Genomic DNA, 70190 nt, shown 5'->3' with positions numbered 1-70190 from the left:
AAAGTATGAAAGTAAGAAAGTAAGAAAGTATGAAAGTAAGAAAGTAAGAAAGTATGAAAGTATGAAAGTATGAATGAAAGAATATAATGTTATGTGAATGGTATGATTATGTGATTATCTAGAACTCACTCAGCGTAGCTGACTTTTAGTATGCACGCAGGTGAGTAGGATGAGGCAGCTTGCTTGAGGAGACACATGGCACTGAACAAGAGTAGGGCATCTGAAGACTTATGATGTTTTAACTTTAATGCTTTAATGGGAAAGACAATGAATGTTTTGAGACAAATTATGAATTATGTAATGTTTTATGAAAGTTTTACATTCCGCGTAAATGTTTTAATTAACTCTGATATTTAGAGCTGTGTTTATGAGTAAATCCAACACCAAAGTAGGGTTACCGGTAACGGGGCCTTACATATATGATGCACCCCGGTAGTGACAAAATGTATCATAATCTCAAATCAAACTACTGGTGGAATGGGATGAAAAGAGATGTCGCTTCGCATGTTGCGAAATGTTTGACATGTTTGAAAGTCAAGGCTGAACACCAAAAGCCTTCGGGATTGCTTCAGCAACCCGAACTTCCCGTATGGAAGTGAGAGTTAATCACTATGGATTTCATTACCAAACTCCCGAAGACGACTCGACAACATAATGCTATATGGGTGATTGTGGACCGTTTAACAAAGTCTGCACATTTCATACCTATCAATGAGTCGTATTCAATGGACAGACTAGCACGTATCTATGTGAACAACATCGTTGCTTTGCATGGAGTACCGCTATCTATAATTTCTGGTCGAGACAGTCGTTTTACGTCTCACTTTTGAAAAAGCTTCCAACAAGCACTCGGTACAAAGCTAAACCTTAGCACCGCCTATCATCCACAAACTGATGGGCAAAGCGAAAGGACGATTCAAACGTTGTAAGACATGCTCCGAGCTTGTGTGATCGATTTAGGTGGTAGTTGGGATGACCACTTGCCCCTAATGGAATTCTCGTACAATAATAGCTATCACACAAGTATTCAAACCGCACCATTCGAGGCGCTATATGGTCGAAAGTGTAAAACGCCTGTGTGTTGGTCTGAAACTAGAGACAATCAATTATCTGGACCTGAGATAGTACAAGAAATCACCGACAAAATTCTTCAAATCCGAGAACGACTTAAGACGGCACGTGATCGCCAAAAGAGTTATGCTGATATCCGTCGTAAGCCGTTAGAATTTAAGGTCGGGGACAAAGTGTTATTAAAGGTCTCGCCTTGGAAAGGCGTTGTTCGCTTCGGTAAGAAAGGAAAATTGAGTCCTCGATTCGTTGGACCCTTCGAGGTACTTGAACGAATCGGCACTGTTGCATACCGTTTGCGACTGCCCGAGGAAATGCAAGGGATACACGACGTATTCCATATTTCAAATATGCGAAAATGCATGATCAACGAATCTCTTTCGATGCCGTTAAAAGATGTTGAAATAAATGAAAATTTAAAATTTGTTGAAAAACCGATTCAAATTGAAGATTCGAAAACAAAGAAATTAAAAAGAAGAACATTGAAAATTGTGAAAGTAAAATGGGACTCGCGTAGAGGGCCCGAATATAATTGTGATAGAAAATATTTTAGCGTCAGCGTGTTCACCAGCATTCGTTGCTGACGTATTTTATTTACATTTTGCAGGTGAACAATGATAGCGCTTGGAGTGACGAAGTGCTACTAATATCTGATGGCTCGGATTTATTTTGTATAAACTTAACATATTAAAATGGTGGTTTGTAATTATAAACAAGTAATGTTTTGTTAAACAACTTAAACGTGTATTTTATAATCCCGTCTTTGAATATATATATATATATATATATATATATATATATATATATATATATATATATATATATGTTACATTTTGATCCTTAAAGTTTTATAAAGTCTTCCGCTTACAACGTAACTCTGATTTATTTACAAATGTGGTACCAACCGCTGGTCGCACTCCTAGTCCTAAGATGGGGGTGTGCCAAGGAAGCAGTTGATATCATGAAGCGTTACGAGTATCACAACAACGGTAATGATCTGATAGCTTTGACAACGGTTAAGGAAAAAATCTTGTTTTTTTGTACCTACTTCTCCTCTCATCTACCATCTAACTGGAATTAGTATGCCTTTTCTTTTTTCTAAACAAAATTTTCCTTTTTTTAACAAGTGTTCATGCACAATGTCTCATTTTTTATTTTATTATTATTATTATTATTATTTTTGCAGCGACCGGGACAAGGCTAGCTCTCTTATTGCCGGCTATGACACCACGCGTAAGCCTAGATATTCTATGGCCGGTTACACCCTTTACATATTTCGTGTGAGGCCTGAGAATGATCAGGGGACCTTTCTAACACGAAGAGCAATGGTTCGTGTTATGGGAATTATGCACTCAAGGAAGATGCCTACGTTTTGATAAATGAGCTTGAATCAGATATCATTCTATTGTAAACTATGTTCTTGCTTTGGTATTGATTACTGTCGTTTAGAGGCTGATACAGAGGATGATGTGTGTTTGATGAAAGTGTGAAGAAACGACTAGCTTCTAAGTGTTTCACCATGGTACTAATAATATTTCCGGGTCAACGCCATTGTCCATTGATGGTACTAATGAAAAACTAGATCTTTTAATGGTACATTTTCTTTTTGACTCATTAATGGTTTTTTTATTATTGTTATAGTGTTCTTTTCTTTTCTTTTTTTTTGGGGGGAAGGGGGGGGGGGGGGTTAATAATAGAGATAAAACAATTCGGGTTTGGGTTATCAAGAACTAATTAACATAAACATAATTGCAAAACAATAAGCGTCCATGTTATCGATCATATTATTACAAATGGATCAATTCGGGTTTAAATTTTTTTTTGCACCTCTACCTCATAAGTGCTGCTCTCTTTAGAGAATGTCGCCGGTTTAAACCTTGTTGCTAACAAAATGTTGTGCATGACCAAGTGTTAGAATCGATTCTAATTTAAAACAACACATATTTTATATATAGGTGGAACATATTTTAGTTTTCATCTATTTCAAACAAACACAATACAATCATGTCACGTGCAAAATAATAACATATTAATTTCCAACCTTGTCGGTATATTTAAAATGAATGACAAGAAATATGTTTTTGGAAAGAACGAGGAAAAACAAACATGTTGTTTCAAATAGAATTGGTCCATCGTGGACAATAATTATGGTTTCAAACTTTTCTTGACAGTTTTAAGAGAGAAATGCACTTTCCGTCCTTGTGTTTCGACTAAATTCGCGGTTTTAGTCCAACTAGTTTTAAATTTGCGGTTTTCATTCATAGTTTTGTTTTCACTTGCAATTAAACCCGATCCAACTAACCCCGTTAACTCTTTTCTTTTTAACTCATCAGTGTGCTCCTCACATAAGGGGCAATTTTGTCCTTAATTGGTTGTATAATCGTTTGGCCCTTTATCTACCGAATGTGTCATGATCGAAGCCACTAGAGATGAATCGTAATCCTCATTTGTTCGTGTAGGGTTTGTGAAAGGCAAAGGAAAGAACGACAAAGATGAAAATGGGATTTGGGAATTAGGGCTAGTGTTTATTTGAGGAGAAAAAAGACAAAATTGCCCCTAACAGCGATGGGTTTAACGACCAGAATTAACGAGGTTAGTTGAGTTGGGTTTAATTGCAAGTGAAAACAAAACTATTGGACGAAAATCGCAAATTTAAAACTATTGGACTAAAACTGCAGATTTGGTCAAAAATAAGAACGAAAACCGCAATTCTCACTAGTTTAATGAAAATAATTAAATCTACATCTACATATTTTAATAAAGTAAAATAACTGTAAACACGTGTCAGTTTTTGGTTAATCCTCACAACTTTTTCCCACCAAAACTATATGTCATATATAAATAATTATTCACTTTCCTTTTACACTTCATTTATATTATATCTATAAAATGATTAATTATTCATTTTTTTAAACTATATTTACGTTATATCTATACACTTTTATAAAAATAAATATTCACATATTATGCTGCTACACATTGTTAGAATATATTTCACAACATACTTGGTGAAATCCAAAAATCAACAAAAAACCGTGTTTGTTAAATATTGAAAAGACTTGTTAGAATATATTTCACAACATACTTGGTGAAATCCAAAAATCAACAAAAAACCGTGTTTGTTAAATATTCAAAAGAATATAATTTTAAATGTTATTATTAACATATTATATTGTTGAAGATTGTAAATAAAAAAACAAAAAAAAGAACTCTAATATGCTTTCAATTTACGAAGTTATTTATTTAATCATTAAGTTATAAATATATGCTTAAAAGTTGATCCATTTTTTAAAAATGAATCCATTTATCTATTGGTTTTTTTTACATTGTCATATAAATTATAAATTTATGATTTAAATCTATTTATTTATTTTTTTGGTTAATTTAGTAAACTATACATATATGTGTTAAATTGTAAGGATAGTAATCACTTTCAAATATAATATAGTTTATCATAATTAGTTTCTTGGGTTTTTTATCAATGACTAGGTTAGGAACCCGTGTATTACACGAGTTGAACAATGAAAACGGTATAATTGATAACTCTTTAAATACATTATATGATTAAAACTATGTATTATATATAATATTGAAAAATGAAAAGCTCATAAATCTCTAAATTACAAATAAGTTGCAAGTTTTATATACACAAATAAATTGCTACAGTTTTACCGAAACATTAACAAACCATACGTTATATAGCAACAAAGCATATACAAATCATATACAGTTTATTTTTTATATTGCTAGTTTCTCTAACCATTGATGAGGCCATCTGATGTCCAATTATTGCTTCTACTATTACATGTAATTCACAACAAAAAATAACCAAACTAACCATGATTTAATACCCAACACTTGTCTCATTCATTTAGTTCGATTTGTACATTCATAATCAGTCAATAGATCGAAAGAGATAGAAAAAAAAAGGAAAGAAAGATTGGCTAAATTCATTTCAGCTCGCTTTTAAAATAATAAGGCTTTTGTATTCATATGCGACACCCATATTGCCAATCAAAATACTGGACAAAGAGTGTTTCGATTCGAGCCGGTCCATACGAAATTAGTCAATTTGACCTTCTACCCAACCCGCTTATGTTTTTGATCTTGTAAATAAGGTTTTTTGGTCAAAATAACCTAGAATAATCTAATCAATTGGTTTCTACCCAACTCGCTAATGTTTCTGATTATGTTTTTATCATGATAACATCCAAATTTGTCATTGACAAAGGGGATCTATTGCACACAACTTGAAACAAAATATAAACCAAGAGTCAATATACTACAGGTTTGTGAGAAGAGTAATAAGTCATTTGGACAATCATAATCAATAAAAGGGGTGGTGCAATGAACATGACTTTATAATATGAATCAAACTCCCTTAGTTGTAATCCACAATAAGGCTAGGTAAGGAATGGATGGGATAATGATAAGGCTAAATAAGGAATGTTTTAAATCTTAATTAAATTTTAGCTTTAAATTAATAAATATAATTAGAAACTATAGGTTAATACATGAGAGTGTCACTTGACGTTTCTATTAGGCCAACTAAGGGGTTTATGGTCCAACCAACATTTTTGTTTATTATAATAGTAGATTACTTCGGATTTTTTGTGGAACATAAATTTGATTGTCACGGGTTAAAAGTTGGTAAATATATCGTTTGGTACAAGTTAACTACATTTTGCTCAAATTTGTTACGTGTAAGAAATGGGTAATCTGGATATTTTTAAAAAAATTGAGAATGCAAATTGATTTATCGTTACGGGTTAAAAGTTTTGACTTGAAAATGTAACATAAATGAAAGTTAAAATTTTAAATATGATTGGTTTTCGAATTTATTTTTAAGCACATTTTTGGAAATAGTGAAAAGATTCGAGATTTTGCACATTGAGTATTTTTCCCATGACTATTAAAATTTAAGAAAAAAATGACACACTTCCGGCATGACACCTCAGGCCTAACAATGCTTCTAACGTGTATCAAATTAGAAATATTTGTGTCAGCATTAACTTTTCCTTGAATAATGATCAGAATGTTGTATGTGAAGCATGCCGTACAAAATAATGCTCAAATGAAGCAAAACATTCACAAAATTGAACGGGTTAACATGTAATTTTTATTTTTTGTCAATTGGCAAAGTCGAGAAGCCTATCAAACTTATCAAAAACAAAATTTATAGTGTAGCTCAAAACTATTATTATATGAGAAGTATTATCCGAAATTGATTCGTAACTAAATTTCTTTCAATTATACATATATGATACTGAGAATAAATTTTCAATAGATGGGGTGTTCGTGGGTATGTTTTTGCACGTGCGTTATTTTTTATTAAGTTCCCATTATTTGTTTTAGAAAAATCCATTTTGTGTTATAAATAAAATCAATTTGTGTATAATGATACAAGCATAGATGTAATACATTTTTCTATATGCCGTTCGAAAAAAAAATACATTTTTCTATATACATTATTTATCACTTAATTTTAACTTAATTATTTAAAACATTTCGTGTGTTACACGTGCTCTAAAGCTAGTAAGATAACAATTGAAAACCTTCTATCCCAAATGCAAAAAAATCAATCTCTCAAGTAATAAGTCAAAAAGAAAGAGCATCACACAAGCCTATAGAGACATAACTTAAAACATCAAATGAGTATAATCAAAGATAAATAATCTAGACACTATATCATCATCATGTTGTATATGCATGCAAAGTCTGCATAACAAATAGAATTACATTATTATTACCATTCAGCATCTTTATAAACAATGCTAACTTCCACCTCAGATGCTGACAATTCGAATAACACATTTCACGTCTTAATAGCGCGACCTTTGTAATGACCTCTTCGAATCACGAAATCATCCGGAGGTTGAAATTCTTCCAACCATGCAACTTCTGACTCGTCTACTTCAATTGTACCTTCAAAAAGAAATATATGTTGACTTTGACTTTTGAAGTCAAACATACCACTTTGACTTGTGTATGGAACCATGAAACTGAATTTACCTGGTAGAGTATTTACTACTTCGGTTGACCGGCGGAAATAGGTGCAGTGCCGCCCGTCCTCCGATGAGTAAGGCGGTGACAAGATGTCAAAGATGGCACACGGAGTTAGGGCGTGAAAACAATGGATGTTACCGCCACTAGTGGGGTACAGGATTGTGGTCCCGCATGGGCCCATCATCACACCATCTTTAACAAGTTTTGCAGGTCTCGCTGATAAAAAAACAGTCACCGTGTCACAAAAAGACCGACTTTGACACGTGTTTGGCCCGTTAAGGATAAAAACATAACCAGAACCAATCCATTACACTATTTTTTTAATGCATTAGTGATTCGCCAACAAAATACTTGCGTAATCATGCCAGTTAATATCACTTTTGTACAGATTTAGTCAAAATTGCTTGAGAACAAGGAGAATAACGGTTTAACAAAAATACATTAATCACCTCAACCACTATGAATAATAATAATAATAATAATAATAATAATAATAAAATAAAATTCACTGGTTTTGACAAGCGAAATCGTTATTCATACCCCACATCGTCAAATTTGGATCTTTGGTCATATTTCTTGACAAATTTCACGTTTCTAATCATATTTAAAACACTTTTTAAGTATTTATAAATTTTGAAAAACTGGAAAAAGAAAGTATTTGCGGGCCGAGCCACCATATTTAAATTATATTTATAACCTATAGTCAAGAAAGATAATACCTTGTGACATATCCGATGATGCAGGTTCATCAAGCCAATCATAAGCTTTTACATGCATTGATCCATAAAGAAGCTTGCTAAAAACCGTCATTCCAGGATGATTATGAAGCGGGATGATGGATGAAGATGGCATGCAAAATATCCCCATCTATAAATATTGAAAATTCAAAATTCAGTCTTTTATAAGAAAAGGTTGGAAATTTTTATAATTTTTTAACTTACGGTGAAGCTGTCGGACTCGTGAATATGGATATATTTGATTGGTGGCAAAGATCGATTGGGACCGTTAAGTTCGGTTACGGGACCTGTCCAGCTGCGTACTAATTGTGCTTCCTGATCCAGCCCTACATCTGAAGCCTTGATCTTGTCTGATCCAATTTCAAAATAAAAAATTAAAAACTTTCGAGGTTAATATATATTTAAAACTTATAAACATCCAATAAGTGTATACGGAAGCGCTAATAGCCTAATACAACTAACTTTGTATTTTAACGATTAATTTGATTTCCATATCACTAAAAGAACACTAATATCTCAGAAGTCGGAACCATTCTAAAATAGACTAAAATGAGAAACTTTTGAGCGTTTTACCCATTTCCTCAAATTGATCCATTTTCACAAATCACAACTAATGCATGTGATTCATTGGCAACAAATCCAAAATGACTTGTAAAAGTTAACAAGATTTCATGGACAAGACAAATCATTTCATGTGTTTATTTAGGGGTATGCGTGGTGCGGTTCGGTGCGGTTTTGGACTAAAACCGAACCAAAAACCAAACTTTCAGTTTTATGATTTTTTAAAACCGTTCGATTTCGGTTTTTGGTTTTTGGGTTCGGTTTTGGATGAGGTTTTTTCGGTTTTGCTAATCGAGCCAAAATATTTTTGGCTAAAGAACCTAAGATATTGAAACTGGGCATGATATTTTTTTCTTCTTTAAACTAATGATTAATATAATATTGAATATTTGGGCTTCAAATGTTAAAAGCTAATAAAAGATACATTTAAAATCAAAAAATCAAAATCAAAACTAAAAGTACTAGTATTATTAGTTATTAACCATATGTAGCAACCAAATATATTTGTTATTAACAATGTGTTAAAACTAAACAAATGGTCATCGGTACATTTAATGGCTACGGATAAAATATTATGAATATTTCAATTTTTTTGGTTATTTCGGTTCGGTTCGGTTTTTTTCGGTTCTTAACAAAATACAAAACCAAACCAAACCAAACCAAAACCAATATTTAGGTTTTTGCTAAAGTTCAAAACCGAACCGTTGGTTTCTAATTCGGTTTGGTTTTATCGGTTTTGGTTCGGTGTTTTCGATTTTGTGCACACCCCTATGTTAATTTAGGATAATAAAAATGTAACAGCATATAATTAGCTAACAGATAACAGGCAAAACAAGAAACGAATAAACAACCTTAAAACCTTACCTAAGAGAGAACAGACTTTTTCAAGCGCGTCTTCCGACACCGGTCCGGTTGGAGATAAAGATGCTTTGCAGGCATTATAAAGCTTTTGTATTTGAGGCATGATTTAACACGACAAGAACCCAAAAGCCGAAATAATATATAATAATAATAATAATAGTAGTAATCCCCCTTCTGCAGAGATATTGTTTCTTGCAAAACGCTGAAAACGGTGTCGAATATGTAAATAACTTTCAATACACAAAAGCCCCTTTGGAAATGATATTTTGGAGTGAATCAGGATCACAATTGGTTAATTGACTATTACAATGTTTTCCAACTTCACCACAATATATCCACATCTCCATCAATTCGTAACGCACTCCATGTTCTCACCTCTGCATATACAAATCAAATTCATAAATTTGCAGCTTTAAAATCAAACCTTTATCAACTTAAGTAATTTTACAGAAAGATAAGCTAACATTATTCACATTCATTTATATCATTTCCATTGTTATGCGTTATATAACCTCACATCAAGTAATAATATAAACGACCCACAAAAGAAAAATGTCCAAAAACAGTGTTGTAAAAATCGCGTTTAGGCGACAATTAATCGGTAATCGGAGGATTACCGATTCGATTTCACCTAATCGACCCCTAAATTGGTACTGGTCAAAATTGTAAAAAAACGGTAAAAATCTTTTAAGTAATTAAAAAAATATAATTATTTTTGAAAAAATTATATATAAAATTTTGTGTGTGTGTTCATAATTTTGAAAAATAACATATAAACTTTCAATCCGATTAATCCCTATCAATCACCAGTCGGTACTCGGTACCCCAACGCCCGACTAGAACTTATTGAGTTCTGCAACACTGAAAAAACCTACACGAACAGGACCGGCATTCATCAAAGAACTATTATGTGAAAACAATGGCATCTTGAAAACTTATGCAAAACATTTAACATATAAAGTTCAGTGCTTGCATAATAGTGCAGGAAGCCAATTAATGCACATACTGATATAGTCAAACAATTTAGTAAATTACCAACAAATCTTATTTAAATAAAACTAATTCCAAATTTATGCATTACCAGCAATATAATCACTTTCGCGCCGTAAAAACCACAACCAACAAATTAAAACAAAAAAAGAACACCAATCATAAACCCTTAATACAACCAATTCAAAATCAACACAGTTAAACTACACGAACAGGACTGGCGTTCATCGAAGAACGATTATGTGAAATCTTACATATAAAGTTCAGTGCTTGATTATAGTAATTGAAGCCCATTAATGCACATAATGATATAATCAAACAATTTAGTAAATTACTAACAAAACTTATTAAAAAAAAAAACTAAATCAAAAATTTATGCATTACTAGCAATATTATCACTTTTGCACTGTGAACACAACAATCAACAAATTAAAACAAAAAATAACTCCAATCACAAACCCTAAATACAGCCAATTCAAAATCAACACAGTTAAACACTTAAACTACACGAACAGGACTGGCGTTTATGCAAAATCTTGAACACTTATGCAAAAAATTTAACGTATAAAGTTCAGTGCTTGATTATAGTAAAAGAAGCCCATTAATGTACATATACTGATATAATCAAACAATTTAGTAAATTACCAGCAAAACTTATTAAGAAAAAAACTAATTCCAAATTTATGCATTACTAGCAATATTATCACTTTTGCACTGTGAAAACCACAATCAACAAATTCAGTACACGAACAGGACTGGCGTTCATCGAAGAACGAGATTATATGAAATCTTACATATAAAGTTCACTGCTTGATTATAGTAAAAGAAGCCCATTAATGCACATACTGATATAATCAAACAATTTAGTAAATTACCAACAAAACTTATTAAAAAAAAAAACTAATTCCAAATTTATGCATTACTAGCAATATTATCACTTTAGCACTGCTTGTGCAAAACATTTAACATATAAAGTTCAGTGCTTGATTATAGTAAAAGAAGCCTATTAATGTGCATATACTGATATGCACAAACAATTTAGCAAATTACCAGCAAAACTTATTAAAACCATTTATAAAAAAAATCCAAATTTATGCATTACTATCAAGATGATCACTTTTGCACTGTGAAACCAATAATCAACATATTAAAACCCAATCAAAAACCCTGAATAAAATCAATTCATAATCTACAGTAAAGATAGCTTTAAGCAAAACCCTATTAGCATTTACGCACAATAACCAAAACCCACCAAATCAAACACGATAAAAGTGCAATTGAATCAACCCAAAGATCAAACCCAATCAGGAATCGAAAACCCAGAAAGCGTGAAGCAAACGCACCATTAATTCGATGAAATTGGGATTGAAATCAAGAAAATTGGAGGTTGAAAATGGGTCGGATTGGAATAGAATTTGATGGGTTAAATTAAAGAGATCAAAGAGGTCCGTGACGATTGATTGATTGATTTACCTGACAATGGTGTCCTTGATTTGCAGTTGAATTCACGAGAATGCCACGTTCCGTCACACAGAACCAACAAGTGGCACTACTATATGTATATTATATCTATATATAAATACACAATGGTATTTTTGGTATTTAGTTTTAATTGAAAAGAAAAGCCCCAATTGTTTTATACCAGGTTTGGTTTTGAATAGGTTGTGTCCTTTTTAAGGTATGAACTTAAAATATAGGTGAACCACGGTAAACGTATATGTCGTATCATACGGGTCGTATAAGCGAAACTATCGTATTATACGAGTTGTGTAAGTTCTGACACGACATATCAATGAGTTTCGTAAAGTTATCAGGGGCGGCTCAGAGGTAGGTTGGGTCTCAGCCGTTGCTGACGACCCACTATCGAGGGAGCCAAAAATTTTAATGAATAAAAAACAGTTTTTTTAATTATTTTAAAACGAAAATTAGTTCAATTACTTAAGTTTATGATCAATTTTGTTGACCATGTGTAGTGAGAGAGTTGTGTGTGACGTTTTGGCCCAAAACTTTCCCTTACGCTACTCCCTCGTAGGTATTCGTAATGTTATGTACATAACATGGTGCAAATGTGTTTTAGGTTGTTTGTGAGAGAGAGAAGAAGAAGAAGATAGAAAGGGGGGGTGGATAATAATGGTTGTGTGAGAGTTGTGAGTCATTTACCACTACACCACTTTACAAAACTCCTCAATGCTGATTGGACCGTTATGTGTCGCAAATGCGTAAGTGTGAAAAGTTTGACTATGCGTGGTCTTAGGGTTTGAAAATAGAAGTTACTAAATTAGCCAACAACCCGGTTAATTAATTAATAATTAGCTTAGTAACTTGGTTTTTGTTTACTGCTATACTATAATTGTTGCCAGTTTTTGAATAAAAACTATATATACAGGTCATTTTTAATACTCGGGAGGCATCTGAAATTTAGAATATGACTTGAAAGTTAAGCTGGCCTTTATAAAAGGTTTTTACATGTTGTATATAGTATGTTGAAAATGTTGCATGACTCTATAACCTATCTTTTGTGTGTGAATAGTACGTGAGTGGTGTGTGTATGCCCTAGCTACATAAAATATCTCTCGAATTTATTCTTTGAATTATTAAAATACTAATAATTAGTGTTCAAGTGTTAAATGTGTCGTGTTCAACTTGCCATGATTTGAAAATCATGTTAGACACTTGAACATGAACACAACAATTCAAGTCATACTATATCTTTATATTTACATGTTAACATTTTAATAATAAAAATAAATGTAACCGAATATGCAAGCATATGATGATATGAAACAAATACATTAAAACTATAAAAATCTTATCGATTTCTCTTTTTATTGTTAAATCATGACATAAAATATCTAATCAGTTTAATGCATGGAATAAAATTGTCATGTTGGTTAACCCAAGAAACACGCTATGTTGACCTATACGCTTTTTAATTTTTGTGGGTTCAACACAAAATTGACCAAACCCCGTTTATAATAAACCCAAGCCCATGAATTCGTGTTTACATGTAAGGTATCTGTCCTGACTCGTATGTTTGTACCAAGTCGTCAATACACGCGCCCATGTTTAAGGTTCGATTTATAACTATTAACCGATCCCCGGTTTGGTTTTACATTCACTTTTTTGTAATTCATAAAATTGCCTTTGGTTGACCGGTCGGTTTGGTTTTGGAAAAGTATAAAACATACCAACCATACCAGTAATATTTATGAAAAGTTTTACATAATTTATTATTAAGTAATTGTTTTTAGTAGTTGTTTATTCATTGGTAGTTTGGTACATTTGTTCAAATAATTTAGGTGGGCCGTATATATTTGTTTGATGAAGTCTGCTTTTTGTACCTTTGATCCATTGAATTTGTTCACGTGAGCTGGCTTGCATCAACCAATTATAAAATGCCAAAAATATTATGCAGGTTTTTTTTGTTTTTACAACTGACTTCTTGGAGGTAATTAACTTTCTTTATTTTATGTATTTATATTTATTTATTACAACAATAAAACGTACCCATTATCAGAAAATTCATAGAACCAAGCCAATGTTCTCTAACTAATATATTCAGATAGATCATTAGATGTAGATCATTTGTAGTTCATTTGTTAATAAAAATTGAAAGGTTAAGACCGGTTAGGTCGAGTGGCTTAAAAACCCACTCTTCGTTGTGTAACTATTGTTTTATTTTTATTGTCTTTGTTCTTATGGACCGATGGTGTTAGTTTGATATTATTTTCCATGATTTTAAAAAATTAATAAGTTATTCGTGTGTATTGACAATTAAAAGTGTGTAATCGAAGTAATAGATAAAGACAAAAAGAAATATTATTGAAAAAATAAGAGAATTTCTTGTAAGGTACTCATAGGGTGAAGATCAACTAAACATAAATTCTATCTTTTTACATCAAATATTTTTTAAAAGTATTTTTTTCGCCCATGTGGTAACCATACGGAGACAAGTTATAATCCCATCTTAAAAAATAGCATGCCCGAACCCTTAACATATGCAAAACACTCCACTTTGTGTTTACATGTGTGTGTGTGGGTTTGGGTGGTGGGGAGGGGGTGCATAAAAGTCAAATTTGAGGGATTGATTTATTTTCCATGGAAATACGAAGGATAGGATGGGAATGGGATGTAGAGGTGCTTTATTTGTTTTTGTTTTTGTTTTTTTAATCATTTACCTCAAATTTAAGAATAATGTTATTAATGGGGGATGAGATATGAATAAGGAGAAACTAGGGATGGTACCGACACCGATTTCAAAAATCATGATTCTGAAAATGTGAACTATTTGATACCGGTACCGAATTGTTTAGTTCGGTACTAATACGGTACCGTTAAAATTCAATCTTGGTACCGAATTTGGTACTGATACCTAAAACGCTCATCCCTAGATGTGAATGCTCTAACTAGACAAATTATACACCGATGATTTTACTAACCATAAGTCGTAAACCCCACAAATAAGAAAAGTTATCAGCAGGGTCCAGGCTGAAGAGGCTGAGATGTAAACATACCTTTCACAATTTCAAACACATTGACCAAATTCGAAACAAGTTTCTAAAAACACCCGATTTACCCACCTATAAACCCAAAACTAGAGGTGCACAAAAAACTCGAATTCGGAACCGGACCCGAAAAAAATACATGGAACGGTTTTTTTAATACCCAGTGTTTAATACCCCAACCCGATTTATACCCGGTAATACCCAAAAACCAAAACCGGTTCCATACTCGGAACCGGGTTTCTCCAATACCCGAAAAATACCTAAAAAATACCCGAAAATCCCCCAAAAAAGTTCTACCCCGTAAGAAATCCTATCTATACCCGAAAATACCTGGAAAAACTCCCGAAAATAAGGTTTTTTAATACTCAGAAATAGAGTATTCAAATACTTGGTTTTAGAATACTCGGTTATATATCCGACCCGAACCCCATGCATATGGTATGGTTTTTAGAGACAATACATGGACCTGAACTCGACCCGGATATTGTCAATACCCGTACATACGCGAACATGGTTCCATACCCGAAACCGGGTATTTGGAAAACCCGATTTATGTACCTCTACCAAAAACTCTTTATTTTCCTTGGGCTCACTATGGGCTAACGAATCACTAATCACCTAACAAAGCCCAATAACCAACCCAACTATTCTCACGACACACACATCCACCGTCCAGTTACAGTTTCAGATCCAACTGAATTCTAGAGAGAGAAACACAAGTTCTAGAGAGAGAAAGCAAAAATGGTGGAAGAAGCAACAAAACCAGAGGATCTGACGGTCAACGACACCACCGCCGTTGTTCGATCGGACGGCGAAGAACAATCCGACGGCGAACAGCCGGAAGACGGAGAGATCGTCGGCGGTGGTGATGCTCCGGCGTCGGATTCCGGTACGGACGTAGTGAAGCAGCATATGTTGGAGCATTCGTGGACGTTTTGGTTTGATAACCCTAGCGCTAAGGGTAAACAAGCGGTTTGGGGTAGTTCTATGCGGCCTGTTTACACTTTTGCCACTGTCGAAGAGTTTTGGAGGTAGTTAATGATTATAATTTGTTTAATTAGTGTTTAATTGCATGATGTTAATGATTTGAAGTTGAATTTGGAGTTAGTTTGATTAGTTTATGAGTTAGGGTTTTGATTATGTTATTTGATTATTTTATGTTTATTTTACGTAATTTGATGTGTTTCTTCCGATTATAATATGAATATATGTCATATTTAATCTGTTGTCTACATTAGGGCGGTAAATGATTACGAACCGAATGAAAACGGATAAGGCATTGTTCATGTTCGTTTGTTAAGGAAATAATGTGTTCACGAATGGTTCAGGAATAGTTATCGAACGAGATTATATGTTCGTGTTCGTTCATTAAGGAAAGAATGTGTTCACGAACACAAACGAACGCAAATAAAATTGGCAGAGTCTAGAGATTGAGACCGATGTATTCATCAATGTGAATAATGAAAGCATGTAAACGAATTGAATGAACACGAACAAGGGCATGTTCGTGTTTGTTTATTTAACTTTAAACGAACACGAACACTTAATTGAACAAATATTTATGTTTATGTTCGTTGATTTAAAAAAAGAACATTTGTGTTTGTTTATGTTTGTTTGTTTAAAATCTAAACGGACATAATTTGAACAAAGATAAACAAACATAAATCAACATATATGAACAAATGTAAATGAACACCAACAAACATAAACGGATGTAAATGAAAACACTTTAATGAACACAAAGTAACAAATATAATATTTTTAAGTAGATGACTCATCCAAATAATATTTAATCATTTTCTATTAATATATAAACGGGCATAAATAAACAGACATAACAAACGTTTATGAACATAAATGAACGAACGGAACATGTGTTCTTGTTCGCTTGTTTAATTAACGAACACTAAATTTTCGTTCGTTTAATAAATGAATTTCCCGCCGAACAGTTCACCGAACGTTCGGTTCCTTTACTGGCCTAGTCTACATCAAGACTTAGTTATTGACTTAAGGTTTTATGAATTTATTTTTTGTTGGCTTGGTTTTCTGAATGATATTTGTATGTTTTATATGGATACAACTATACAAGTGTATGAATGATCATTTACAGACATCTATATAAGTTTGAACGTCGTGTACAAGTGTATTGTTTATGTGGTTGAGACTACCGTCTAACATCTTGCCATTTGTATGTTGATGCAATCCCTCATAAAAAAGTAGCAAGGTGATTTTATGGTTGCTATAATGTTATGTATGTGTGTGTAGTACTGTAGTCTATTCTCTGTGAATGTTGGTTAAGTTGTACAAGTTCTATGAATGTGAAGATTTGTGTTATATTTTTTTATTCTAGTGGGCCAATGGATAAAATTAAAAGTTTATATGACAAGAAACATGTTGGGCTTATCACTGTGTTAATAATTTAATATAGCCTGTACTTTCTAATCATATTTAAAACACTAGGTTTTTATTAACGTGATTGAAATGAATATAATGCCATTTCTGATCTGCTGTATACATGCAGAAAGTTTGAAATGAATAGTGATTTATATAGCAAGACTTAATTGTTGACTTAGGGTTTTTTTAATGATATCTGCATGTATTATCATTTACAGGCATCTAGATAAGTCTGAATGTTTCATCTTCCCAATTGTATAATGATGTAATTTCTCATCAAATAAGTAAAATAGTGTGATATTGTGATTGTTTTGTATGTTTGTATTGTTCTTTCTCTGTGAATGTTGGTTAGTTTGTACAATTTCGATGAATGTGATGATTTGTGTAAATAGTTTTTTTTTGTTCTAATGGGTCAGTGGATAAAGAAAAGTTAACAAGACAAGAAACGGGTCAGGTTTATCATTGTGTTAATAATTTGATATAGTTTGTTTTTTCTAATCATATTTAAAACACTGGGATTTTATTAACGTGATTACATCCCGGCAGACACACACTTAGTTACATGTTTTGAGTTTTTTTGACTCGTATAACAAGATTTAAGAATATGTGCTATTTAGTTTGATTAGATAACAGACGCATGACTAAGTAAAAGATCAAGTTGTTGTCAAAATAGAGTTATACAAAGCCCATACTAGACTCTTTTTTTTAGGTAACTAGTTTCATATTGCAAAAGGTCCAAAATTCCCTTGACATTAAAGTTATATCTATTTTCCTATTATTTAATTGAACTGTGCATCTTAATATCATATTACATGCGAATCTAGAATATGTATTTTCATTAAGATTTGTCATGATCAGTTCCTTATGTTAAATTTTACGTGGGATGAAAAAGCTGCTGCGTACTTGAAGTTTGATAGCTTTAGGACGTTCTCTTATAATTTTATTTGTTCAACCGTGAAATTTGGTATAATGCTTTAATAATTGATCATACATTATATGCAGCCTTTACAACAATATACATCGACCAAGCAAGCTGGCTAATGGTGCTGACTTTTATTGCTTCAAAGATAAAATTGAGCCTAAGTGGGAGGATCCCGTGTGTGCTAACGGTGGAAAGTGGACTATGACTTTTCCCAAGTCAAAGTCTGATAATAGCTGGCTGTATACGGTACTCTCCTAAATCTCTACTTTATCATTGTTCTTTTTTTATTTCAAGGAGTCTTGTGTTTATACTCTTACTAACCTTCATTATCTACACACTAGTTGCTAGCAATGATTGGTGAACAGTTTGATCACGGTGATGATATATGTGGAGCAGTTGTAAATGTCAGACCGAGGCAGGAAAAAATATCTTTGTGGACCAAGAATGCTGCCAATGAAAGTGCTCAGGTACTATATTTACTAAAGTCAACCGATGTTTTGAGATGGCTATCTCTAAGCGTATATTATACATGTTTGCAGATAAGCATTGGGAAACAGTGGAAAGAGTTTCTCGATTACAGTGACACAATAGGCTTCATATTTCATGTAACTTCTTCACTCATTTTTCTATTAAAATATTTTTGATTTTGATGATTGTTTTTTTACTTACATTCTGCATTTTGTTGCGCAGGAAGATGCACAGAAGCTTGACAGAAATGCGAAAAACAAGTACACAGTGTGAGATGTGCATATGTTTTTGTAGTGCTTAAGATTGCAACTTTAGGTGGACTTGAAAGTTTAAACATGTTCTTTTCTTTTTAATATTGATGGATTTAATTGACTATCTTTCTTTACAGTCCATGTTACATTTTCCGACAGTTGCGTATTCTAGTGTTAGATTTCTGTTTTCCTATTATTATAGCACTTTAATTCTTTACTAGTGAATTCTCTTGAAAGAAACATAGGTAACAACTTATTAATTGAAAGTTCATGTTAACTTTTGAGACGCTTAATATGAACATGACGGAGTTGCACTTAGTTAAAGCGACTTGTTACGTATAACTTATGAACGTTAAAAAAAACTTTACCCATTTTCATGTTCTATTTTTTGGGGGGTACAGATTGAAAGCAGATTGCGTGTGGGGTTCTCGCGAAAATGAAATGGCGAAAGTTTTTGGATTTCATAGGTGTCCTACACATGTAAGAACCATTGTTAGTACGATGTAACCTATTGCCACTTGAATTGGCGAGGAGTGTCAATGCCCAGTCGCCATGCCACATTAAACATCTGGTCACCCTCATATAGACATGCACAAAAAAAACCGGTTCCGGAACCGAACCGGTGGAACCGACCCGGAACCGGTTCCAGTTCCTACCCGATTGGCCTTATACCCGGTCTGGGTATTTTTAAACCCAAAATCCATACTCGGTTCCACTAATTATATTTCCAAACGGTTCCTACCCGGTTCGGTTCCTACCCGAAGAAGTTGGTTCTGGCGGTTTTTTTTTTATAAAAATCAGATGGTCAAAGTAGCCGTTGGAACCGGTTCCAATGGTAATATAGCCGTTGGAACCGGTTTTTGAGAGAAATATAGCCGTTGTAACCGGTTCCAACGATAATATAGCCGTTGGAACCGGTTTTTACGAATTTACTAGCCGTTGTAACGGGTTCCAACGGTAATATAGCCGTTGGAACCGGTTTTGATGCCCGAAACCTATATATAACTTGTTTTCCACCACCTGTTTCACCACCAAACTCAAAAACAAACTAAAATACTTCTCGTTTAGCAAACCCGACCATCCGACTCAATAATATTATGGCACCCACCAAAAAAAACTAACCACAAGGCTAAGAAGAATGTTTTTGTTGAACCCGTTCGTGCTATAGATGACCCACAAGTTCTTGCGGTAGTCACCCATAACCGCAACCAAGACATATGGAAGAACTGGGATTTGGTTGTCAATGTCGATGGTGATCAAAAGACTCGTTGCAAACTATGTGGAACACAATTAAAGCACGATTCCAACTCGACTTTGAGAAAGCACATCGAGAAGCCATATTGCAAGGCCTTGAAAGGCATTGGCGCAACCGATCAAGTTGACTTGGGTAAAGATGGTACACTATTTCGTTACAACACGAATCAAGTTCAAGATAGAATGGCAAAGTTCGTTATTCAACGAGGTTTGCCGTTTAACCACTTCGATGACCCGGATTTGACGTCGTTGATTAAACTCTACAACCGCGATACTCACATGTAAGTCGTACTACCTTAAGACGTCGTTGTATCAAGTTGTGGGAGTATGCTTAAAAAGAGTTAATCGAGTTTTTTCATTCTTTACAAGCGATGGTTAGTTTAACTGTAAGGCCCCGTTACCGGTAGCCCTACTTTGGTGTTGGATTTACTCATAAACGCAGTTTTAAATATCAGAGTTAATTAAAACTTTCGCGGAATAATATAAACTGTCAACCATCCATTACAAACATCCATAACTTGTCTTTTAAAAACATAGCATAAAACATAGTATCAAAACATCATGACAAATCTTCAGATGCCAGCCTCTTCAGTCCTGCCATGTGTCCATCTCAACCAGCTGTCTCAATCGATTAACCTGCGTGCATACTAAAAGTCAGCTACGCTGAGTGAGTTCTAGTTAATCACGTAACTTACTTTACATACACATATACGTGCCCAAATGTACGCTTTTCATACATAACCTGTTCATCATTCATCCATACATATTCATAGCTAACCTTACATTATAAAGAGCATTTCGCCCTACATACCTCGGATATTATTAGGGTCCGGCACCCTCCATCATCGGATATTATCGGTCTCCCTTCATCCTCGGATATTATTAGAGTCCGGTACCCTCCATCCTCGGATATTATTAGGGTCCGGTACCCTCCATCCTCGGATATTATTAGGGTCCGGTCACCCTTCATCCTCGGATATTATTAGGGTCCGGTACCCTTTCTTCCATACCTCCCTAACATACTTTCTATATACATAATCGTAAGTTTCGCACATACACACATCATTCATTCGTCATCTTACAACATACATATAACCGGTTTGTAACGGCTAGTTTATTTGAGTTTAAAAAAAAAACCAGCGGAACCGGTTTTTACGTAATAACCGGTCCCGGGTCCTACCCTACCCGGTTCCTAAAAGTTGGCATTTCGGGGCATCGGTTCGGGTCTGGTTCCAGACCCGGTTCCTGACTGAAACTGGTCCTATTTTCTACCCAGTGTGAAAAAAAACGGTTCCGAACCAGTTCGGGTTTTTACCAGTACCTGATTATGTGCACCTCTACCCTCATGCTTAGTCGAGGCTCTCGCGAGTTGATTTGGCAAGAGGTTTGGTGCTATGAACAAGAGCGTAACGTTGGGAATCTTGCAAACCAAAAGCTAACACCATTTGAACTGTCTATGGACGGTCGCAGACTCACTGAGTGCATAGCCACACACAAGACTAATAAAAGAGGCTGTGTCATTTGGATTACTATTCATGGGCGATTCGGATGTTTATTTAGGTTTGGAACCCTATATTTCTTTTTTCCCCTTTCAAATAAAACGAAATGCCTTAAGGTTTTCTTTTTGGAATCGTGTTAGGTCTAATTCCTATTGCTTGGCCTTAGTGGTTCAGGTAATGTCAGATTATTCATAGAAACATCCAAACAATTTATAATGAAGCGGCAGGTAAGCGGACAACAAGTTGTGCCGCAACCCCCTTTTGGATAGCAAACTCATTCCTATTAAAAACAAAGTTTCGGTTCTTATGGGCCGATACGTTACTATGCCGACTAATAAAATAACGTTTAAAATGCCCCGGTTTTCACTGGTTTCAATAAAAAAATAATTTTAAATACACGCAGACTCACAGAGTGCATAGCCACACACAAGACTAATAAAATAACACATGTAACGGAATGCGTAGGAGCATACATAACCGCAATAATCAAACCCATTTTGGGTTATTTACATACACAAAACTTTTTTAGAGTGAACTGCGGTTTTCATCCACGTGATTTGTCATTTTGGTCCGGTAGTTTTAAATTTGCGTCTTTCGTCCTTATGGTTTCATTTCACTTGCAATTAAGTCTGACTCCACTAACCCCTGTTAAGTCTGGCTGCTAAACCCATCAGTGTGCCTCTCACATGAAGGGCCGTTTTGTCCTTTTTATTCCCCCCAGATACACTCAGCCCCTCACGTGAGGGGGCTTGCGAATTAGCGCTGAGTTTATTTGAGGAGAAAAAGAAAAAAATGTTACTCATGTGAAAGGCACGCTGATGGGTTTAACGACTATACTTAACGGGTTTAATGGAGTCAGACTTAATTGCAAGTGAAATAAAACCTCAAGTATAAAAATCATAAATTTGAAATTATTGAACCAAAACCGCAGATTTAAACAAACAATAATGAGACGAAAACCGCAGTTTATTATTATTATTTTTTTTAATATACTTATGGTTACAACAAAGATTATACGAAACTTGGCATTGAGAGAAAACGAAGGTGATCCAAGCAAAAACCGACGTCGGAAAATGGATTCAATGTGACTCCGTATCAGAATTGCAATCATCCACCACCATGTCATCAGGTCTACAGAGGCGAAAACCTAACAACAAGAAGAAAAAAAACAAGGCTAAACCCGATAGAAAGCCTCACTCTCGTCTTGGTATTTTCACAATTTTCTTTCATTTTCTGTATGCATGTTTTAAATTTGCTTCATGCACAAATTCAACACACAACTGTTTGTATTCAATTAGTGGTTTGTGTGATTTGCTACGTGGGTATGTGCTTATTTCTCTAAAAATTTCATCTTTTTTTTCAAAAAAAGTGATGTAACTTTGACGCCCGGTAGGTGTTCGATGAAATGCCTGAAAGAGTTTTGAGTTTTATTTATTTATATATTTATTTTAGAAATGTTGCTTTTAAAACTATGCCAAATTGTTATGGGGTTTTAAATAGGTTGAGACGGGTTCACAAAAAAAGCTAGAATCGAGCTGAGCTTAAATGGGCTTGAGCCTAAAATAAGTTTGTTTAATATACGAGCTCGAGCTTCACTTATCGAGAGAGCTTGTTAATTGTGTAATTTATATTTCATATATATTTGCTTAATCGGTTTTGCCATTCAAAAGGGGGTGGCAGCGCATGCGCAACTTGTTGTCTGCTTACCCACCTCTCTATTGTAATTGGATCTTTTTATTCGGTATATGAATATTAATGATTTATTATTAAAATAAAATACATAAAATTGTGATAACAATAATTAAATAGTTATATTATGTTATACTAAAAAGGTGCCCGAGCGATACGGCGGGAAAAATAGACAGTGGTAACTACGTAAAATGTTAATTATTTTGAATTGATAAAAATATATCATACTCAAATTAAAGAGAATAAAATGCCCGTTTTTATGGTGTATTTTTTTCAAAAAAAACATTAATGTATGAAAAGTTTATATACTCGTTTAAAATTGTGGGGGAAAGTTGGTTTAAAGGTCAACGATATGTTTAAAATGATTGTACCATATGTTTTTAACGTTGTAATTACTTAAACTATTAAAATTTTGTAAAATTTTCTTTTCATCCTCCCCATGTGGCATATGTATTATAATATCGTACAGATATATAATATATACAAATATAATTACAAATGTATAAAAAATAATTAATAAATAACAAACTAGCCGAGCCTGAGGTTGACAAATTATTCACGAGCCGAGATCGAGCTTTAGAAACATAGCTCGAAACGAGCTAAGCTCAAGCTCGAACTCTCTATAAGTTAAACCAGACGAGCTTGAGTACGGGCTCGGCTCGCTTACATGACTAGTTTTAGATTTGAATTTGTAAGTTCAACTTATTGTTTATCTTGTTTCAATATATGTGAGATCAGTTAATCATTTGTTGTTTTGGATGAATCAAAATATAACAGGAGAGAGTGATGGTGACCAACATAGCTTTCCTCATCCAGAGGTCAGCGCGGACAATTCAGAAGGCAGTTCATCTGGATATGAATCTTTAACACCAGTCACAACTCAAAAGTCTGCCAAAGACAGACTTTCCAAACTTGAGATCGATAAACCGTGGAACTCACCAAGACAAGTTAAACTCAAGATGGATTTCTCAAAAGCAGCAATGATGGAAGTGGAAACTCCTACTGTTGCTGAGTACTTATCTCAACCATTTGAGTTTTCACCTGAGAATGAGACTCGAAAAGCCAACGACATGGCTTTCAAGACTCCCAAGTCTGTTGATCAAACTTTGGCTGAAGTCGTGTCTAAATTACCATTTGAGTTTCCATATGAGAATGAGACTCAAAAAGCCAACGACTTGGGTTTCAAGACTCCCACTTTTGTTGATCTGGTTAAGTCTGTTGATCAAACTTTGGCTGAAGTCGCGTCTAAATTACCATTTGAGTTTCCATCTGAGAATGAGACTCAAAAAGCCAACGACTTGGGTTTCAAGACACCCACTTTGGTTGATCCGGTTAAGTCTGTTGATCAAACTTTGGCTGAAGTCGCGTCTAAATTACCATTTGAGTTTTCATCTGAGATGGAGACTCAAAAAGGCAACAACTTGGGTTTCAAGACTCCCACTTTTGTTGATCCGGTTAAGTCTGCTGATCAAACTTTGGCTGAAGTCGCGTCTAAATTACCATTTGAGTTTTCACCTGAGACGGAGACTCAAAAATCCAACGACTTGGGTTTCAAGACTCCCACTTTTGTTGATCCGGTTAACTCTGTTGATCAAACTTTGGTTGAAGTCGCATCTAAATTACCATTTGAGTTTCCATCTGAGAACGAGACTCAAAAAGTCAAAGACTCGGGTTTCAAGACTCCCACTTTGGTTGATCCGGTTAAGTCTGTTGAGCAAACTTTGGCTGAAGTCGCGTCTAAATTACCATTTGAGTTTTCATCTGAGATGGAGTCTCAAAAAGTCAACGACATGGGTTACAAGACTCCCACTTTGGTTGATCCGGTTGAGTCTGTTGATCAATCGTTGGTTGAAGCCGCATCTAAATTACCATTTGAGTTTTCATCTGAGAAGGAGACTCAAAAAGCCAACGACTTGGGCTTCAAGACTCCCACTTTGGTTGATCCGGTTGCGTCTATTGATCAAACCTTGGTTGAAGTCGTGTCTAAATTAAATAAAGATACAAAGACTCAAGAAAAAGATGATTTCACAGTGGCTGAAACACACGTGGAACATACAGTTATCAATGAGATTGATAAACCGCTAAATTCAACAGAACAGGCTAATATCAAGATAGATAAAGCAGCAATGATGGAATTGGAACCTCCTTCTGTTGCTGACTACTTATCTCAACCATTCGAGTCTTCACCCGAAAAGGGGACTCATAAAGTCGAAGACTTGGGTTTCAAGACTCCCACTTTTGTTGATGCGGTTGTGTCTGTTGATCAAACGTTGGTTGAAGTCGCTTCTCAATTAGATAATAATATAAGAGTTGAAGAAAAAGATGATTTAGCGGCGGCTGAAACGCTATTAGAAGAGCGTACAGTTATCAATGAGACTGAATATCGGTCAAAAGAAAATGAAGTTCAAATGTTGGATTCTCCAAAACCGAAGAAAAAGTTATTACAAGATTCTACAAATGGTAAATGCCCGTATTGTGGAAGGGGTGGTGACGATGAGAGACAGGTATGCTAAATATCTCATTTCTGTTCAATATTCGGTTAAATTTTTTACATTAAAAAACTGTTGGTGATGGGTATTCTGTAATCAGTGTTGCAACTATCCCGACTAGGCGTCGGTTAATCCCCGATTAATCGCTAGTAAATCCCGACTAGGCGCCGATTAATCCCCGATTGATCGCTAGTCCCCACTTCACTAATTAATTTTGGGCTAATCGGTCAATGGTCAAACCCGGCCAAAATCGACGGTTTTCAACGAGATTCCGACCAAAACCAGCGGTTCTCGGCGAGATTGTGATCAAAATTAACGGTTTCTGGCGAGACTCCATTAAAAACAGCGGTTCCGGCGAGATTCAAGCCAATTTTCGGCCAAAATGTGTTTATGTATGTATAAAACTGAAAAATTACATATAAAAATGTGTGCGTGTATATATAAAATTGAAAATTATACATTAAAGTCCGATCCGATTAATCCCGATTAGTCGCTAGTCCCCACCCTACCGCCCGACTAGCAACTAGCGATTTTTACAACACTTTAAAATCATATGCAGCCTCTGCTAGCTTCGGCTCCTCAACCGCCTGAAAAAGCTTCATGGAAGAATTGTTGTGGATTATTTGAGTTGTTTTCAGGATCAACTAGGTATAATTACTAAATGACTTTATTAACTCATGATTCGTTACATATATTTTCCCTGATTATAGCTATATTTACTTGAATGCAGAAATTGATCATATCTTTAAGCCAAGGCCTAAAAGGTTCATTTTTTTTTCACTTTGTTTTTTTTAACTTCTTTTATTATTGTGTAGTAAATAGTGTTGTGATATTTAACTTTATATTACCTGTACATTATGTCTTACATTTTGATGAGAAATATAACATTACATTTTAGTATTGTACAACAAAATTCACCTTCCCACGAAGGCGCTTTTAGAACAACACACGAATTAACCCTTAAATTGTGATGCTTTATATAACTCACCACAAGTTAAACAATGATTAACGGTACCCTAATCACTCAATGTGCTCGTTTTCTGGTTGTGGGTTTCTTGAGTTCAAAGAACGACACAACAGAATATCACTAGGATGTTGAGCCGCCACATCATCTGTCAAAACGTAATTATCACATGTTTGAAGTCATATTATCACACATTAAGTGTTGAATAATGGTTACAAGTTAATAAATAAATTCAGAATATTTAATAATTAATAAATAAATTTATTAAAAGCGAGTGAAGTGAGGGCTAAAACCTCTGAAAGCGCACACATAAATACAACTCTCTCCTTCACTTTTGGTTACAAAAAAAAATCATATCTGTCATTTTTGTACCGAAAAACTTTGCAGACATAGAAGCAAAGAAAGTCTTACAACATTCACTAGTTGTTTTGTGTTGTCACCTTTGCATGCATTGTTGTTTAATAATCTTCTACATGTTTCTTCGATTCGTATATCACATATCATCCAAAGCACACAAGTGAGGACATACACTACAAATAAAGCAGTGTCACCAATGGCCCAATCTGTCAATGAAGGGGTTACAGATGAAAATTGACGAATATCACCTACAACTTTACTTGTGTCATCCTCATCCACAGGCGTCTTTTCCAGCAGATTACAACTCTACTTGTGTCATTTGGCAACGCTCATATGATTGATATGTTTTGGGTCAAAATCTTGTATCGGTGCAGTTAGTGCTCAAGATTTGAGTCCACCAACAATGGAGTGCATGGACATCTTATATATTATCAGTAAGTATGACATCCATTTGTTTGATCAGAATAAAAGAAAACGATAAAAGAAAGCGATGCTAAGTTTACTCTCGCAAAAACTATTTTTCCTTCTCAAATTTTCAATTTTGAAATTACAGAAGATTAATTTGTTGATAACTAATTAATAAAACCCGAATTTTATTTCAGAATCCACTGAAAAGTGTGTCTGCAGAAGCCATTCCGATCACACCAGGTACGTTCTCAACTTTTGATCAACAATTTGGATGAGCTTTTATGTACATTTGATCCAGTGTACAATCTAAATAAACGATTTTATACTAACAAGTATCTTTATAAACTAAAAAAGTTAACATTTGGTGAAACAACAGACTGAAGAAAACATAAAGATAACATTTTTCTTTTAAATTGGTTATTTTCTATTCTAATGTGATCCGATATATATGATGAACAGGAACCCCAAAAGGTGTCGGCCCAGTCAAAGTTGGTCCAAAGATTGAAGCAGGCATAAAATGCCTCTTGGATGTGCACTTTGATGTTGGAAGACATCCGGGTCGTTATAGAAGCTCACAGTTGAAAGTTGAAACACATTTGGTACTATTCTTATGAACTACTAATTAACATGTTAATATCTTTCAAATATAATCATTAAAATTGATAAGACCGATTTACGTTGATCATCCCATTTCACTTTAGTCTGATTTTAGCTAATTTTTTTTATTTGGCCCGTTTGAAATACAACACAACTCAAATCGACTCTCTAAATAAACGATGGAAATTGCAATCTTTAAAGAATATACTGTTGTGTGTTATTTTATAAGTAAAAAATATGTTTAGAGTTATTGTTTATTTTTGGGTTTTAATTGGCAAAAGAGGGTCCCAGACTCCCAGGTCATCATAATCCACTTAACCACCAACAAGCTCTATTGTAAAAGTTTTGGAAAAAAATTAAAAAAAACCATATGTTTTTCCCGTGAGGTTATTAACGATTCATAACAGCGGTCCTTCACAAAATATCTATGATGGTAATGTCATTCCAGTCATTTTCTTCCAATCACTTTCAAGCTATTGCATTACTAAATAAAGAAGCCGTTGCAGTTAAGTCAATTCGGGTAAAAATCTACCACCAAATACGACAATGGAATAATTACTAGAGGTAGAGGTGATGAAGCAACTTGGAGCGGTTAAACTGAGATGCATTTTCAAATTCAACAAAGTTGTTTCTTGGTTTGCCCGGTCCAAATTGTTTCATCACCTCTAGTACTGAATCCTGTTGTCATATTCGGTGGTAGATTTTATTACCCGAATTGACTTAACTATAACGCTTTGTTTACCGAGTAATGCAACAACTTGATAGTGGCTGAAAACAAGTGATTGAAATGACCTTACTGTCATAGATATTTTCTAAAGGACCGCTATTAGGAATCATTAATGACATTAGAGAAAAAAAACACATATGGGTTTTCTGTTTTTTTCCAAAACTTTTACATCAGAGTTTGTTATTAGTGGTTAACTGGATGAGATGATGACTCGGGACCCTCTTTTGCTAACTGCAGCCTCAAAAAAATGTAATAACTTGGTACACGTTTATATTTTGAAATTAACACTCCAATATAATCTTTAAAGATGCAGTTTTCATTGTATATATGAAAGGGTCGATTTGGGTTGTGGTATATCTCAAACAGGCCACATAAAGAATCTAGCTTAACGGGTTGAAACTTGAAACTTGAAAGTCACTCGATGTCTATTAAAACGCATACACGCATTTGAAATCGTGATATTCAAGGATTAGGTTATTATCGGTTTTGTAATCGTGATTAGTGCATTTAAGTGCATCTATATAACTCTTTTTAGTATTTGCATTACACATATTTTTGTGTTGATATAATAATTATGCATTCTCATATGATAAACACAACTATTATTGTACTCTACTCATTTGCAAGACACAATAGCAGTTGGTTAGTCTAGGTGTTTCATACGCTTATTGTAGAAAGATCAACAAATTTATAATGCTTCTCTCAAAGTTTCTTATTTACGCAACAAGGTAAGACTTTCAAGTACAAATGACTTCCTTAGGTTCGTCGTTTTGGGCTTTCTAAATATCCCAACGACACTCGGGATTGGGCTATTTAGATACATCGTATCTACGAACAAAAGGAAGCAGTTTTGCTCATTAAAGCACATATTCAAGGTGTAAACAAAAGATCTTTGAGAGAAACATTAAAAACTGATATCATTCCTTAAAAAGCCTATTAACACTATTTTGCTATTATGTTTTGAGGATGAGAAAAGTAAAATAATGCCATGCTAATCATATAGTGTATATATATATGATAAGATTAGGATCATGCGAGAACCATTTGTGAAATTTTTTTCGTTAACTTCTTTCCTTTTGTTTTTTTTTCCTTTTTTTTTGTATTTGTACATATATGTACTTGAAGAAATTTATAAGTCTGAACATGTTTTTGTTAATGCACATATATGTACAAACATCTTTAAAATTGAAAAATAAATATTATACATATATATATATACATATTAACAAAATTAACGAGTGATGTGGTTGCATAGGAAAATGATATTGTATACAGATGTACAAATTAACAAATTATGTAATTGGAGAGAAAAATGATAATGTAAATATATATACAATTAAGAGAATGATAATGTATATATATATACCAATTGTAAAGAATAAAAAGTTAAGAGGTCGTTTCTTAAATAAAAAGAAAGAAAGAATTGGTTCACATGATTCTTAATTTTCAGTTAATTTTCTTAGTATTCTTACCTTATATATATTGCATAAGTATATTTTAGTTAATAGTAATACTTTTGCTGTAATAATGTATGAATTTGCATTACACATATTTTTGTGTTTAGGTAATTGATCAAAAAAATCATGTATTCTCCTTGCATTTCTTAAGAAACATTTGTATTTGGTTAATATAGGTGGTTCATAGGCTTATTGTAGAAGATAACATCTGAAAATGTTTCTTTCAAACTTTCTTATTGTCACCACTAGACACAACATTAAAGTTCAAAATGACTTCCTTAGGTTCATAGTTATGGGCTTTCTAAATACCCCAAAGTCCCAAACGCACTCATATACATATATAGGATTTTGATCAAATACAAATGAAATTAATGTGTTAAACGTGAAAATCAAGTTTACATAATTACTTTACTTGTATCTATAAATACTCTATTTGATTTTCACGTTTAACTCATTAATATCATTTGTACATTAACCTTCACCCACATATATAATATATAGTTGGGATTATTTAGATATGCCATATCTACAAACGAAAGCATGTGCCAATGGTAAAGATAAGAAAGTGTGAAAAGAATTCAAAAGTGTTAATATTCTTAAAAAAAAAAAGCCTATAAGTTATCTTTTATTTGAATTTAAATTTATAATATATTTTACTATTTGCTTAAGATTCAAGTTTCTTAATTTTTATCTTTCTTTGTTTAGTAAGATATTGGTTTAGTATAAGTTAGGGTAAAATTTGTTTAGTTTTGATATTATAAGAATAGAGTTTTTGGAACCTATGGTTCAATTTATCACATTTGATTAATCAAAAAGTGTCTCGAGCTATTGATCGTTCTGATACCGACTGATGCAGTTTTGGAAGCGGTCAATGGCCCGAGACACTTTATGATTAATCAAAGGAGATAAATTAAACCTTAGGTTACAAGAACTGTGCTCTTATTATATCAAAACTTCATCAAAAACTGAAAAACTAAACAATATTTAACCCTAACTTATACTAAACCAATATCTTACTAAAAATTAGGAAAACGTGAATTTAAACAAATAATAAAAGATAAAATAAATATAAATTCAAATAAGACTGCATCAGTAAATAGTTGAAATAATAAACTAAAATTAAATAATCTAAATGACAAGCAAAATAAAAAACTATGTATAAAAAATTAAATAACCTAAATAATAATATATTAGTAAAAACAATAAAAACTAAAAAATATTAAACTACTTACCTCATTCCTCGTGGTATGGTGTCGAAAAATTCCTTAATCCCCTCTATTAGAACACTCGGTCACAAGTATTCTTGATGAGCTGTTACTTGCATTAAAATCTATCGACTTAGGCAAGTGCATCACTCATGGGTTGTGTGGAAATCTTGGTCCCCGATGGCCTCGTTTTATAGGCTCGGTTCATACGAAACTAGCATTTTCCGCCCGATGTGGGATAAACGTCAAAATAAAATTTATGATCTCCTATGGCGAATGGTTGTCCGTATGAGCACAAGATAACCTTTGTCTATTAAATGAAACTAATGACCCAATCTCCACACTTATGAAGGATTAAAAATTTCATCTTGTATGAGATCTCATTCTATATGTAGTCAAGAAGATCACAGTACTTATGTTATGTATAATGGGTATATAAATCTAAACTACAAAACAAGAGAAAGAGGTGTAACCTCATAGATACAACTGTCAAAAAGGTTATTTTTTACACAAAAATATGTAAAACGATCGTAATTTATGTTGAGACTTGAGAATATGGATGATATAAAATCTTTTTTTTGTTTTGAATAAATAAGAAAAAGAAAAGCACAAATATATATTGGTGGATATGATCATTGAGCAGGAACTCTAAAATGCAAATTAACTTGAAGTTAATGAATCTTGAAGTTGATATTAATTTTAGTTCCTTTTGAAGTTATGAAACCAAACATATGCAGATGGAAAATTACTCTATGGATTTGGATTTAGAGGCCCCAATGGAGCTCGAGATGATATGATAGCTTAGGCAAATCACACATTATTTTTTACTGTATATAAGAGATACCAATTCATTATAAATAGAATGACTTAAATGTTATTAACGTGTTTTGGACATAATGGTTGTAGATGAGTGGAGAACTCCAAGTTAAGTCTGCTTTGATGTGTAATCTTTGGGTTAGAAGTATGATTCTTGCAATACAAAACACATACGTGAGCTACTTGTGGGGCAAAACAATATTAGTTGGTATGAGATGCAAATTAGGCCAAGAACATAGCAAAATGAACAGAGCACAATGGTATTAAATGCGTATGTGGTGGTCAGTGACTATAACAAAACTTATCCTTTAAAGGGCATGTAGACTAACGTTTATGATCTCCTATGTTGAAATAATCGCCTTTATAAGCATGGAATTACTTTTGTCTGTTAAAAATGATCTAATGATTCAATTCATACACTCATCAAGGTTTAATAGATAGATGAACTTACAATACTTATGCTATATTTAATAATAATATATGCAATGAAAACTATAAATTAAGAGAAAGATGGACTTTCTTGTAAGAAACACACACATAGTCATAGACCCCCAAATACAACTACCAAAAAGTTGGATTCTTTCACACAAATGTTAAAAGAATCATAATTTATGTTTGAATATGAATATATAAACTCTTGTTTGGATAAATAAAGAAAAAAACAATAACATATATGTTGCCTAAAACCGAGTTCTATTTCCTTATTCGTGATTGTAGAAACCATGTTATATTTTTTTAAAGCACTTCGGTCTAATATTCAACATCACTCTTTCTTTTTAAAACTTCTTTAGCTTTTAAAAAACTTAAGATATGTTGTTCTCACTATTGTTGTTAGAGACAAAGCCTTGACCACTTAAATCCTTTATTTCTATTTTTTTTTTTTTGGATTTTACATCATTTCTTCATAAATCTTTATACACATTTAATAAATCTTCATACACTTTTTACTTTTGGCATGTGATTATTCTTCATCTCTATTTTTATAATTTAACTAAATGTTGCATTTCTCTAAATTTATCTTTAAATTTTATTTAGCGTGTCACATCATGTTTTTTAACTCTATTTTTTTTTATCTCACTCACAAACATTTATTTTATTATATCTTTTCTTTCTTATACACTCATAAAATATTTATAGAGACGATGAATAGTACATATCTACATTTTGAGTATTAATATTTATTAAACTCTAAATTATATAGATAGAGACGGAGATAAAGAACCTCATGAAGATGCAAAATATCGACAAATTATAAATTTTAGAGATAAAGATGAATATGGAAAAGCTGATGTGAACGCTCTAATACCCTAATAATAATGTGACTAACAACACTCCTAGTGTTTAATTCGACTATCCATGATAATCTCTCTCTAATAAAAACGTTACTTTATACGCATCTAACTTTCATTTTTTTCTCATTTCAAAACAATTTATAACATTCCAATTAGGGTAAAAACCAAACAGACGTTTGTTAGAGGCAACAATTCAAGTTCTCTTTTAGATTGAAATTGCTTTAAAAATTAAAGTAAAAGCTAGAACTATCATTAGTCACATCGTCAATGCGATACGTATTAAAATGTTTCGTAGGTGATAGTTTAAATTATTAAAATTCACCTAAAAATAAAGAGGCAACTCTATATAATAGTAATCAAGTTTTGAAATTATTCCAATTAAGTCATTTATAAAATCTTTTGTTCCAATCAGGTCACTAAAATTTTCTTTTTGTTTTTACCTTAGATATTTTATCTGAATAGCAGGTCAAGTAGTTTTTATTTTTATTTTTAAATAGTTTGAAATTGTATAATATTTTTTAAAAACTGAGAAAAATTGCAAAATAATAATAATAATCTGGAAAATTGCAAAGAAAAATCTTAATTTTTTTTTTTGCAATTTTTAAGTTTTTTTTGCGATAAATTGCAAAAAATAATAATCTGGAAAATTGCAAAAAAAAAAAAAACTTAAGTTTTTCTTTTGCAATTTTTAAAATTTTTAGTTTATTTTATTTTGCAGCTTTTCACAATTAATTTTTTTTTCTCATTTTTTTACTAGTTTCATCAATTTTAAAAAACTATTTTGCAATGTCAAATTATTTAAAAATAAAAAAAACCTACAAAACCTGCTATCCAGGTAAAATATATAGGATTAAAATAAAAATAAAACTTTAGTGACCAAATTGAAACAAAAGATTTTATAAGTGATATGATTAGAATAATTTTAAAACTTGATTACTTTATATAAAGTATTTTTTAAAAAAATTTACATAATTTTCACAAGGGCGGAGGTGGTATTTCACATCCACTATGAGGGCAAAAGAGTAATTACAAGTGGAATATATTATATTTATGGACTTATGGTGACGGACATGAAAGTACATTTAAATGGTGTTCAAGACTCCACTGTCTTAAAATTAAAACCAAAACCAAAACCTTTTCACTTCAGTTTAGTTCTCTTCTGTCCTGTTCTCCAAACTCAACTTTCTCTCTCTACAACATAGATACGGATACATACATACACACGTGTAAGTATCTTGTGTGTGTGTTTTTTTACACTTTTTTCAAGTGAAATTTACACACACATAAACACACGTACACTCATCCGATCAAGTACACATTTTTCAGTTAAATCTTTCATAGATTTAAAGTGGGTGTTTGATTATTATTATTATTATTATTATTATAAAAAACCCAACTCCTGGTATCAATTTTTTCTTGCTTTCTTGTGTGTAAAGTTTCAAACTTTTTTATTTTATTTTATTATTTTTTTAACAAAAATGATTTTTGTGTGTTTGAATATTGCTTTGATTATGTTGCATGTTGTGATCGGTGATCAGCTTCTTGATTTATTTTTTTATTTTTATTTTTATATATTTGAGATTTTGTTGGATTAAAAAAATTAAGTATTGATTATTGTTATTATTATAAAAAATATTGCAATGATTTTAGGGGGTATTTGGATGTTGCATTTTGAAAGAAGTTATTGGGGTTTGAATGTTCATATGATTTTACATTTTTGTGAATAAGTAATAATTAACTGCTATTGTGTTTGTGCAAGTTATATTATTTTTTACATTAAATAATCTAAAAATATAAAGCAGTTTGTGCTAAATATTTTAAAACATCTAATTATGAGTTTAAATGCACATCCAACCCCCCCCCCCCTAGAGGGTAATTTTGTACTTTTGGTTGTTGATATGCACTACCTATCTTTATGTGTGTGGGTGTGGGGGGGGGGGGGTTCAAATAATATAAGTTGATTCTATATGTAGGTGTTTGTTTGTAACTTATAGGTAAATCAGTGCATATAATCATTTTGAAAAAAGTTGTAAATTACTAGTTTTTATGTAGACAAATGTAAGAACCACGGATTATGCAGTTCGCACAGTTCTCTGCTTAAAACTGGTTATGTACTTAACATGTTCATATTTATGTGTCACATTTATATATGTCATGGGCTCATGGCCTTTTCTTTTCTATGTATTTTCACTGATTCACATGACAAATTTTGATTATGGCAATTAAATTCTTGTATTTCTAATTCAAATGTACTTTATAATAAATTATTTGACCACAAGATTTTATTAATTTCTTCATTTTTTGCAATTTGACTTACTTTGACTCGTAGGTCGTTTGTAATGAAAATGAATTATTCAAAGGCGGTGAGAGGGATGTTGGCCGGACCCGATGATGCCACTCTTTTCTCAAGCTCGTTACCGGTTTTGCCTCATGAAAAGTGTATGTGTTATCTTGTCTAATAGACTAATACTCTAACAGCTAGCGGTGTGCATGGAGCGGTTCGGTGCGGTTTTTAGCTAAAACCAAATTGAAACCAAAACTTCAGTTTTTAGAGTTTTTGAAACCTTTCGGTTTCGGTTTTTGCCATTTGAGCTTGAAATTTTTAGGCCGAAAAAAAAGTTGACAAAAAATAATGAATTTAGGTATAAATAATTTTGCTAATTGTAAAATAATAGACTATTATATATCTGACCAAAAATATTTGAGTTGCATATTTGTTAAATTCTTATAAATTATTTAATATAAAATATAAAAAAACAAAAAATTAGGAATTCGGTTCGGTTTTTTCGGTTTTTATTATATGCAAAACCAAAACCAAAACCGAGCCGTTCGGTTTTTACAAAAACATAAAACCAAACCATCGGTTTTTGTTTCAGTTCGGTTTTTCGGTTTCTTGCACACCCCCTACTAATAGCTACATTGACTTGTGGTCAAAGGGTATAACTTTGACTTTTTCTTGTTCAACATGTAGTGATTAACAATGCCGAAAACGAGCATCATATAGAAACCAATGGTTTGCTTGAAGATATTGAAAATCATGCAATTGGAAGCTTGTTACCTAACGAAGATGATCTTTTAGCCGATGTGATGGACGTGTTTGACCCGAGTTTGACTCCTAGCCGTGTTGACGAGTTAGACGATTTTGATCTTTTTGGAAGTGGTGGAGGTATGGAGTTGGAATATGATATGATGGATACCTTGAATTTCCGCATGTCAAAAGTAAGTTCGGGTGACGGTGTTGTCGCGAATGGTGGGGCCCACTACAATATATCGAATGGTGTGGGGACCGTTACGGGGGTACAACATCCGTACAGCGAGCATCCTTCTAGAACGTTATTTGTCCGCAACATTAACAGCAATGTTGAGGATTCCGAACTAAGAACTTTGTTCGAGGTAGTTATAATATATTAGTATATTACATATATTACATTACGACGCCAATCTTTGACTTCCGTTGACCGTTTGAGATAAACCGTAAAACTGTCTGTATTTTGTAGCAATATGGTGATATTAGAACATTGTACACTGCGTGTAAGCATAGGGGCTTTGTGATGATATCTTATTATGATATTCGTGCGGCTCGAACCGCTATGCGTGCGTTGCAAAATAAGCCTCTAAGGAGGAGGAAGCTCGACATTCACTACTCGATTCCAAAGGTTCGAATCTCGTTTTCTGACTTACGTTATTAATATAAAAATTAAATAATAATTCGAAACTCATTGTATAAACAGGATAATCCATCTGACAAGGATATAAATCAAGGAACATTGGTTATTTTTAACTTAGACCCGTCGGTTTCGTCTGACGATCTCGTTCATATCTTTGGCGCGTATGGTGAGGTTAAAGAGGTAATAGTTAATATTTATTTATTAATAAAGTTTTTTTAAATTAATATTTATATTTTTTATACGCGATAACAGATAAGGGTGACACCGTATAAAAGGCACCATAAGTTTATTGAATATTACGACATTAGAGCTGCGGATGCAGCGTTACGGGCTCTCAACCGGAGTGAGATAGCCGGTAAACGCATAAAGCTTGAACATAGTCGTCCTGGTGGGTCCCGCCGAAAGTAAGTTACTTTCATGTTTTCATTAATGCTCCTATATATGTTTTGACTATTAGTAAATGACTAAAAGGCCCCTTAATAATTGTTTTAAGTCAAATGCTGCAACTAAGTCATGAGTTTGACCAAGATGACACTCGAAGCTTTCGACTCCAAGTAGACCCCTCGATTGCCAACTCACCTCCAGGTCAAACACTTTTTTTGAAGTTAACGGGCCCGTTAGTGTTATTAGTTTACCAAATTTCTTATTTATATGCGTTTCGTCATTCGTGCAGGGGTTTGGCCACAATTTAGTAGTCCTATAGAACATAGTCCGCTACAAAGTTTGACCAACTCACCGGTTTTCGCCTCATTGAGCCCAAACGGTTTACCCGGGTTGGTTTCTACTCTGCATACACAACCCGCAAGAATATCACCAATTGGCAAAGATCACACAGTGTCCGGTTTTAGTACACCGGGATCTACCGCTTCAGGAATCGAAACGTTATCGGGTCCAGAGTTTCTCTGGGGAAGTCCCAACAAACCTAGTCACGGGTTCCCGACCACCGCTCAATCGCCAACCATGGTTCACCCATTCGCGGGCCAACCAGGCCCGTTTCTTGGTTCGTCTCATCAACTCCATCATGTTGGGTCAGCTCCGTCTGGGTATCCGTTTGATCAACATTTCATGAGTCCTCCGAATTTCGGTGGCTTCTTAAACCCGGGCGGGTCAATGATCGTTATCGGAAATGGGTCCCCGAGTTTCGGCAACATATCTCCTAGGATTGGTCATGTGTTCCTAGGTACCGAACATTACCTGAGACTAGGATCCTTAAATTTAGACGCCCCCCGAAACCGTTGGGTTGATCACAATGCAAACCAGTTGGATAACATGACACAGTTTCAGCTCGATCTTGGCAAGATCATCAACGGGGAAGATAACCGAACAACTTTAATGATAAAAAACATCCCTAATAAGTAAGCCTGTTATTCAAGATTTGAACTTTTACATTTGTATGAAATATATTAATATTAATATTAATATGCATTTGTTGTTTTTCAGGTATACTTCAAAGATGCTTCTAGCGGTCATTAACGAACGTCATTGCGGTACTTATGATTTTCTCTACCTACCGATCGACTTCAAGGTATAAAAGCAATAAAAGTATACATATATGAAACTATACATACAATGTAACATTTGTTATTTTGACAATGCAGAACAAATGCAACGTTGGTTACGCTTTTATCAATATGATTTCGCCGATGCATATTATCCAGTTTTACCAGGTTCTTTTTAGTAAACAAATTTTATCTTCTTTTACTCGTTGACCGATATACCCTCAACTACCATAAAATGATACTATGTAAATTGTGTTTTAGGAGTTCAATGGGAAAAGGTGGGAGAAGTTTAACAGTGAAAAAGTAGCCTCGTTAGCATACGCTAGAATCCAAGGAAAGGCGGCACTCATAGCCCATTTTCAAAACTCCAGTTTGATGAACGAAGATGTAAAGTGTCGGCCTTTGCTTTTTCAATCTGTAGGCTCTAATGCTGTTGATCAGGTAACGAATAATACATTGACTTCATAAAAGTCAACGTTTGACCTTCACCGTTTTCATAAAAGTCAACCTTAATAATATTATTGTTACAGGAACATCTGTACTCAGGGGAGCCGCTGGCTAGCCCACCGGATGATGGTAGTTTTTAACTGTTAGTGCACGGTGCAAGGGTCATGTTTTTTGTTGGCTGACTTTTGATGGTACATAATAAGTTATGTATATGTAACTAGAAAACCTGCATTGAAGTGAACCGGGTGCGGGTTGGTTTTTGAGAAGGGTGTTTTGAAGGGTTGAAAGAGGCGTATGATCTTGAAATTGTATAGATGGAGATTGCATATATAAGAAATGTTAGGGTGTAATCTCTTGTTTTTCACCTCTTTGTTTTGGGGTTTGTATGCTGGTTAGTTAGAACTTGGAAGTGATACGTAGGTTTTTGTGACAGTCGTATGTTAACCGGTTGATGTTAATATGACAGAAGCTAATGTGGTATTGTGGTTTCACTGGATCCCATGCTTTCTAATGTATTAACTTTTTGGCAGATTTGTTGGTTCTTGACATGAATGTTTCTAGCTTGTGTTTACTTATTTTTAGAACTGGCGGCTTTCATGTGTTTCGGCTAATACATGTTAAGCTCAACTCATTATTTAGCATGTATTCGACCCAAGACTCGTCATGTGTGTCAAGAATATACGTCCCATACCCCTAAAAACAAAAAAAGAATGTACGCCGAGTCTTATAAATCATGTGATTTCAGGATGCCTTTTTGTGTATTGCTCTCTTTTTCCCTTTAGTAGCAACTTGCATTGCAAGTAATAAATATACAATTGATGAATGTTTCTAATCCTAACATTTACATGTCATCCTTGTTGCTTTTGGCACTTTGATAATCGTTCAGCCGCTTCACTCCATGCTGCAAACACACATAACATTAGAAGAATAAAAGTTGCAAATCAGAAACATTTTGCATCGTAAAATTCAGTAACATTACCTGGAAACTTGTTATAATCAGGAACTATTCCATTCCCGTTAATATCCAAATGATTCGGTGTCACATATTTCCCCACGGTCACCACCACACCCGATCCATCATGAAGTTCAAATACAGATTGAATCAGACCCTAACAATACTAACAAATGTTATCAGATTAACAAATAAAAAGTGGCACAAGTTTATAATCACAAGATATAGCATATAGAGAAACCGACCTTTCCATATGTTCTTTCACCAACAAGAGTAGCTCGACAATTGTCATGAAGTGCAGATGCAACCTAGATCATGCATATTCAAAGATTTTAACAAAGCAGGCCAAAAATAGTGTTCGTGCACCTCTAATAAAAAAACATGGTAATAAGAGTACTCACTATTTCACTTGCACTAGCAGTATTTTTGTTCACTAGGACCTGCATGATATAAAAAATATTTAAAAAGGGTTTCTAGATATAATAATAACGAACAAATGTTAGATAACATACAATGAGTGGAGCTTTAATAAGAGGTGATGTTTCTGCTACAATACTTTTTACATTCTGCGGTTCTCGTCCAGCAGTATATATTACCTGTCAACAACTGGTTAATCAAAATCATATGCAACATTTCTTACCAAAATACAACTTTTATCATTTAACTTACTGTATCCCCTTCGTTGAGAAATAACTTGGCAATTTCAATTCCCTCTTGTACTAATCCACCAAGATTATCTCTAAGATCAAGAACAAAGAATGAGGCGCCCATGTCCTGAAGTCTCTTCATTGCTGTCAAAATTTATCCTTTAGCATTATATGATAATATATGAAAAGTATAAAACTATATGTATTTAATAACGAAAATATACCTGTAACCAAATCTTTCCTAGCGAGTGCATTAAACTCCTTCAAACGCACATATCCAACTTTTGTATCACCATTTTTTGTTTGTTCCAACCGGTAAAAAACAGGTGTTTTAGCAACAAGTTGTCTTTGAACATCAATAGACTGTACCGGGCCACAATTTCCATGCTTAACCTAAATGTTACACAGACATTTAGTAATGAAATCAAACGAGGATGATAACAGAATATTGTAAGTACTAATTATTAATTATTGTACCGTGATGTTTACGGATGTTTCACTGGGACCTTGTAATATTGATAAAGCTTCAAATGCCGATTTCCCCTGCACATTTACTCCATTGACAGATAATAGTTCATCTCCCTAAAACAAAATTCGAAATGAGCTATATGATAGTTAATAATTAATCAATTAGAGTTAATTGGATTATGAACTGTGAGCACCTGTCTGACACCTGCAGTATTTGCAGGGCCATCCAAAATGAGCCCTAAAACCTTCAACTTGACTTCACCATTTTCATCCGGGATTTCCCTAAGGTTTACTCCAATTCCAGACATATCATATCTTGCCATCTTTGAGAACTTCAAATACCATAACACACTGGAAAGTTTGTAAGTGACAACAACAATTATGCATGATACCATATTCACATGTTAATGGAAATAGTCGGTTCTTATTATCTTTAATCTATGTAGAACTACAACATTAGGCCCGTAAATGAACCGAACATTCATGAACTGTTTGGTGGGAAGTTCGTTTATGTTCCTTTGTTTTGTTTGATTAAACGAACGAACATGAACACATGTTTTGTTCGTTCATATATTTTCATTTATTTTTGTTCGTTTAACCCATTTAACTATGTAATTATATAAATTTCAAAATAATTAAACATGTTAGTAGCCCACCACTAACCCTAGCCGCATCTTCATTTTTGGAAATTAGCTCTCGGCCTCTCTTCTTCCATCTAAGATAATTAAACATCGTGTTCTTTATTATTGTTTGTTAATGATCATTTGTATTTGTTCATTAATGTTTGATTGTGTTTGTTCATTTATGTTCGTTTATGTTCATGAATTGTTCGTTTAGAATGTTAACAAACGAACGAACATAAACGAACACGAACAAGAAAAATATGTTCGTTTAACTGTTCATGTTTGGATAAAGTTAATTGAATGAACATGAGCATGCCCCTGTTAGTGTTTGTTCAGTCCATTTACAGGCCTAACAACATTCATAGATTCCTAAAGGTTTGAACACATATTCAGAGTTAATCGACAGGAGATCAAATAAGGTTTGCGAGAAGTAACTACCTCTGGAGGAGAAAGAAAACGAGTGTATGGATCGCCTAAGCTCGATAACATCCTCCGGATTATATCATGAGCTTTTGATCTTGTTTAGTGATGTACTCAATACATCTTCCTTCTTTTGCTATAACATGAACATAACGTATGCCATTAATTGATAGTAACATATAGGGGTGTTCAATATTCGAATTGGACTCAGAAAACTTGAAATTCAATTCGAGTTTACTAATCGAACACAAACTTGTGATCGTATATTCGATTTGAATTCAAATTATGCATTTCATTTTTATTTTACATATAAAGCACATATATATCTCGAGACACACAATAACAAAAGAGCTTCTAATAAGAGTATAATTTCTGAAATTTAATATTCAATTCAACAATGAAACCAGTAAACGAATAGTCAATATCAATAAACACGTAAAATTCAAAATCCATAATCTAGTAATCGCCTATAAGCTTCTGTATTTGATTTCTACTTCATTTAGTTTGTTACTTCATTTATTGATTTGTTACTTGATTTTGATTTCTAGAGCAGTTTGTAAACTACTGGTGGTGTTCATTGTTAGAATCGGACTCGGAAAACTCAAAATTCGATTCAATTCGGTTCGAACTCAGTAATCGAATTCGAATCCAGTTTCAAAATTTCAAAACTCGAATAATTTGGTTAATTTCCGGTTTTCGGATATTGCCCACCCCTGCTAATAACTGATGCACTTTGTTCAATCAAGATTTCAAACCTTAAAATTGACAGTTTAAAGTATCAAACAAAAATCGTAAATCCATAATCTAGTAATCGGCTTTAATATTCAATTCAATAGCCAATATCAATAAATGCGTAAAACTCCAAATCCATAATCTAGTCATCAACTTTAAGTTTATGTAGTTGCCTTCTAGTTCATTTAGTGTCTTCAGTGTTACAAATCGAACTCGAAAACCTCAAAATTCGATTCAATTCGGTTCGAGCTCAGTAATCGAATTCGAATCCAACTTCAAAATTTCAAAAGTCAAATAATTCGATTCGTTGAACACTCCTAAACTAACAAATAACTGACTCATCAATTCGTTTATTCAAACCCTAACATTGGCACTTATTATAAGTATCAATCAAAACAGAAATCATTTTGCTAACAAATTGAATCATCAAATGATACAACAACAACAACTAAGGATAGAAACTTATTTGTAAACTAGTGGTGTTCAATGTTCGAAAACGGACTCGAGAAACTCGAAATTCGATTTAATACAATTCGAGTAGTCGAATTCGATTCGTAGTAACAAATAGCAGACTCACCAATTTGTGTATTCAAAGTTTTAAACCCTAACATTGGCAGTTATTATAAATATCAAAATGAATCATCAAATGATAATAATTAAAATAATTAAGGACAGAAGCAGCTTACAATCCAGGATTGCGGTGACCATCGGGTTCGATCGGTAGGAAGGAAGCTGTCATTAACAATCTCCCACGCCTCCTTGACAATTTCCTCATTAGAAACCAATTCAGGAGCACTTTCAAACCTATTATTATTATTAATATTATTTTGTATTAGTTTATCTTCTTCACGGCACTCTAATTGAACATCCGTAGAAGTGGAATCCAAAGCAATTGATGGTGGAGGTAACGGAGAGAAGAAGATGAGGTTAACGGAGAGTGCAGCAGCTCCGGTTAATGAATGCAGTAAGGATGGTTTATAAGAGGTTGGCAGTACTGGTATTGGTAGTGAGTGTGAAGAAGAAGAAGAAGAAGAAGAAGATGGTGGTGGTGAGTTATTACACAAGAACAAGGCCTTCATCTTCTTCTTCTTCTTCTTCTTCACTCTTTTGTGTGTGTGTGTGTGAGGAAAGGATGCTGATGCTGATTTTGTGCCCAAGCTCGACGAGGTTAGAGGTTGAGTTCGGTTCGTTTTCGAGCTCTATTTTCAAAGCTTAAACTTAACTTGTTTACTATTTATTAATTATTATTTATATAATTATAATTATTTTTATATATTTTTTTCTATTATACTTTTATGTATAAGATAACAAATATTATTTAGTTATTTTTCCGTAGCATTATATATATTAATTACTAATTATTAAGTATATATATTTTGAAAAATTATATAAATGATTTAGGCTCGAGTTTGATAAAGCTCAACTCGATCAAGCTTTTCAACAAGCATATCTTGGGCAGCCAGCTCGTTTGCACCCTAATTATTAGTAATGATATGGAATGATGGACCAGTTTCGGGTATGCTCAACAAAATCAAGAATCGGGTTGGATAGGAACCAGTTACAGGTGTGATTGAGTTCTGCTTGTGTTTTACCGAGTTTTGACCAAGTAGAGGTGGAAGTTGGCTTAAGTGGGTCCAAGTATACCGGTTTCAGTTCCATGTTGGGTCCAGAAGACCATAACCAAATTTAATGACCACCTTTAGCGCAGTATACTAGTAAGGCGTGAAAGAGCGTTACAAATTGTTCTTCCTTTAAAGATTGAGGGTTAAGTCCCGTGATTAGCATTGATATAGTGTTATTTGGAGTAGATTTGATTAATTTTCAAAAAACAAAAAGAAGTATGGCATGGAAGAGTGTCAATTATATGATGAAATAAGTAATTACTTTGTTAATTTCCCGAATTTAATTTCTTTAAAATTTACCGTGTACAAGCACTTCACAAGGTTGACTAACTACTTGTGTCTCCAGGAAGGGGGGTTCACATCAAATAGATTTTTTTAAAATGTTCTCAACATTTTAATTCGTTTTAGGCCTCCACAAACGTTAAGACGGCTATGCGTAGCTCTCTAGTCCACTAATCTGACATCGCCTTGCGACTTCTATGCATTCTTAGTAGATAACATTTTAATGATGAAAACTAGCTGCTTTTATTATTATTATTATTATTATTGTTGTTGTTGTTGTTGTTGTTGTTATTTTGGGTTTGGATCATACAAACGAAATTATGTAAATACTTTATGATATACTACTATATGGTGTAATTACATAATTACTTTATTTGATTTTTACAATTAACACGTTAATTTCATTTGTATGTTAACTTTAACTTTATTATCATTATTATTACTGTATTATATATAGGATGCAGTTACTGTACGCTAATGCCTTAACGTACGGTAGGTACGCGAGACGCTTAAAGACAAAAAACAAAGGAAAAAACCTAAAACGCTCAGAAAACTTAAAAGCTCAGCAAACGCTAAAAAAACGGTCTTCGTGAAAAAAGTGAAAAATTGATCGATTAACCATCAAAAACTGTTTTTTTCAGAGAACAAATGATTGATTGGATATGTATCGACGATTCCGACATATTTGAATGTGATTTCATGACTCAAATCATGTCACATACGTTAATGTAATGTAAGTTAATAAGGATCAGTGTATTGGATTTTTCACGCATTTTTTATTGTCATTCGTAGATAGTGATAGTCACACAAATAGGCTAGCCCTAATAACTCACCTGAGAGTCTAATCTAAAGTTGTGGATCATAACACGAGATCAAACGAAACGGGTCAATCGAAGCTTCAACCCTAACCCGGTACAAATTCATCTTCTTAACACACCTTATTATAATCAATAATCTCTACACAAATGTATATCCATTAAACCCACTTAATCCAAGCTCGTTTTTAATTCTTTATGCACATATTATTATTCTGCAATTAGCCTTTAATTTTACATTCGTTAACTTAATAATTTAGGGTTTATACGTGTTTTTACACATAATAATTTGTTTTTAGTTTCATAATTGTGAATTAGGGTTTTAGGAGGGTATAGTAGGTTCTTTGAAACATGGGTATTGTCTTATTAAATTTTATTAATTTTATTAAAGTTGTTGGATTTTGTATACTGTTATCATACATTGCCTATTTTCTTGAACCTGTAAAACCTAATTACTGATTTTTATTATTTTTTTTATTTTATTTTTTCCGGTTCAACTCGTTGAGAAGATTATAGGCTTTTGTCTTCCGGAGATTGAACAAGATTGGAGCTTGAATAATGGTAAGTTAGGATTATTACTAACTGCTTGCTTTAATGTATATTATGTATAATATAATAAGTTGATGTTGATTTCACTTGCTTTATAACTAGCTGGCTTAATGCGTATGTATATGTATATGTTGATCTCACTTGCTTTACAAAATGTAGTTGAGTTGCCTAATTCTTTTAAAGATTTTAAAATACAAGTTTTAACACCGTAATTTGGAAATGTTGGTGGTAATTTGGTAATGGCATTTATAAGACCATGTGTAGTGGATGGAGCCCCTATGGGGGCGTTTTTGTGCCATGTGGCGCCACGTCACCATAGGGGCGTTTTACAACGAAATGGTGTAGTCGATGGAGCCCCTTCCAATCATTACCTCGTTATTATTTTTTTTTATATTTTTATTAAAAATAAAACTAAACTAAAACTGATCCACCAATCAATGAACATCTTCTTCCCCCCATCTGGCACTTTGTGGGAAGCGCTTCCCACCCCAAAACAGCCCATAGCGCCCCAGGGGGCGGTGTTTCCCGACGCTATGGGGGCTTTTTTGATGGGTATAGCGCCCACTACGCTTGGTCTAATAATGTTGTATTTGAACTTTAGAAGTAAATAGTTTGAACATTCTAAGTACTTATATGTGGCAAAAAAGGTAGCATAACGCTCATAACTTACTTATTATTGAAAATTTATTATATTTTAGTTGGAGAATGTTACTTATATTTTTTACTTGAAATTTATGTTCTTACAGCAAGGGGATATTAGAAAGTGGTTCATGAAACAACATGACAAAGAAAAAGATAACGAAAATGCATCAAAACCTGCAAAACCGGCACTTGTGATACCAGGAAAACCATCAACTGCTAAAGAGACGACCTCCTCAACACCTGTAAAACCAGTAAGTGGCGAAAAGGGTTGATTTTGATACGAACTATACATATTAAGTTACTATATTGAGCAAGTGTTATTTTGTTTGATATGTGGCTGTTGTTTATGTTTGTTACTGGTTAGGCACAAGGAGGTCAAGGAAGTTCAGGGAGACGTAAAACCAGTAAATTTTTTGCTTCTGAAAAACAAAACCAAGAAGATGGAAAAGAAGTATCGGGATCTGCGTCAAAAAGAAAGGTGGAGAAGCCATCTGCTGATGTTAAACCGCCACCTGTAAAGAAGCCGCACTTTGTGGATGATGATGGTGACGACGATGATGATTTTGTTTTACCCAAATCTGAAAAAAGCTCAGTTGAAGTGACTCCAAGTAAGAAACAGAAAAGCGGTACAGGTAAGGCCATTCCCAGCAAAACAGAAAGTGATGACATGGATGACACCTCAGCAACCCCTAAATCTAGTGGCAGAGGTCGTGGTAGACGGGGCGGGGCAGCTGGTGGCAGGGGTAAAAAGGTGGAGACTGACGAGGGCGATGATGATGATGATGATGAAGATGCTAAAGAGGTTAAGTCTGCTGGCCGTGGTCGTGGCGGCAGGGGTGGTTCAACGTCGGCAGGTGGTGGTGGAAGAGGCGGTGGACGTGGCGGTTTCATGCCTTTTGGTGAAAGAAAAGACCCTCCTCACAAAGGAGAAAAGGAAGTTCCGGAAGGTGCTCCTGATTGTTTATCTGGTTCCACTTTTGTCATCAGCGGAACACTCGACAGGTATATTTTGTATCTTGATTAAATTTGCTTCTAGTTTGAATTAATAATAACAATAATAATATGTTTTATAATGCATTGATTTTAGTTTGGAAAGAGAAGAAGCTGAAGATTTGATTAAACGACACGGAGGCCGTGTTACTGGATCTGTCAGCAAGAAAACGGTTAGTTTCACAATCCAATTAACTATTGTTATAACATAATACTTAATAATATGTGATTAACATTATTTTGTTCTTTATGAATAGACTTATCTCTTATGTGATGAAGATATTGGTGGAAGGAAATCAGAAGCTGCAAAAAAGCTAGGGTGTGTTATCTTGCATTGACATCTTTTTTATTTTAGTTTATTTACCATTTTCGTATAATAACTTTGTTTAATTTTTATAAAGCACAAAATTTCTTACTGAGGATGGACTTTTTGAGATGATTCGTGCATCTAAACCCAAAGTCACCGTTAAGGAAGAACCAAAGAAACAAGTGGACAAAGTTGCCCCTTCGGTACCAAAACCAAGTCCTCAGAAAGCAAAACCAAGTCCTCAAAAAGCAGTAATAAAGAGTATGCTCAAAAAATATTATTTTCCAGTTTATGTATTGATGTATTATATTATTGTTATCCATAAATCTAAAGCTTATTGACATTTTTTTAGAGGACGCGGTTCGTAAACCTGTGGTTTCCGATTCGCTTCCGTGGACAGATAAGTACAAACCAAAAGCTCTAACCGACATTATAGGGAATCAGTCATTGGTATTTTGTTTTCTTAACTTTTTCTTATTAACACTAAAGAAGTATCATTAAATATTATTTAAATACTTCAGGTGAAGCAACTTCATGATTGGTTGAAAAACTGGGATAATAATTTTCTGAACGGGGCCAGCAAGGGGAAGGGTAAGAAGCCGGCCGATTCGGGGGCAAAAAAGGCCATATTATTAAGTGGTACACCTGGCATAGGGAAGACTACATCTGCAAAGCTAGTTAGTCAGATGCTCGGTTTCCAGACCATTGAGGTATGTTTTATCATCATACGTATGTTTTTTGTACGACTTTTTGTGTCACAATTATATATAACAAATGTGTTTTTAGGTTAATGCTAGTGACAGTCGCGGAAAGGCTGATAAAAATATTGAAAAAGGAATTGGTAGCAGGACGTCTAATTCTATAAAAGAACTTGTCAATAATAAATCTATGAAGGTTGACATGAATAGGTAACTAATTATTATTATTATTATTATTATTATTATTATTATTATTATTATTATTATTATTATTATTTTTATTATTGTTATTATTATTATTATTATTATTATTAATGCAGCTCAAAGCATCCAAAGGCAGTGTTGATTATGGATGAAGTTGATGGTATGTCTGGTGGAGATAGGGGCGGTGTAGCTGACTTAATCTTAAGCATCAAAATGTCCAAAATACCCATCATTTGTATATGCAATGACCGATACAGTCAGAAATTAAAAAGTCTTGTGAATTACTGTTTCCCCCTCAACTTCCACAAGCCAACAAAACAACAGGTTTTGGTGTATTTTAAATAGTTTAACATTAACAAACAATCTTTAACGGTTTTTTTTTTAATCTTTTGTGATGACAGATGGCAAAGAGATTGGCACAAATTGCAAAGACAGAAGGCCTTCAAGTAAATGATGTTGCACTTGAGGAACTTGGTTCTAGAGTTAATGGAGATATGCGTATGGCTTTGAACCAGTTGCAATATATGAGTCTTTCTATGAGAGAAATTAAATATGATGATGTAAGACAACGGCTTCAAAGTAGCTCCAAAGATGAAGACATGTCTCCTTTTACAGCTGTTCAAAAGTATGAACTGATACGCGTCATCTTTTTTACAAAGCGTTGTTCATGCTAATTTTATTTTTGTTATGCAGACTGTTTGATTACAATGGTGGTAACCTGCGAATGGATGATCGGCTCGATCTTAGCACAAGTGACCCAGATTTAGTACCTCTTATTGTACAGGTATTTTGTAACAGTCTTTATGAATGTAAATTGTGATAATGTAAAATATGCTAGTTTATTACTATATTTTATAACATTTTTTTGAAATTATGCAGGAAAATTATCTCAATTACAGGCCAAGTTCGGTTAAGAAAGATGAAAATGGACTCCAAAGGATGAATTTGATTGCACGTGCTGCTGATTCTATTGCGAACGCGGATATAATTAATGTACAAATAAGACGATATCAAAGGTGGCAGCTTTTTCCAAGTAGCGCTTTTCAGTCTTCTATAATCCCGTAAGTAATGTAAAATTTTGTTGAAACTATTTTAATATACACCTTTGAATATGTGCTTAACTGTTTTGTAAACTAATAATCTTTTTATCTGATTTTGTTTTTTATAAACAGGGCTGCTTTGCTCCATGGAAGCAGGGAAACATTTGAACAGGTGATGAATGCATGCTTTTACCATGAAATGCCTTCTTTTTTTTTCTTAAAAATAATATTTTTTAGTGTGACATATATTTTTTTAATATTTGTGCAGGGTGAAAGGAATTTTAACAGATTTGGAGGGTGGTTAGGGAAAAACTCTACTATGGGAAAGAATTACAGGCTTCTCGAAGACGTGCATGTTCATCTGCTATCATCCCTACAATTCAATTTGGGCAGGTAATTTTAGGCTTCTTTTAACTGCTTTCAAAGACATTGTTATTAACTTATTACTGATTATTATATTAATAAATTTATTGATTACCTTTGTTTTTTAACTATTGTAGGTCAACTTTGTGTCTCGAGTATCTCTCCCTTCTCCTTAAACACATGACCGATCCACTAAAGTTGAATACTCTGACAAAGGTTCGTATAATTATTTGATTATTTCTACTCGTGCTGAATAGTTACTTTTTAAATTACTAATTATTGTTGTTATTTTAAATTAGGATGAAGCTGTTGAAAAAGTTGTCGAGTTTATGGATGAGTACTCTATCAGCCAGGAGAACTTTGAGTCGCTAATGGCCATGTCTAAATTTCAGGTATGACCAATAAGCGTTTGTTTTTAATATTGCGGTTTTAATTTTAACTAACAAAAGTGTATTGATTATGTAATATTTAGGGTCGTCCGAATCCACTTGAAGGTGTGGCGCCAGCTGTAAAAGCCGCATTAACAAAGGCGTATAATAAAGGGAGTAAGACACGTGTGATTCGTTCAGCAGATTTAATCACACTTCCAGGTATCAAAAAGGCTCCAAAGAAACGAGTGGCAGCCATGCTGGAACCTGTAGATGATGGCGTGGTCGCGGACAGTGACGTTGCACAGAATGATGAAAACAACTCGGATGCAGAGGATTTGGGTATATAATAAATTATATATATTTGATTAATATTATTATTATTATTAGCTGTGACTAATATCGAAAGGTACAGGTGACGGTGAAGAGGAAAAGCCTAAAGTGGATGTTGAGAGTCTAAGCTCCAAAGGTACTTGTTTTCTTGACACAAAACATGTAACATATATACTTGCATATATAAATTTTTTCTTTATTCGGTTTTCTTTGTGTAGGAATTCAACTACAAGTGGAGTCTAAGGCTGCGGGTACGAAGCGGGCCCCTGCAGGTAGGGGAAGAGGCGGTGGTGGTCGTGGTGCTAGTGCTGGTGCTAGTTCTTCTAAACGAAAAAGATGAGCGGAAAACGTCGGTTTTGTTACGCGTTTTGAGTACGGGTTATGTAAGCAAATGACAAAATGTGAAGTTTTTGAGGGTTGGATATGTGGCTGGTATTTTGTAATGCCTTTGTTTGGATTTCTTCTTTGTTGCCTTTTGTGTTTTGGATTAACAAAATGAATGGTTACCATTAGCATTTAGCAGTTACTTTTTTAACAACCAAAAACTAACAAGGGTGTGCAATAAACTGAAAACACCGATTAGAAACGGAAAAAACTGAAAAACTCAAACCGAAAAAACCGAACCGAAACAAAACCGGCGGTTTGGTTTTGTGTTTTTGTAAAAACCGAACTAACGGTTTGGTTTTGGTTTTGCATGTAATAAAAACCGAACCGAATTCGTAAGTTTTGTTTTTTTTTAATTTTATTAAGTAATTTATAAGAATTTAATAAATATTTAACTCAAATATTTTTAGTTAAATCTATAATTGTCTATTATTTTACAATTAACAAAATTGTTTATACCTAAATTTCTTATTTTTTTGCCAACTTTTTTTTTCGGCCTAAAATTTTCAAGCTCAAATGACAAAAACCAAAAAACCCGAAACCGAACCGAAACCAAAAAACTGAAACCGAAAAAATCGAAACCGAATGGTTTCAAAAATCCAAAAACCGAAGTTTTGGTTTTCAGTTTGGTTTTAGCCGAAAAACGCACCGAACCGCACCAAGCACACCCTTAAGGTTAGACACTAGTGATCGGTAGAGGAAAATAGTTTACAAGTTGCAACTGCCGAGTGTAATGAACGAAAACAAAACTAGAAAAAAAAAGTGAAAATTCCCTAAATGACCCTAAAGAAGAAAGAGAAAAAAAAGATACTATTTCACTCAAGATTCCCAAAACAATCCAAAAATATGTACTGAGGCGACATCTTGGAGAAATAAACGACGGTATTTGTTAACCAAACAAAAGCTGAAACGTGTAAAGATTCTGACACACCATACGAGATTTTTAAAAATCTCTTCTGTTCCGACCCTTTTTTTTAACTTAATTAACTTTTTAAAAAACCGTCTCTCCAGACGGTTTTTTTATGTTTCTCGTCTGTTCCGTTCAGATTAATTTTTTCTTGAGATTTGAGCTTTTTTAATTTCGTCTTGGTAGACGCATTTTGATTGAATTTGTTCCAAGGAGTTCATATTCTCAAGTTTATTATCTGTTAAGTTCAAATCCCCTAATATTGTTCCTATATATTGTTTTAGCCAAAAAACGCACCGAACCGCACAAACACACCCTTAAGGTTAGACACTAGCGATCGGTGGAGGAAAATAGTTTACAAGTTGCAACTGCCGAGTGTAATGAACGAAAACGAAACTAGAAAAAAAAAGTGAAAATTCCCTAAATGACCCTAAAGAAGAAAGAGAAAAAAAAGATACTATTTCACTCAAGATTCCCAAAACAATCCAAAAATATGTACTGAGGCGACATCTTGAAGAAATAAACGACGGTATTTGTTAACCAAACAAAAGCTGAAACGTGTAAAGATTCTGACACACCATACGAGATTTTTAAAAATCTCTTCTGTTCCGACCCTTTTTTTAACTTAATTAACTTTTTAAAAAACCGTCTCTCCATACGGTTTTTTTATGTTTCTCGTCTGTTCCGTTCAGATTAATTTTTTCTTGAGATTTGAGATTTTATGAGTTCATATTCTCAAGTTTGTTATCTGTTAAGTTCAAATCCCCTAATATTGTTCCTATATCTTCTTCTTGTTTATCTTGTATCCGATCATCATCCATCATCATCCAAAATGAAGTATATCTTCTTCTGTTCATGGGTTTGTTAGGGTTTTTGAAGTGGTTTAAGTGTTGGGTTTTATTTTTTGATTTGATCAACTCAGTTTGATGTTACCAAGTGGGAAGAAAGTATGAGATGTGTCCTATACTTATGGGTTTTGTTTATTATTTGTTTTTGGATTATAAAGTTTGCATCTTGTTGTGTTTCTTGCTTTCTTTATGAGCTTTTGGTTACTAAAATTCGAAATTTGGACATACAAATTGAATCTAGATGTGATTTTATTTTCAGATCCGAGTTTCATGTTGGGTTTATAAGATGTTGGATTTATGTTACATTGTAAGTTAAGTGAGGATTATGTTAACTTTAGGGAAGATGGAAGAAGATGAAGGTGGAAGAAGATGAATATAATAATAGGGATATTAGATTTAATTAATAAATTAATTTAAGAAGGTGAGGTCCACCTGAAACCTAATTAAAAATATAGTCGGAGTAGATAGAGTATTCAAAGACTTAGTCAGTCAAGACGGAATACCAAAAATCCTATCGGTCGAGACGATATTAAACTTTTAAAACTTACCAGATAAGAGCCAAGAGAATATGAACTTGGAAGACGAAATTCGTTCAAAATGCGTCTACCAAGACGAAATTAAAAAAGCTCAAATCTCAAGAAAAAATTAATATGAACGGACCAGACGAGAAACATAAAAAAACCGTCTGGAGAGACGGTTTTTTAAAAAGTTAATTAACTAAAAAATATGGTCGGACTAGACGAGATTTTTAAAAATCTCATCTGGTGTATCAGTACCTTTACACGTGTCACATTTTAACTGGTTAAAAAATATGGTCGTTTATTTCCCAATGCGTATTCTCAGCATATATTTTAAGGGTTGTTTTAGGAATCTTGATATAGTTAAGATTATTTTTTTTTCTCTCTCCTCATTTGGATCATTTTGGGAATTTTCCTAAAAAAAAAAAACTTATGTTAGTATCCACATTGAATTTTAATAATACATAACTAAGGTGCTGTTTGTTTTTGAAGACAAAAATCGTCTGCAGTTTGTTTTCATCCGATTTAATGTCTGCAACTGAAGATGTGGTCTGAAGGTCTGCAATCTGAAAATATAATACTGTTTGTTTTATAAACTAGATATCGTCTGCATAAGCTGAAAAGTAGTTACCTGTCATATATATTGCAGTAGATAAAAGTCATTTAACGTTTGTCGACTGCTAAAATAATTGGTAGTGGTGTATGCGGATGGTGGTAGACAATTGTGGTAGGCGGTGAACGGTGGGTAGTGGTGATGGACTGTTGTGGTGGTGGACCGTGATGGTGGCCGACAATGGGTGGTGGTGGTGATGAACGGTGGTGGTGGGTGGTGGACTATGGTGGTGGCGGATGGTTGTGGCGGGTGGTGGTGGTGGTGGATGGTGGGTGGTGGCGGTGGATGGTGGTGGCGACGGACGGTGGGTGGTGGTGGCGACGGACGGTGGGTGGTGATGGCGACGGACGGTGGGTGGTGGTGGTAGTGGACGGTGGTTGTGGCAGACGGGGGTGGTGGTGATGATGGACGGTGGTGATGATGGACGGTGGTGGTGGGTGGTTAACGGTGGTGGTGGGTGGTGGTGGTGGCGGCGGACGGTGGTGGTGGGTTGTGGTGGTGGCGGCGGACGATGGTGGTGGATGGTGGTGGCGGCGGACGGTGGTGGTGGCGGCGGAAGATGGTGGTGGCGGCGGACAGTGGTAGTGGGTGGTGGTGGTGGCGGCGGACGATGGTGGTGGCGGCGGACGGTGGATGGTGGTGGTGGTGGCGGACGGTGGGTGGTGGTGGTGTTGGACATTGGGTGTTGGTACTTGATATGATGTTAAGAAGTGTGAAGATGTGTGAAGATGGTGAAAAAAACTTATTTTTTAAGACCTTAAAGGCAGTTTTCAGATCTTTTTTTTTTTTTTAAACAAACAGTCTTCAAAAGCTTATGTCTGCGCGCCCGCAGACATATGCTCCTTGCAGACCTTATAAGCAAAAACAAACACAACCTAAGTCTTTTGAAAACTAAATTCATAAATAACATCATACAGGCTAAGTAATACAAAAATACAAAATAATTAGAATTGAATCAAATAAAAAATGTGTCTGCCTAACACAGGGTTGTCTTTAAAAATATCACTACAACATATAAGCCATTATTCTTCAAATCTTTTAAGTAACCAGTTTCCTATTACAAAATACAAGTGTGTCTATATCTATATAACCAACCCTAAACTCAACCCCACATCATCAGTTAATACGAAGCTCTCGCAGGCCCGTATCCATTATGATGCGATTTCTGCCATCTCCACGCAACTCGCAAACTCTGTTCCAGATCGGTAAACTGTGCTGACCAGTTAAGTTCTCGCTCTATCTTCGACGGGTCACTGAACACCTCAGCATAGTCTCCGGGCCTACGTGGCAGATAATCTACTTTAATTGTTACCCCTGTTGCCTTCTTACAAGCTTCCACAAACTCTTTTACTGATCTACCTATCATAACAAAAATTATAAACTTGTTACAAAAAAATAAAATAACAAATTTAACAACACATATGAATTAAAAACCGAAGTTTTTTTACCTTTTCCTGTACCGACATTATAAATCCCAACATGCCCGGGTTTGGCATTTTCAAGTGCTTTCACATGTGCATCAACTAAATCGGTTACATCAATATAGTCGCGTATGCATGTTCCATCCGAGGTTTTATAATCTGTTCCTCGTACCTAAAATTTTTTTAGTTAAACACTCAGAATAATATCTATTTTCAAAACATAGATAATTATCGAATATACAATTACCTTGAGCCCCTTAGTAATCCCACGGGCTGCATCGAAGCACGCACCCAATATTCTTCCATGTTCACGTAATTCGGGCCTCGGTGCTTCACCTAATCTTCCATCCGGGTTCGAGCCAATCACATTGAAGTATCTGAAGTCAAACAATAAAAAGTCAAACTTGTTATTGACCCGATGATCACAGTGTTAAAAGTTCAAAAATTAAAACCAATCATTTGCTGACCTTAAAATCATTACTGCCATGTCTGAGTTTCTATGGAAATCCTGAATAATATCTTCAGGCATCTTTTTCGCCTTCCCATATGGATTAATCGGGTGCTAAAATACACAACATAAAAAATATATTAAGCAAGATACACGGGTCGCACCTAGAAAAGGTGAAATGACATATATGCCCTTGGTACCTGAGGAGTTTCTTCAGTAATCGGCATCTTTTCGGGCTCTCCATAAGTAGCACACGTGCTAGAATAAATCAAAGTATTAACATTATGCGCTGCCATGGCCTCCAATACAATCAATGTATTCGATGTAATATTGTGATAATACCTGCATATAGTTATAAACAATTAGCAAAAATATTAGGAAAATAATTATAATTATTTAAACTTTAAAGGGTCTACTTACTTTAGTGGATCAAGGGTACTCTCTCCAACATATGCAACCGCTGCAAAATGCATCACCGCGTCAAACGCATTTTCAGAAAAGATTTTATTTACCTGAAATATATTATATCAAGGTAACAAACAAATGAACAAATGCATGTGTGATTTTCAAAAAATATTAATATTTATGTTTAGAAGGATACGGCTTTCGCGTCTCCCAAATCAGCATATATGAATTGAAGCCTCCCGGGCTCAGGAAACAGATCTTGAAGAACTTTAATCGCACCTATGTTTCCACGAGATAGATTATCCTATAATTATACAAATTTAATTTTCATTTTATAGTTGAATAGTTAAATATTGGTAACAGATTAATAAGAATAGAGACATACCACTATGGTTACACGATACGAGTCTTTAAGAAGGCGTAGTGTAGCATGAGAACCGATATAACCAGCACCTCCGGTTACTAAAACATCCCCTGGTTCGTGTCGTGAAAACTTCAAAGGACAATATGGTAATATAAATATAAATTATAAATTATATTTCAAAATGGTCGGTTTGCTTACGGGGCGAGGGCTCGTGGTAAGGGATTGTTTGAGGATTAAAATGCACAACGTTACAAGTCCTAAAGCGAAAACTATCTTTCTTACAAAGCCTTTTTTCTTTATCGGTTCTGTATGATCCACGCCTGTAAAGCGATTCACGACATTAAGGTTAAATGAAATTAGTGAATGGATTTGTGATTTTAGTATTTTACCTCCTAAAGCATAGGATCTGGGAGGCCTTGGTTGACTTCTTGGCTTGTTGAAGTTTGACATTATGAAATTAACTGTTGATGATTAAACTGCTGCAGCTGCACATCAAGACACATTTTTGCTTTAATCAGTAATAGAATTATACTATGAAATGCAAAAAGAGGTGAGTAATAACCAAGCCATTAATTGAAACCAAACTGAAAAGTGAAAACCGAACCAAAATTAACTGAAAACTGAATTTACCAAAAACCGATTAAGCTAAAACCGAATTAACCGAAAATCGGTTATCGGATTTTTTTGTACCCTTGGGTAACCAAAATTAACTGAACCGAACCATTCATATTTTCGTATATTTCTAGCTTTTATACCTCCGTTTCATGCATTTCATGTTTAATATCTCTATTTCTTGTATTTATACCTACATTAGTACATTTCATGTAAATATAAACAAAAAATTTAGTCTAAGTTTGGTTTTGGTTATTAACTGAAATTAACCGAACGGAAACAAAAATCGACATGCTAACCAAATAAACCGAACCAAACCAAAAACCGACAAGCTAACCGAATAAACCGAATGGAGCCTAAAACCGACAAACTAACCGAATAAACTGAACCGAACCAAAAACGACAAACTAAACGAATAAACCGAACCGAACCAAAAACCGACAAACTAACTGAATAAAGCGAACAAAAAACCGACAAACTAACCGAAAAAACCAAACGGAACCAAAAACCGACAAGCTAACCGAACCGAACCAAAAAACGACAAGCTAACCGAATAAACCAAACCAAACCAAAAACCAAAAAACTAACCGAATAAACCGAACAAAAAACGACAAACTAACCGAAAATACCTAACGGAACCAAAAACTGACAAGCTAATCGAACCGAACCAAAAAACGACAAGCTAACCGAATAAACCGAACGGAACCAAAAACCGACCAACTAACCGAAAACCGAGCTGAATCGAACCAAAAATTGACACACTAACAGACCAATTAACCGAAAACTGAATGGTTGTTAAAACAGATTAACCGATGACTTCTGTTTCAGTTCAGGTTAATAACTGAACAGTGCACACCCCTAACAGAAAGAAGTGTTGGTTATTATTAACGAATCAAATGCTACAATTTCGATCTAATAACCTAAACCTGAGATCTAAGATGTCATTACACACTTGCAATTAATAAAACCAATTATTAACCTAAACTGAGCTAAAAAAAATTGATGACTTTTGATTGATAATTGCAAAATGAGAAACAAATTAAAGAGAAAATGCAGAGAGACTTAGTAACGATTAAAGAGAATGAAGACAGCGTGTGTGCCATCTTCAAAGAAAAAATAAAAAGAAATAAAATATCTTTCTTTTTTGGATAGATATTTTTATTCTATTTTAACCGCACTTGATATTTCGTTTTAATTATTATTTTTATGTCATTAGATTAATAGTTTTTTTTAAACATCTTGAAACTTCAAAACTAGCCTGGCAAGAAGCTAGACTAGAAATAACAAAACACCGAATACAATCATGCCTATTACAAGCTTGACTCAAAAGGAAAACAAACACCATTCTTCCCAATCCAAACCCATAAGTTTTCATCTAATTTTTATCCTATATTTTTGAGGAGGTTGACAACTACCAAATACACCAACTTGGAGTAAGAATAATTGATTCGTTTGTTTTTTGGAATCTCGAGATGAAGGTGAGTTGTGAGGAGATCCGAACACATACAATGAAGCCATCTTGCACAAAATACGTATGAACTACCAAATTACCGGTGCTATATAACATGATAGAAAGAATATGATTGGTTGATTCCTTTTCCCCTTCACATAGTGGGCACCACTTCGATCGTGTTTCTTTTAAAAAGAGCATCTTCGTTTTCCACCCAAAGAAGGTCAATAGCTATTCTTATAAATCTGAATATTTAATTTGTATATTTTTTGTGAAGGCTATTTTATTTATGCAAAACACAAATAAACTAGCAAGGGGGCTAGGCTAGAAGCCTAGAACATAACATGACACTCAATTCTCTACGCCTGTTACATCAATTACAACATGAAATCAGAATGATAAATACACCATCGTGTAATGACTTTAATCCAAAGTCTTTCACTCTTGTTAGATCCCCATAACACTTCATGCATGTATATTAAGAGAGGGGTGCACACAAGCCGGCCCGTTCATGAGCTACTCAAGATTAGATCAAGAAAAATCTGAACGAGTCAAGGCTGAACTCGAGCTCTGTATGGGAAGATCAGTTAGGCTCATCGAGCCTTCACAATCCTTGTGTATTTTAAGTTTTAACTTTGTTAGACTTCTATGTATTAGTTCTACACCGCACAACCGAGCTCGAGCCAAAGCTTTGGCTCGTTTAAGGCATCACACACGACCTTAAGTCGAGCTTAGGCTCATTTAAAGTTTTTCTCGAAATATATAAAACAGTCAAACAAGTTTATAAATTGATTAGCAAATAATAAATTAGCTGACAGCTCCGCTTGACTCGATTTGTTTCGTGTACGCCCATAAAATTTAGGAGTTTTAATAGTTCAACACTTATAAGTATGTCGATTATGTTTGGTACTCATGCGTTCACGAAGTAGTCGGATCGGATGAACCGGTCTCAAGAACCATGTGGCATAAATATTTAGTAATTAAAATATATAAAAAAACATATTATAATTAACTTGCTTATTAAAAAAAAAGAGGAAGAACGCTTAAAAGTTGTATAAAACCGTGTAGGTTTTTCTTTTTCTTTTCTTTTTGTTTGTAAAGTGAATGAAATTACAGTGATATAAAAAATGTAATATTTACAAAATTAGGATGGTTGCATAAGTTTCTAAGTTTGAAACGTAAGACTACACATTTATAATTATCAGTTTTAATCAATTCTATATTATAAAGCGTTTAAGAAATTATAGTAGCTGCTTAGTGTTTGTACATTTCTATATGGCTCCTGTAGCCATGCGTGACTGGCAAATATGTGGAGGAAACTAGGGATGAGCTTGGGATGATACTGACACTGATTCCGAAAATCCTGATCTCGAAATTAGGAAATATTTGGTACCGGTATCGGTTAGGTACTGGTATGTTACCTGTATTTCATGCAAATTTTGGGAAATACCGGTATTGTACCGAAAACTCAAAACTTGGTATCGATTTGGTACTAGCGATACCGAATTCTGTACCGGTACCAATTGTTTTATTTGTAAATGGAGGCTTCACATGTATTTGACATGCATTCATGGTATGAGTCTCACCAAACCCAGATAACCTTTAAACTGGTTATAGCATCTCATTAGTTAAAAATTAATCTCGAGAAATATTTGATATGAAAATTCCTAAATACAGGGATATACTAAAAATTAATATTCTATTTTTTATAATTAAGAAATAACTTTATAGTAAAAAAATTAAGCGGGTAATGGGTCTCACCAAACCCAGATAACTTTCAAAACGGATTATAACATCTCATTTATTTATGAAAGACTTTCATCATCAAATCCTAATTACATTATTAACTTCCTTACAATAAATAAAATTTAAATCTAAAAAAATTATAAATATTAGAAACGAATAACGTAAAACAACCGCGTAATACGACGGTTAAAAGCTAATAGTGATATAACTAAATAAATATCTACACAATTGGGATGGTTGCTTAAGTTTCTAAGTTTGAAACTTACTCAATACACATATATAAATTCTCAGTTTTAATCAATACTATATCATAAGCATCTAAGAAATTATAGTAGGTTGCATAGTATTTGTACATGTCTATACGACTCGTATAGGCCATATGTGATTGGCAAATATACGGAGGAAACTAGGGATGAGCTTGAGATGGTACCGGTAGTGACCCCGAAAATCCCAATCTCGAAATTGGGAAATATATGGTACCGGTGCGGTACCTGCATTGCGTGCAAAATTCCGAAAAATACCGGTACCGTATCGGAAACTCAAAATTTGGTATCGATTTCGTACCGACGGTACCGAATTCTGTACCGGCACTGAAAACGCTCATCCCTAGAGGAAACAAATACACAACTTTTTGTAGTCTATACGGCTTGTATAGCCCTATGCGAGTATAGACTCTATATGCTCGTATAGGGGCTATACGGCCCATATACTTTTCGCTTGCACGACAAGGCATCAAACCATGCAACATGTATACAATTCGTCACGCAACGGCTTGTTTTTAATCGACATCTCAATCGTCAAACGACTATATTTTTGTAAGCCTATAATTCAAAAACTGAATTAACACGAGTCATACAGGCCTCTACCATGTTTTTAATTTATAACCATGTATCAATTAAATTTTGTCTTATTAATTATTGTTTATTATACCGCCTGTGTATATCATTTTACACATACAAGTTAATAGATTGATTACACATGCGTTATTATTATTAGATAAATTTTTGTTAATTTGGCAATATGTTCTTTCCTGGATTAATGTAGCTATCTATATGGCTACAATGAATCATAAACATATTTAAGCTTGAATTGCTTGTGATGTTGATGCCGGACACAAAGATTTAAATTCGGGAGTCGTGTATGGCCCTTGAAATAAATTCTTGAATACCAGTTTGTATGTCGCTTCGGTTAAGTGCACTCCATCCCAGCTAACATAAGTATCTGGTTTATCACACAAGGTAGCACATGCCTGTCCGCATCTTCCAGTTGCGTTGAAATTAAACGGCCCTCCACATCCACAACACGCCTTCAAAGTCCCGTTATTTGTAAATCCTACAACAAGAGCCATTCATAAAATTAAAATATACTTTTATCATATTTTTCGAGTTTATAACATGTTACATACCATATTCATTTGGAGAACGATAAATTTGCATCAGGGTGTTATAGTAGTCAGCATAGATGATAACAACGTTAGGATTAAGCTCTCGAATATGATTTAGTTGTGCTTGCAACATGTTATTGTGATACTTAGCGAAGTCATTTAATTTAGTGAGGCAACCGGTTATGTGATCATACTCTTCGCTATCAGACCCATACACCGTCAAAGATGGTGGAAAGCATCCAATAGGAAAGTTTCCTGGAACAACGAGAGTTCTGGCTCCCATCTCAATCAACTCCTACAATATTTAAGTTGATACAAATTTAACCATACATTATTAACTGGTTAACACTTAGAACTTGTAACATGGAGACATGGGTTTGAAACTCAGGTCAGACACCATATTGTTCCTGGCTTTAAATACAGACATGATCTGGTTAGGGATGTTCTGTGTGATGTTCTTAAACGGGCAGGGATTTCTGCTAAAAAGGAGGCCCCTGTTAACTTTCTCACGGATCCTATTGAAGGGAGGTCTACTTTACGACCAGCTGATATTCTTGTGTTCGGGTGGGCAGGGGGGAAACACGCCTGTGTGGATCTTACAGGAGTGTCTCCTCTTGTTGGGCTCAGGGGCCGTGGGTTTGTTGTGGGTCAGGCTGCGTTGAAGGCTGAATCGGGCAAAGTTGTTAAACACGAGAAAGCTTGTTTAGATAATCAACATGTCTTTCTACCGTTTGCCTTTGATACATTTGGGTTTCTGGCTCCAGAGGCTGTGAAATTTTTGAGTAGGGTTCAGCGCGTCGTACACGGAACCTCTTCAGCTTCTAGGTCCCAAAGCTTCGTTTTTAGCAGGATTGGCTTTGCTGTTCAAAAGGGGGTTGCGGCGCAGCTTGTTGCCCGTTTGCCTGCCACTTTATTGTAATCGTTTTATAGTAAATTATATAAAACTTCGATTTGATCTCAAAAAAAAAAAAAAAAAAAAAATATTAAAGACACTATCATTACCATAACTTTATAATCGGGGTCGCATTGTAACTAGAATAAATTTGTTAAAACAAAAAATAACGTGAATTGGGTAGCTTCTTACATTGACTGCTGAGATGATGGCATCAGTAACAAGTGGAACATATGGTTGAATCTCATCAACGGGTATCCCTATAGATAATGGACGATTGTAATCGTTGCCACCAATCTCACCCATCAGAATCAAAGAACGCCCAATGAAGTTTCTACAATCTGCCAACAATTATAATCAAAATATATAACTATTATGCTTAACCCATAAGAGTGAACTAATTATAACAACTAAATTAATATGTGAGTGGCGTTCATTACAAAATCGAGAAATTTCATCAAAACACAAATGGATCGGTTAGTAAAGACTTCACTGACAAATCATTCATGTATACCGCGATAGATCACCCAACGCTAGATATCACTCATAAATTGTCGATCACTTGTCACCAACGAATCAACAACTACATAAAGTATTACTTTGCTAATTTTCTTTTGCCAAAAAAAGGCATCTATCAATATAAAGTTTTGTCAATGAAATTGGTTTTCCTGACAACGGTTTTAACAACTCATGTCACATTCATTACATTATTTATTTAAACATTTTTTTAATTGTGTTATAATTTATAGTAACTGACCAAGTAAAATGTTTCCTTATAAGACTGTCAATAATAAATAGATAAAGACACACCTGAAGTGTTGTCACAAACAGAAGACAAAGATTGTTTAAACCATGTCAACTGAACTCCTAGAGAGGCGTTAATCACAAGACCTCCACCCCATCTAGCTTCAACAATAGATGAATCCAATGCTGTAGCACCTGCCACCGCGTAGTTCACTCCTTGTCGTGCCAATGACGTCACACCACCATTCTCCTTGTCGTTGAAATATGGCGGTATTAGCGGCAATCCAAGACTCTCAGCTACAAGAACCATAAAAAAACAAAAAAACAAATCATAATTATGTTAACACAAAAGTAATTATTAATCATTATCATTATCATTATCATTATCATTATGGGTTTGGATCAAATACAAACTAAATTAGTGTGTTAACTGTGCGAATCAAGTAGTGTAATTATATATACAACATAATGTAATTGTAGTGTATTGTAATTACATATAGTATAATTATGCTACGATGTAATTACGTAATTAATATTTTTTTTGAACAGCACGTAACTAAATTACTTGTATATATAATTACACTACTTTATGTATAAGCACACTTTTTTAGTTTGTACGTTAATTTTCCCCTATTATTGTTATTATTAAAGCACACTTAGCACGTTTTTTCAATTTATAATGTACCTAGGAAATCAATGATGAGACGGCCATTGGAGCAACGACCAGTGGAATGCCCGATGAAATTTTGGCCATAAGGAGGGACACAAGTAAACTCAACGTTGGATATCGAAGCCAGATACTTCCGGTTCCCGGTATCAGCAAGGGAGTCACCGAAGCTGATGATCGACTGATAGCATCCATTAGCATAAAGCCTACAAGTCCATAACACCACCAATAAACTTGCAAACAATTTGGAGCTTGAAGAAGAAGCCATTTGGATATTGGAAGGTGGCTAGCTGCTCCGAAATAATATTGTTTGCTTTTACACTTGTGATATAAACAAGGCCACGATGGCTTTGAGTGGGCCCCAGTGACGCCAATATAACCGCTTTAAGGTCATGAGTCATGACTTGTATGGAACACGTGGCTACACAATATGGGTTATGCCGATCAATAATGCATTCATGAAAAAAGTTCACATATGTTTAAAGTGGAACAATATGATTCTGTTTTTCAACCTTTATTTCATGGTATAATAATATATTAGGTAGAAACCATGCATGCTCCTTGACAGGACCGGTATTAGGAAGGTATCGGTTTGGTTTGTCATGATATTAATATAATATCGACGGTTAAAGCAAACCTTAACCCATACTCTTATAGATCATGATTAGCTTATAGGTAATGAAATATGTGTGTATTAGGTATTAAGAGAAAGATATGCAAGACATACAACACACACCTAAAGTTGTAAAAGTGATATATATTCATATCCACATGGTTACATATACATTGTGTAGATGTATAGCATCTACATTCGTACTAGTATGATCGTATCGTAAATAAAATAGTGCGTATTATATGGAATATTTAGATGTTAATACTATTATAAAATAGTGCGTATCATAAATAAAAAATAAAACATTATATAAAGAAATTACAGAATTAATTCTATTGTTCAATAGACAATAAATGCTCAACTAAATCATTTTGATGTGCTTTATGAACTATTTTGCTATGTAAATCTCGGAATCTTTTTAAGCGTTCTTCAAAATATAAAAGATGGAGACGGAGATTGCGGGGTTTCATTTTGATGTGCTCATTTTTTTGATTTTTTTAATTTGTAGGAGTGATTTGAAAGAAATATATTGTGGGTGTGAGTTTGAAATTGGTTAGAGTATGTATTTATAAGGTTATTTTAATTTTGTATTATTTTTTTATTTTCTTTAATTTGCTGTTGGTGGAGTGGCCCAATTTTTTTGGTCTGTGCAGAACAGACCCTCATCTTTTCAATTGTCTTCACAACTGTTTTGTCTGCTATATCATGTCTGGTACCATATGTGTTCGGACATATGTAGGTAGGGATGAGTACGGTACCGTACCAGTATCGAAAATATCGATCCCAAAAATCACCAGTTCTTGGTATTGCTACCGGTACCGAAATATTCGTTCGGTACCGGTACCGTACCGGTATTGTAGGTCAAATTTCGGGAAATACCGGTAGTGTACCGATCCCAAAACTCAAAACTTTGGTACCAAATCGATGTACCGGATTTGCTCATCCCTAGAAGCCATCACTAGATATAAGCGTAGCTAAGGGAATTAATGTCTAGGTCATGAATGAATATTGTTAGAATGTTTGTCTTTTTCTTCTCATCCCATATTTTATGAATATGTTCCCCCATTCTCCTTCTAGTTCTTTGTTAGTTTTGTTTTTTCTATCGTGTAAGATTTAGATTAAGACAACAAAGATTTGGTTAATTCGATAACAACTTGATTTACTAATTCTAGTTGTGAAATAACCGTTGACTTCAATGAGCTATATCTCTAGATCATGACTTTCCGACGAATATTCCAACTCATTTTCAGTAGTCCGTTAGATTTTTGTTTTCTATGAAACTCACAATCCCGTGTTTATCTTCTTAATAGAAATGTGAAAAAGGGTGTAGATTTGAATAATGATACGAACACCAATACTTATCTGTTGCTGTAAATGTCGGGACTTGATGATCAAAGAGTATGATTTGATTAGTTCATTCCGATCAGGTCATGCATGGTCAATGTAAGTGAATTATGGTCAAATTGGATAAACATGGACTTCTTATAACCCGTCGTGATCGTTTAACACATTATGAACAGTTGTCACGAATGACGAAATATGATATATCAACTAACCCATGGTAATTATCGTCATAGTGAAGATGGTCAATCATAGAATTATTATAAGATGAAGTTACATATTTATGAATTATTATTTTTTTGGGGTTTTTTAGATAATGATAGTTTTACTTACATATTTTTAGAACTTAGATCACATTATTAATGCTATTATTAATTTTGATTATTTTGTTGCATTTGTTTTATTACTATTATGTGTGTTACACGAGTTCTAGCTTAATATCATATGCATACAAGTCAAACATAACCAATGAGCCACGTGTGTTTGCATTCGCTTATGTATGCGGGGCAAGTAATCCGTTATTTGAAGTAGCAACTACGCTATTGTAATTACACATTAAAAAAAACTTGCTAGGTGTATAAGGCCTTAAGTAAAAGGCTCAATTTCTAAAGACGTTCATTGTTGTTCATTATACCGTCCATGTATCTCAGAAAATTTAATACTATGGTTAAAGTTATATTCAACTCTATTAATAGTGTAGATTTCTCATGCGAATTTTAAAATGCAATGTACAAAGTATATCATTTTATGTATGCAATTTATAGATAACACACAGCCACTATTAATCTGGCATTATGCTCTTCACGCAGTGTGGTATCTATACGGCTATGATAACTCAAAAACTTATTTAAGCTTACATTGGCTGCGTATAACTCGACAATCCTACTCCAGCTTGTGATGTTGACGAAGGACACACGGATTTAAATTCAGGAGTAGTGTAAGACCCTTGAAATAAACTCTCGAATACCAGTTTGTATGCCGCTTCAGTCAAGTGCCCTTCATCCCAACTAACATAAGTATCTGGATTATCACACAAGGTAGTACATACTTGTCCGCATCTCCCAGCCGTTGTGTTGTAATTAAACGGCCCTCCACATCCACAACACGCCTTCAAAGTCCCGTCATTTGTAAATCCTGCAATAAGAGTCGTTTATAAAAATTATAATTTACTTATATTGTACATTTGAAGGTTATAAGTTATAACATGTTACATACCGAATTCATTTGGAGAACGATAAATTTGCATGAGGGCATTGTAGTAGTCAGCATAGATGACCACGACATTAGGATTAAGCTCTCGAACCTGATTTAATTTTGTTTGCAACATTTTATTGTGATATTCAACGAAGTCATTTAATTTGGTGAGGCATCTGGTTATGGGATCATACTCTTCGCTGTCAGACCCATAAAGCGTCAGAGATGGCGGAAGACAACCAACTGGAAAGTTTCCTGGAACAACGAGAGTTCTAGCTCATATCTCAATCAACTCCTGTACTTACAAATTATTAAAGACATTGTCATAATCATAAGTTTATAATCTTGGTTGCATTGTAAGCTATATATTTCATACATTCACATCAACCTATAAATTGATGACAATTATGACTTATGAGAGGTGTCAAAGTATAAGAAAAGGACAACGTTGTATAACCTTATTAAAAGAGAACTTGGTTGGTTAGATTATCATTGATGTGTTGGGAATTTCTGCAAATCGTATATCTTCAGAAAATTTGAGAGGTGTGAAACACTTCAGATCAAAATTATTTGTGGTTCCTAAATATTTTGACCGGACAAAGCTCGGATTTGAGAGCAAGAATCAAGTATGGATTTGAGAGAGTTATTATGAACCAGAAGTTTTCATCGTATGATCAAGTGATGGTTATTAGGGTTAGGATTCATATTGCAGTTATCATATTTTGAATTTTAAAACAAAATACGTTTCTTAATTTGGCATATAAAATACTTATGAAATTCAATAATAATTAAATTTCTAATGCATTTTTAACATAGCAACATATGTCAAAATAATTAATTTTTCCAGGTTAGCTCCACCCCAGCCAGGGGCGCTGCCCCTTGGGATTTGTCAGGGGTTGCCGCCCCTTGGACCCTGTTACCAAGAGCGTCGCCCCTGAACACCCACTAAGGGGGCGTTGCCCACTTGGAACTCCCGTGACTCAGGGGCTTCGCCCATAAGTTCCAATTATAATAAGATCAAATAAATGTGCATCTCACACCCGACTTATTTAGATTCATATTACAATTAACTTAATCAATATGTTAATCCCCAATTACACTAAAATCACTAACATAATGTATTGGTTAAGGGATGTGACATAAAATCTAGTAGTGGCAATTTATATAGCAGTGTATTTGATTTAAGTAGATTCTTACGTTCACTGCTGAGATGATGGTATCAATAACAAGAGGAACATATGGTTGAATCTCATCAATGGGTCTCCCAACAAATAATGGAGTATTGTAGTCGTTACCACCAATCTCGCCCACTAGAACCAAAGAACGCCCAATGAAGTTTCTACAATCCGCTAACAATTATAATCGATCGATAACTATTATGAGAACTTAATCGATAAAAGTGAACTTATTATAAAAACTAACTTAATATTAGTGTTATTCATTACAAAACGAGGACTTTCATTGAAACACAAAGGAGCTTCATTTTTCAATAGGTTTTGGTCCATCGAAAAATCAGGTTTGGGTAGAGACTACACTAACATATCATTCATGTATACTTCGCCGAAAGATCATCCAATGATGGATATCACTCACAAATTGTCGATGACGCGCCACCATTGAATTAACAACTATAAAACAAATTACGTTTTTTTTGTTAATTTTTCTTAACCCTTACTGATCCATTGATGATCACCGGCAAAAGAAAAAAAGAGGTAAATGTTAAAATTGTTCTTGAGGTTTGATCAAAACTTTTTTCAAAATAGTTTTATTTGTGCAACTGAACCATATGAGGTTTTCCATTTGTTGCTAATATTGTCCAAATCATTAACTACGTTATTTTTCTAATGCTAAGACCATGGAGTGGTAATCCCCTTATGGTGGATAGTATACGTCATGTGGCGGTCGATGTCATCAAGGGGTTTATACCCTATTAAATGTGTAACTGGTAACCCCTAAATTAATTCCGGGAAGGGGGGGGGGGGGCATGTACATCACACCCCAACCCTATAACCGGTAATAAAACCCAATGGTGTTGGAGACGTTATAGGGCATTATGTAGGCTTTATCCACTATACATGAAAAAAACCGCGATAATAGATTTTTGATTCAATACTCGGAAATATGGTATTCGACTACCCGTTACATAGGGTATGAATTTTGAGACAATACCGGAACCCGACCTGGGTATGGACCGTATGGTAAATACCCGATTTTCCATTACCTTGTCTTACCTAAACCCCGTGCTATATCCGGAACCGGGTATTAGAAAAACCCGATTATTGCATCTCTAGCTGCAGCAAACCCAAAGTCACATCAACTGTCAACAACAATCATTAAATTGACATCGCAAATCGATTAATCAAACGACAATCTTACATCGTAATATCACAAAGGATGATGTACGGCAGTTGTCCCACAAGGATGTTATAGTTCTGTTCAAGAATAGACTTGAA

At 34.1% G+C, this 70190-nt stretch overlaps 8 protein-coding genes and 1 long non-coding RNA gene across 10 annotated transcripts; 4 read left to right on the top strand and 5 right to left on the bottom strand.

Moving 5' to 3' along the window:
* Positions 1-6707: 6707 nt before the first annotated feature.
* LOC143557236 (plant cysteine oxidase 4-like) lies at positions 6708-11781 on the bottom strand. The gene is made up of 6 exons (XM_077046354.1): positions 11697-11781; positions 9237-9610; positions 8016-8161; positions 7794-7941; positions 7081-7290; positions 6708-6993 (listed from the first exon to the last, which is right to left on the bottom strand). The coding sequence occupies exons 2-6, from the start codon at positions 9334-9336 to the stop codon at positions 6884-6886; spliced, it is 714 nt and encodes a 237-aa protein (XP_076902469.1). The 5' UTR covers positions 9337-9610; positions 11697-11781; the 3' UTR covers positions 6708-6883.
* Positions 11782-15427: 3646 nt separating this feature from the next.
* Positions 15428-18937, top strand: LOC143557261 (eukaryotic translation initiation factor 4E-1-like). Its single transcript, XM_077046376.1, has 5 exons — positions 15428-15759; positions 18125-18290; positions 18386-18511; positions 18584-18649; positions 18735-18937. Exons 1-5 carry the CDS (start codon positions 15470-15472, stop codon positions 18783-18785), a joined length of 699 nt encoding a protein of 232 aa, XP_076902491.1. The 5' UTR covers positions 15428-15469; the 3' UTR covers positions 18786-18937.
* A 3622-nt stretch (positions 18938-22559) lies between these two features.
* LOC143557235 (uncharacterized) lies at positions 22560-26889 on the top strand. Its single transcript, XM_077046353.1, has 4 exons — positions 22560-22723; positions 23983-25709; positions 26254-26342; positions 26425-26889. The coding sequence occupies exons 1-4, from the start codon at positions 22636-22638 to the stop codon at positions 26429-26431; spliced, it is 1911 nt and encodes a 636-aa protein (XP_076902468.1). The 5' UTR covers positions 22560-22635; the 3' UTR covers positions 26432-26889.
* An 8907-nt stretch (positions 26890-35796) lies between these two features.
* Positions 35797-39380, top strand: LOC143557234 (protein MEI2-like 2). The gene is made up of 11 exons (XM_077046352.1): positions 35797-35956; positions 36489-36910; positions 37015-37173; positions 37249-37365; positions 37438-37589; positions 37679-37770; positions 37859-38540; positions 38626-38710; positions 38784-38852; positions 38946-39125; positions 39215-39380. The coding sequence occupies exons 1-11, from the start codon at positions 35857-35859 to the stop codon at positions 39269-39271; spliced, it is 2115 nt and encodes a 704-aa protein (XP_076902467.1). The 5' UTR covers positions 35797-35856; the 3' UTR covers positions 39272-39380.
* Positions 39381-39884: 504 nt separating this feature from the next.
* Positions 39885-43840, bottom strand: LOC143557233 (carboxyl-terminal-processing peptidase 1, chloroplastic-like). Of its 2 annotated transcripts, XM_077046349.1 has the most exons (11): positions 43660-43840; positions 42260-42377; positions 41393-41530; positions 41208-41312; positions 40955-41123; positions 40753-40874; positions 40596-40679; positions 40485-40523; positions 40329-40391; positions 40111-40240; positions 39885-40032 (listed from the first exon to the last, which is right to left on the bottom strand). In XM_077046349.1, the coding sequence occupies exons 2-11, from the start codon at positions 42308-42310 to the stop codon at positions 39980-39982; spliced, it is 954 nt and encodes a 317-aa protein (XP_076902464.1). In that variant the 5' UTR covers positions 42311-42377; positions 43660-43840; the 3' UTR covers positions 39885-39979. The 2 variants fall into 2 exon arrangements, with proteins under 2 accessions (XP_076902464.1, XP_076902465.1); XM_077046350.1 differs by lacking the exon at positions 43660-43840 and having other exon boundaries at positions 41393-41549.
* A 2340-nt stretch (positions 43841-46180) lies between these two features.
* LOC143557259 (replication factor C subunit 1-like) lies at positions 46181-51570 on the top strand. Its single transcript, XM_077046374.1, has 20 exons — positions 46181-46253; positions 46988-47134; positions 47248-47885; positions 47971-48046; positions 48131-48192; positions 48275-48441; positions 48533-48630; positions 48702-48890; positions 48967-49088; positions 49199-49406; positions 49484-49707; positions 49776-49866; positions 49962-50143; positions 50255-50294; positions 50391-50515; positions 50623-50701; positions 50785-50877; positions 50958-51195; positions 51269-51322; positions 51405-51570. Exons 1-20 carry the CDS (start codon positions 46251-46253, stop codon positions 51524-51526), a joined length of 2958 nt encoding a protein of 985 aa, XP_076902489.1. The 5' UTR covers positions 46181-46250; the 3' UTR covers positions 51527-51570.
* A 3907-nt stretch (positions 51571-55477) lies between these two features.
* LOC143557260 (putative UDP-arabinose 4-epimerase 2) lies at positions 55478-57608 on the bottom strand. Its single transcript, XM_077046375.1, has 10 exons — positions 57484-57608; positions 57293-57414; positions 57116-57223; positions 56927-57034; positions 56746-56837; positions 56526-56667; positions 56345-56439; positions 56125-56254; positions 55905-56049; positions 55478-55815 (listed from the first exon to the last, which is right to left on the bottom strand). The coding sequence occupies exons 1-10, from the start codon at positions 57542-57544 to the stop codon at positions 55577-55579; spliced, it is 1242 nt and encodes a 413-aa protein (XP_076902490.1). The 5' UTR covers positions 57545-57608; the 3' UTR covers positions 55478-55576.
* Positions 57609-61980: 4372 nt separating this feature from the next.
* On the bottom strand, positions 61981-64857 carry LOC143557245 (GDSL esterase/lipase At1g31550-like). Its single transcript, XM_077046362.1, has 5 exons — positions 64608-64857; positions 63989-64219; positions 63371-63519; positions 62308-62581; positions 61981-62234 (listed from the first exon to the last, which is right to left on the bottom strand). Exons 1-5 carry the CDS (start codon positions 64855-64857, stop codon positions 61981-61983), a joined length of 1158 nt encoding a protein of 385 aa, XP_076902477.1.
* A 2538-nt stretch (positions 64858-67395) lies between these two features.
* Positions 67396-69094, bottom strand: LOC143557258 (uncharacterized). Its single transcript, XR_013139540.1, has 3 exons — positions 68935-69094; positions 67759-68032; positions 67396-67677 (listed from the first exon to the last, which is right to left on the bottom strand). It is a non-coding gene; the product is annotated as an uncharacterized LOC143557258 (long non-coding RNA).
* Positions 69095-70190: the final 1096 nt, after the last annotated feature.

The sequence above is a fragment of the Bidens hawaiensis genome, unplaced genomic scaffold (assembly GCF_021521415.1).
Source record: "Bidens hawaiensis isolate Kalapana, Puna unplaced genomic scaffold, B.hawaiensis_p1.1 tig00018849_1, whole genome shotgun sequence".
NCBI classification, from domain to species: domain Eukaryota; kingdom Viridiplantae; phylum Streptophyta; class Magnoliopsida; order Asterales; family Asteraceae; genus Bidens; species Bidens hawaiensis.
This window is presented reverse-complemented; position numbering and strand designations above follow the sequence as displayed.

What these genes read in the sequence shown, in the direction of transcription:
- LOC143557260 (XM_077046375.1), bottom strand. Translation starts at nt 57,544, where the DNA reads ATGTCAAACTTCAACAAGCCAAGAAGTCAACCAAGGCCTCCCAGATCC. An exon ending in CGTATCGTGTAACCATAGTG is followed by an intron (nt 57,035 to 57,115) that starts GTATGTCTCTAT and finishes GTATAATTATAG; the next exon opens with GATAATCTATCTCGTGGAAA. An exon ending in TAATGTCGGTACAGGAAAAG is followed by an intron (nt 55,816 to 55,904) that starts GTAAAAAAACTT and finishes TTGTTATGATAG; the next exon opens with GTAGATCAGTAAAAGAGTTT.
- LOC143557234 (XM_077046352.1), top strand. Translation starts at nt 35,857, where the DNA reads ATGAAAATGAATTATTCAAAGGCGGTGAGAGGGATGTTGGCCGGACCC. An exon ending in AACTAAGAACTTTGTTCGAG is followed by an intron (nt 36,911 to 37,014) that starts GTAGTTATAATA and finishes TGTATTTTGTAG; the next exon opens with CAATATGGTGATATTAGAAC. An exon ending in ATAAAAAACATCCCTAATAA is followed by an intron (nt 38,541 to 38,625) that starts GTAAGCCTGTTA and finishes GTTGTTTTTCAG; the next exon opens with GTATACTTCAAAGATGCTTC.
- LOC143557245 (XM_077046362.1), bottom strand. Translation starts at nt 64,857, where the DNA reads ATGGCTTCTTCTTCAAGCTCCAAATTGTTTGCAAGTTTATTGGTGGTG. An exon ending in TCTCATCATTGATTTCCTAG is followed by an intron (nt 64,220 to 64,607) that starts GTACATTATAAA and finishes TGGTTCTTGTAG; the next exon opens with CTGAGAGTCTTGGATTGCCG. An exon ending in TCGTTCTCCAAATGAATATG is followed by an intron (nt 62,235 to 62,307) that starts GTATGTAACATG and finishes CTCTTGTTGTAG; the next exon opens with GATTTACAAATAACGGGACT.
- LOC143557233 (XM_077046349.1), bottom strand. Translation starts at nt 42,310, where the DNA reads ATGTTATCGAGCTTAGGCGATCCATACACTCGTTTTCTTTCTCCTCCA. An exon ending in GTTTTCTTTCTCCTCCAGAG is followed by an intron (nt 41,531 to 42,259) that starts GTAGTTACTTCT and finishes TGGTATTTGAAG; the next exon opens with TTCTCAAAGATGGCAAGATA. An exon ending in TGATTATAACAAGTTTCCAG is followed by an intron (nt 40,033 to 40,110) that starts GTAATGTTACTG and finishes GTGTGTTTGCAG; the next exon opens with CATGGAGTGAAGCGGCTGAA.
- LOC143557261 (XM_077046376.1), top strand. Translation starts at nt 15,470, where the DNA reads ATGGTGGAAGAAGCAACAAAACCAGAGGATCTGACGGTCAACGACACC. An exon ending in ATAATAGCTGGCTGTATACG is followed by an intron (nt 18,291 to 18,385) that starts GTACTCTCCTAA and finishes TCTACACACTAG; the next exon opens with TTGCTAGCAATGATTGGTGA. An exon ending in CAATAGGCTTCATATTTCAT is followed by an intron (nt 18,650 to 18,734) that starts GTAACTTCTTCA and finishes TTTGTTGCGCAG; the next exon opens with GAAGATGCACAGAAGCTTGA.
- LOC143557235 (XM_077046353.1), top strand. Translation starts at nt 22,636, where the DNA reads ATGTCATCAGGTCTACAGAGGCGAAAACCTAACAACAAGAAGAAAAAA. An exon ending in AAAGCCTCACTCTCGTCTTG is followed by an intron (nt 22,724 to 23,982) that starts GTATTTTCACAA and finishes AAAATATAACAG; the next exon opens with GAGAGAGTGATGGTGACCAA. An exon ending in GTGGTGACGATGAGAGACAG is followed by an intron (nt 25,710 to 26,253) that starts GTATGCTAAATA and finishes AATCATATGCAG; the next exon opens with CCTCTGCTAGCTTCGGCTCC.
- LOC143557236 (XM_077046354.1), bottom strand. Translation starts at nt 9,336, where the DNA reads ATGCCTCAAATACAAAAGCTTTATAATGCCTGCAAAGCATCTTTATCT. An exon ending in ACGAGTCCGACAGCTTCACC is followed by an intron (nt 7,942 to 8,015) that starts GTAAGTTAAAAA and finishes CAATATTTATAG; the next exon opens with ATGGGGATATTTTGCATGCC. An exon ending in AGTAGTAAATACTCTACCAG is followed by an intron (nt 6,994 to 7,080) that starts GTAAATTCAGTT and finishes TTCTTTTTGAAG; the next exon opens with GTACAATTGAAGTAGACGAG.
- LOC143557259 (XM_077046374.1), top strand. An exon ending in CCTCAACACCTGTAAAACCA is followed by an intron (nt 47,135 to 47,247) that starts GTAAGTGGCGAA and finishes GTTACTGGTTAG; the next exon opens with GCACAAGGAGGTCAAGGAAG. An exon ending in TGAGAGTCTAAGCTCCAAAG is followed by an intron (nt 51,323 to 51,404) that starts GTACTTGTTTTC and finishes TTCTTTGTGTAG; the next exon opens with GAATTCAACTACAAGTGGAG.